A 71,812-nucleotide genomic window follows, 5' to 3' on the forward strand; every position below is an offset into this window, starting at 1 on the left:
CATAGAGAGGCTGCATTAAAAAGTTTCCCCACTTTGGAAGACAGCAACAGTACCATGGGACAATCCTAATCTTTTAGTCTAAAAACCAGTCTAATTTCTTCAACAATAAGTACCTTGCTGCACAACAACCAAATTTCTGTATCATCGAGACTAAGAATTGCCACACCCCCTTCCTAGCATATGTGGCAGGCCATTGAAATTATATGTTTCAATATCAGTAGCAACACTAGTTCTTCCAATCTATCCCTAAATTTGATTTTACAAGGCTTACCACTAACTGAAATTGTCAGCATATGACATGATGTAGAGAAAATATAAGGTAGACATGCTCATCAATGAGTATTCTTGTTATTATGTAAGGTTCCTTGCATATACATCAATGGAATTAACTGTCCACTGCATTCTCCTCTTCCGGTCTATCCAGCAACTTGGGAGTCAAGGGACTATAAAAGCATCACCTTCCCTGCGTTTTTCGGTTTCCAAACTTGTATACTTAACTCAACCTTCTATGGTTGAAAACCAGAGAAATTAACCAGAAAAAAATCTCTTCCATGATTGCCATGGGAGAAATCCACCTACCACCAAACCAATCAAGAAATGAGTGATTATCAGTTTAACAAGATATCAACAGAAAATGCGCGATTGTAATTCAGGTTAAGAAAGAACAGAGTGAACTAGTGTTGAAAATCATACCACAGCCAGGGCACCGGAAGTAGTATTTGTCCCTCAGAACAAGCCCTGATCCTCCACATACCCCACATCTCTTCTGGGCAACCTGGCATAGAATGTAAAAACAACTTCATATTCTGTGTCAATGAACCATACAAAGGTATTATCTCAATTATCATACATTCATGTGAGAAGATGGTGAACTAGCATAATCTATAAGTTCATGATCTTATTGGGTTTGAAATACCCTCTTCACTCATAATTCTGCATATTCCTCCTGGTTTTCTTTCCTCATTTAACCCAAATTTCCTACAAGTCTCCCTAAATTTATTTAAGTCACTAATAGTGAGCTTTCCCATTCATTACTTGTCTATTAGAGACCAAGTTGAGCTCATCGTTTCCATATCAAAGAGGTTTGGCAGAAGTGATTTATGAACTCAATCAGTACTCAAATCAATTATTTCAAGCACCATGAATGAAGATTTAAAGGGTAAAATTAGCCTACAAGATACTCACAATTCTTTTGCTGAACTCGATCCCTGCCACAATAAAAGGAGTCACTCCAGCTGCAGAATTTAAAGAGAAAGTTCAAAAAAAAAAAAAAAGTGTGAAGACAATAGAGAAAAGGAACTGGCTTGAATTATGTTTTGTTAATGAGAAAACGTAGGAAAAAAATCCTCCACTCCACTGTGCTTAATTTGACCATCTAGCGTTAAGGCAAATTTATAAAACCCCAGGCTCAAATTTTGAAGGAATTACCTATGACTCCAACGACAATCTGCCAGGTGACCTCCACCTGAGCCGGGTCTGCCACAGCAGAGACATCGTTGACCACTGAAACTCTTGCTGTTTGTCGGCGAGATTTACGCAAAAGGTTGCTTCTGCTAATGAAACTGACAGCAGATTTAGAGGGCACTGATACTGAGCTTCTTGAGCAGGTGTTGGAGCTGGAAAAGGCAAGAACATGTGAAGAAGATAACGAAGCTTCCATGGTTATGGTTTCTGGGTTTAAAGCTGAGCAGTCACTTTGTGGAGGAAGGAGATGAGTCTGTGAGTGTTGGCAGTTCAAATTGGTCCACGGCAGTTTCGTTCGTTTGGGTTCGCGCCAACCACACATCCAATCTAGTGAGGGTCCACCTTAAGTGGCCAATCACAGCTTTACATTTAAGCAATTTTTTTCTTCTTTTTTCAAAAGAATGGCTTCCTCCGTGAAATTAGTTTATTGAAAGTGTAAGCTTATGTTTGCTTGTGAACAAAAAAAACAGAATTATAGAAATAATTCATTTTAAATCCACTCTTAATCTTATGCTACATTAACAGATATCAGTTTTTGTTTTCAGTGTGGTGATTTTGGGATGGTAGCTTGTGCCATGTCCAAAGACTCAGGCCCAAGTTGGAAGTGAGCTTATGTTGCTGCCTCTGCATTACTTGTAGATGTGGCTTTTGGCGTGACCTCCCCATTGATAACGGAGGAAGCCCTCACAAGCTTGGATATGGTGGTACTATTCATCATCAATGTCTTTCTTCTTCTTCATGGATGGATCTAACACCATTGGAGACTTTGGGAGTGTGTTTTGAGCTCAAGCTTCTTTAAATTCCTCCTTACTCGCTAAGGTTTATACATGGTATGTACCTGAAGAGTCGGCTGAGTTTTGCAGTTGCCCTGTGTCCTCAGCTGCTACTAGATGCCCTTTTTGCCTACCATTTTTTTCCCCTGCCATTTTTAAACATCTAAACAGGATTGCATTCCACAGACTATCCATGAATTCAGTAACCATAATTCCCCATATTCCAACCCAATCAACCAACTTCCGAAACAAAAGCCAGAAAGATTGAGATGGGTTTGTAGATGCATGATTCTTTTCAGGGAGAGCCAAAAATCCCAATTATCCTTTCCATACAATTCTAGAAGATGTTGGTATGGAGCAAATTCCAAAGGTGCACAACATTGGTGAACAGCAGAGATGGATTACTGAATTTCCAGAGTCTGCATTAGCTTGATTATAGGTCTATCAGTTATCTCTTGTGATGCACTGTTTTATACCTAATTGCTGAGACATCAGAAAAATCATTCACTTCTATATTAGTGGAAGCCATTCTAAGAACTCAAAACAGAGGATATCCCAAATCCCAAACCACATCACCAAAGTTGCTGACAAAACCCACAGCATAGACTAGGTTTGTGATCTCTAGTCTTGCCCAAATACTGAAAAATTACTCTGGAGTTCATAAATGTTCTGATGATAGACAAATTACCAAGTATTAAGAACTTGTATAAAACAAAATCAAGCTTCACCCTTCACCAAAGTCCATCCTAAGTCAATAATATCATTCATAGTTCCAAGAAATTTTATACAACAAAAGCAAGGCTTCTCTTCTCTCCAAATTCCAACCCAATAATACCATTCATAGTTTTGCTCCAAGTGAACCTGCTAAAAAAAATCATATCTGCAATCCATGTTTAACAACATATGCCTTCTTTTTAAGCCAGAAATAACTTGCCTCTCTAAACATCTGCTTCAAACTGTATAAATAAATAGAATTGAAATTCTTAAAACCATAGTTGTTAACTCATAAAATGTATTGTGTATTGTTTTTTTTTTTGTTTTTTTTTTTCCATATTGTATTTTGGAATTTTTTTAATATGGAAAAAACAATAGAAATAAATGTGCATACATGTGCATCTATAGTAGTAGTATGAAGTATAAAATAATATATAACCAGTTTGATGAAAGATAGTAAGATTTAAAGAGTTAAACAATGTCATAACATATGAAACTATTAAATACTAGAGTTTTGAAAAGTTCGATTCAATAAAATATGAGTTTAATGTATCAGTTCATCACAAAATCCATAAAAATAAACTTATTTTAGATTTGATTCCTAGTTCCAAATTCTAATTATGCATATGTATTTATTTATGTTATTGATATATATATATATATGTGTGTGTGTGTGTGTGTGTTTATGTGTCATCCTGAAGTTCCGACTTTTCATGTTCGTTGTCATTCCTTTCCCATTGAAAAAAAAAATCCCAAAGAACAAAAACTAATATATTAAGCAAAAGTTTTTATCCATCGGTCACCATCATTTTCAACATCAACATTCATATCATTCGAATGAAAATTCTTCAAAATTCATCATAAGAATAAATTTACTTAATTTCTAATATAGTCTCAGACAATAAGAATGTAGCTTTTCCTATAAGATTATTTTACCTCTCCTTCTTTCCCTCATTTTTATGATCAATTCTAACTTTTTAAGTATTAAAAAGGTTTAAATGATTAATATAATAATTCTTTTAAAAATTATAAAAAATAGTTGAAGGTGTGTATATGGTTATATTGTTGTATTATGCATCGTATCTTGTATTGTGTGTGCCTGTATCACAAAATACATTAAGATAAGATATAGATTACAATACGTATTGATTTTTATAAAATATGTATCATTCTATTGTAAGTTTTTAACAACTAGTCTTAAAACTCAAAATATTACTACATTCTTTTGGATCAACTTGTCTTCTAAGTCAACCATTTCCTTCCATGCATGGTCTCAAATCTTTGAAAGATTACAAATACTACTGTCTATCAGAAATCAATTGGCTCAATAAAAATCATTTTATAAACTTACTATTTTTATCTTCAAATACAATTTTGGTGCTTAGCATATGGTGTACATAATAAACCCCAGTTGTCAACAATCTGCCAAGCAAACTTTTGCAGAAACAGAGAAACTAAAGCAAAAATATTTTATAGAAGTATATCTCACTACAGCAACTTAGTATTCTCAAAAGGCTTCCACAAAATGAAATTCAAAATAAAAAGAGGAAGCACTACATAAGCGGAGTAAAATGTTACAACATATACATCATCCAAGACAATGATCTTAAACCCACATTTGTTAAGACCATGCATGATGAATGTGGTAAAGGACCTAATGAATGCAGGTGAATCTAAAAGGCCAAGTTAAAGATATCCAGCTCAAGTCAATTGCAGAGCCAAATTTTATAACAACTTGAAAAGCCATTTTCTCAGTTTGTGCTGTAGGTAAAGAGCAGGTATTTGATGATTAAAGAAGAAAACAAAGACCAGATTTTTGAGGCTTGCAGATGATCTCTCTGATCAGGTCATTACCCATTGACAAAAATTCAAATAAATTCAAAGATATTTCATATTTGGCATAGACTATTTCTTTTGAAAATTTGTCATTGATAATCAATCTTCAGAAAATCAAAACCACCCAGCACCAATTTTATTCCAAGATGGACATAAGACTCTTAAAGGGTGAGCAGAAAAAGCAAACATCAAACCATTGAAGGGTCCAACAAGAACAGTTTCGATGGAGCATCGCCTCAACAAAACAGAGTATAGAATTTAAACTGACAAAGGTTACAAGCAACAAGAATATCGAATTATTCGCATATCACCAAATGGCTAGCAAAACTCAAAATGCCCAAATGTTTGCTTCAATTCCTTTGCTAAATCCAAACCAAATACCCGAAAAAGCAGTCCCTATTTCTTATATCGTGCTACCTCATCTTCGTTAGGGAAGAAGCCCATGAGCCTCCCAGCAGAGTTTTGGTACGCATACATGAATCCCCCCATGATACCAATTAAACCACCAGTCACCATTGAAGGTCCCCTGATGTTAGGCTTTATTCCTGTAGATCAATCACCATTGCAGAGAAAGGAACATTCAGAAAATTACAAGCCTACACTCTGTTTTGATACTAAGAAAATAAACTAGAATAAATTTATGAATCTCTGGTTTCATTCAACTGAAACTAACACATTAATTGGTAAAGTTGTTTCATTTTTGCAATCAAAACAATAACAACCCAAAATCCAACCTTTTTCTTTTCACCAACTTTCCTTCGTTTACTAAGCAACCCAAATGGAGTAAAGAAACATTAAGATGTGAGAAAAAGATTCTACATTTTCTCTCGTTTCTCAGAAACTAACAGGGATTTAGACCCAACACCAGAATCACACACGTTTACACTCTGTTTGGTTGCTGAGACAAATTTACTCTTTCTTTTCACTTTCTGCAACCCGATCAAAAATCCAACCCTTCAGTCAACCACAAAAAAACACCACTATGAGCCCTCTATTTGAATTGGAATGGGGCCTTTTCCAAATTCGATTTTTTTTTTTTATTTGTTTGGAACCGAGAAAAAACTCATACTTTCAGACAACCACAACCAACACAACTTTTACCCTATATCTGAATCGGGTTTTTCCACAATCAAATCTTTTCCACTTTTCCTCCATTTTGAGAGCAAAACAGAGGTGGGTTTTTCCAAACTCGAATCAATTTTCAATTCCCCTCGTTTTCAGAGCAAAGAAATAGAGAGTACCGGATAGGTAGCCAACTGTAACTGAGACGCCGGTGATGGTGACGAATCTAAGGTAATCGAGAGCGCTGAAGTTGCCGACAACCTTGGTGAGGGGAGGATTCCGGTCTATAACAGGGTACTGCGGCTTCTCGGAGGCGGTAATGTCAGTGTTCATGTTGGCTGCTACGTCGGCTGCGATGTGGTTCTCTCAGAGTTAGCGATCTGGTGAGGCGTGATTTTGCAGGCGGAGGTTGGAACGCTGCGTTTTGAGGGTGTGTCATCCACAAAACGCTGCGTTTTGATGGGGAGTTTGAGACTGTTTGGAAAGTATTTTTGAGATATATTTTTTTGTATAAAATTTTAAAATGGTGTTTATAATAACAAATAATATTTTTCCTTTTACACTAAATTTTTTTTTTACAAAACAAATTCTTTTAAAAACTGAGTAAAAAAAAATTCTAAAGTCTATTTCATCAAGTAATTTAAAATATTTTTCTTAATTTTAAAATAGAAAAAAGACTATTTGAAAAGAATTTTAAAATATCTTTTGGAAAATCTTTTTTAAAAACTTTTATACCATATTTTGTAAAATAAAAGGTTGTTTGAAAACTTAAATTGTTATTAAAATATATTTTTTATTTTTAAATATGATTTAAAAGTAATTTTTTATTTATAATACTTTATTTTTATTTTTAGTCATTCTCTTGTATTTGTATAATTATTTTTTAAAATAGTTCTTAAAAAATAACCGAAAACATTTGAAAATTTGAAAGATGTTATATAAAATATTCCATTTTTTGTTTTTAAAAATAAAAAACTATTTTTTATTAATTACCAAATAATTTTTTTTTTTGTTTGGAATTTTTTAGAATAAATTTTAATAAAAAAAGATTTTTTTTTTTTTTGGAAACAAACTTAAGGGTTTGTTTACAAAGTGTTATAAAAAATAATTAAAATTTTTTTTTAAAATGTTTTATGGAATAAAGTCCATTTGAATCCCTAAAATGTTTTTAACCTTTTCTTTTATGTTTTTAAACATATTTTTAAAATAATTTTATTTGTAGTGTTTTATTTTTAATCATTTTTCATATTTGTATAATTCTTTTTTAAAACAAATTTTAAAAAATAATTAATTATCTTATAATGTCATATTATTTGAAAATATCATATTTTTTTTGTTTTTAAGATTAAAAAGTATTTTTTTATTTTTTAATTATAAAACCAATTTTCATTGTTTTTTCTAAAGAACATAAAATTATTCTTAAAATTAGTTATCAAAAAAGGCAGAGACATTTGTCTATTATTTTTAAAAGCAAACTAAAAAAAAAAAAAGTGATGTTGAGAGCAAGATGAGAACAAAGACCTCTCCTAGGGTTAAGGTTTTCTCTCTCATATTTTTCTTGTTTATTTCATTGTCTTTAACCCTTAGTTTGATATTAGATCATGAGAGAATATAGAGAATTAGTTATTATCAATATAATAAGATAATAAATATTAACATTATCATATAACAAATAAAATCATAAATTTAAAATAAAACTTATATTTTTTTTAACACTTCAACATCTCATAAAATCATTGAAAGATATATGAATATGAATTTGTTATTAATTCATTAATACCAAGAGATATTCATTGAATATAAGCTTTTTCATTTAAATTTTTTTATGTTATATTTTATAAAATATAACGTGATTTTTAAGTAGTAAATTAATATAAAAGCTCTAAAAACACTTAAAAGAAATCCCTAATCTTCTCAAGTTAAACTCTTATATGTAGGAAATTTAGAAAAATAGGACAAAAAGGATTTATTATAAGTGTATTAGTACTATTGAAACCAATAATACCCTTAATATTAATAGTAATAATAAGGTTTTTTTTCATGTTTAAAGTAAATATAAAAATAACATAATATTATAATATAAATAAAATTAATTGATGATGATAAGTGTTAGCCCAAGGGTTCTCTTAATCATATTTTGATGATAACAAGCCATGATTAAACTACTAATTGGTTTGAATTATGAAGAATTTCATGTGTTAGTTTAAAATTTCATCAAATGACCTAATGGATGCAAGATCAAGACTTTTAGAAGACCTTCAATCATAGGAAACATATGTAAGATGAATGTGTGGGTGCACTTAGGATTTACATATCATTTCATGCATATTTGAAAAACTTGGTTTATGCTTTAAAGTTACATTTCCATCAAAATTCAAAATCTATCAAATAAACCATAGGCAAAATGTTTCAAAATTGACATATAATTTTACCTAAAGACCTTGCCTAAGTGGTATAACCAAAAAGACCAGAAAAAGATAGGTTTTCAGGCAAAAAATGGTGAACCGATCGAGGCACTGGCCAACCGCTCAATCGGCCAGGGTACCGGTTGACCAGTTACATATTCCCGGTTGAGGTCCAGTCTAGAGGTGCAAAATACTCTATCTCTTCCAGTAGTCTTTCCTTCCCGGTTAAGGTATTTGTCTTCCCGGTCAAGGGTAACGGTCACCTGTCAAGCATTAAATGCTCCAATGGCTAGTGAACTAGTCAATCCCCAGCTCGACCAGTCGAGACTGCTTTTTGGTTTTTTAGCTCCCAAGGTTAGAAACCTATAAATAGAAATTTCCACTTCATTTATGAGCAAGTGAACACTTGCATTTATTTGTTTACCTACTTATTTTTGCCTTACAAGCTCTCATTCTTTTCTTGGTACATTAAATCTCCATTTACATATTAGTACACCTTGTGATTCATCTTAGCCTTGAGTTGTATTTAAGCCATTGTTAAGCTAGGTTGAGAGACTTAAACATCTTATTTGAGTGATATAGCCTTCAAGTGAGTTGAGACTTGAAGAGATTGTGTAAGGGCCCATTGGAGTCGGAATTCAAGTGTAAAGGTGATTAGAAGTTTGGTTTAAGTTTCAAGTTAGTGGAACCCCCACTCAATTAAGAGCTTGAGGAGAATGGATGTAGGCAAGGAAGTGTCGAACCACTATAAAATTTGAGTTTGATTTCTCTTACCTTATCTTTTTATATTTGCTCATCTTGTACTTAAATTTGTTGTGTTTAAAAATATTTTTTTAAAATCCCAATTCACTCCTCCTCTTAGGTGTTTTCTCTTTTAAGATTAGCCTTTATTTTCTCAATAACATAGTCGAAGTAATTTGAATAATAATTATAATATTACCAAATATTGATGTAATAAGTAATAAAGTAAATAATTCTATAATATAATAAATGAATATTGTACCGTATTATTCAATTTTCATATTAAATTATATTATAAAATATTTTATATAAATTAAACATTTTGTTAGATTTTTTTTTATACAAAATATATATTCCGTGAATTTTCTATTTTCAATCTCACTACAAAACAGTTTTTTATTAATTTGTGTTTCTAAACCTTATAAAAACCTCATTTACTTTTAATAAGGCTCTTTCTTCTTCATTAGTCAATGATGGAAGAGAAGAAAAGGTTGGCGTAGGTTATGTTCAAAGTTGAATTCTCTATTGTCCTCATCATCTTCTACTTCATCTTGAAGATAACAAAGGTAACAAACCCAACTAAACATGCTAAAAAGTAGCAAACCATGGGCAAACAGTGCAATGTTGTCAAACATGCAATGAAAAGTCTATGTGGAAATAAGGTTGTTAGAGTCTATGTGGAGACAATAGGGTCGTTTGGATTTAGAAACATGATATGGGCAAAGGTAGTTTCAATATCGTTTCCTTTGCGACGTCTAGAACCCTATTGTTGTATTTGTTAATGATGATGGGTTGAACATTGTCTTGACTAACTTTATTGTCTAAGTTTGCTAAAATCTCCCTCTCATCTTCTCTTAAAAGGGTGATGAAGATTCTGTGTGACTTGAAACGAAATGCTCATGTTGTTCATTGTTATGGCAATGAGATCACTTAGTAAAGGTTGATAATAAGACCTACTACAACATCTTGATGGATTTTTGTAATGGTGGTAGCTTGGTTGAGTGGATTGCTAAGTAGGATTGTCATAGATTGAGAGAATACCCTATTAGGTGATCTATTTGGTTTTAGGGCTTGTCCATATTCATATGTCATAGACTTAGGTGTTTCCTAAGTTCACATGCAACACTTAGATAACTTAAGCCAACATTGCTAAGTTAACCTTTCCTTAAACTTAGCTTTTTATGCTAAGCAACTTGAATCAACTCAAACATTATGAATAACCGAGAAAGTAATACTTAGAGTGTTTGGAAATATGAGACTTCTATTACATTAGAATGCTTTACAAGGCTTAAAATGCTCTCAAGTGCTTTGTGTTTTGACCAAATGAGGCTATCCGTTATTTATAGATACCTAATGAACTCTTTAGAACCTTCAAAAGTTTCTTACATTTTTAGAATTCTCTAAAATGTTCTATACAAATACCATATACAAGATATGTACAAGACATATCTGGAACTTTACAGAATTCTCCACACCTTTTTCCTTATCTTCCATCCTTGTGTAGAAATGCATGGGTGTCTCCAAGTTTCTTTAGAATCTTCTACACTTCTCCACTAGTAGAGACGTGTAAATGATTCTAAATGGTTCTAAACGCTTCCTACTCTTCTTTAAAAACTTAAGTAAGAGACATTTCAAGCAGGTTGTAACACTCTTTCCCACAATGCTACAAGAGTAATCATTGTTCCTTCTACTCAGAACCTCTTGGTTTACTCTTAGAACTACCACATTATATATGTAAGTTCTCAACTAGCCTCATTCTTTTGTAGTTTCTTCCATTTAACTAAGTATTATATCATAAAAGGTACACCTCATCCCCTAATGACTTGACCTGCAATGATGTGCTTGGCTTCCTTGTCGTATAAGGTCACAACAACCGTTGACTTCCTTTTTTTATACTTTACAACTTGGATCATCCTTCTCTTCATGATAAGGCTTTAAGTAACTAGCATGGAAAACAAGATGAACTATTAACCTCTTGCTCGACCCTGTAGGACACCTTGTTGACTCTCCCAAGTATAAGGAAGAGGCCTTCATATCTTTTCACAAGGCCTTTATGCACTGACCTTAGAGACTTAAATTGCTGAGAGAGTAGCTTAACAAGCACATGTCGCCCACTTGATACTTGGTGTGTCGCTTCTTATTGTCAAGCCATCTCTTCATCCTTTTAGCGGCCTTGTCCAAGTATGAGCAAGCTATGTCAACTTGCTCTTGCCACCCCTAGTAAGCTTGAAAGCTTTTGGACCTTTTCCCAATAGCCCATTACAAAAGTGTGAGAAGTTAATAATTGTTACCATGTAGTTAGCTCGAATAGGCTCTTGTTGGTTGCCTTACTTCTTTGTAGATTGCAAGAAAACTAGGTCACATCTAATAACTTAGCCTAATCCCTCTTATTAGCACTCACAAAATGCCTCATCTGTTTATGAATGAAAGCTGGTAGAGAAGTGAAGCTTAGACCCCCATCATCTTAAAAAGCTTTGTCTAGAACTTACTAGTAAAGTACAGGTTGGGATCACTAATGATGTTTTTATTAGTACTTGATAACATGCTTTAGGAATAACCTTGTCGTCTCCTTTATAGTGCAATCTGTAGGAGCTGCTCTAAAAGTTGCATACTTAGATAACTTGTCTATTATCACTATGATCGATCCATAGCCTTTTGACTCATCCAAAATCTATGGTGATGCTCTCCCAAGGTTCCAAAAATGACTATTTAAGCCCTAATAAGGCTTAATTTGGGTCTCAATTTACCTTTAAAAAAATATACGCATTTTTCTTAAAGATGCATATATATATATATATATATATATATATATATATATTTTAAGGATGTATATGTGCTTTGAAATCGGCCTTTGAGGTTAGGGGAGAGCTCAAATTCATTCTCGAGGTTTCACAAATGAATATTTAAACCTTAATAAGGCTTAATAAGGTCCTAGTTCACCCTTAAAAAAATGTATGTATATTTTGTTAAGAATGTACGTATTTTTATTAAGAAAACATGTGGACTTAGAAATCGACTATTAAGGTAGGGGAAGAGCTCAAAATGCATTCCTTAAATTTGACAAATGAATATTTAGACTCTAATAAAGCCTGATGGGGTCCTAGTTTGCCTTTTAAAAAATTCAAGTGTTTTTTTTTTTTTTTTCAAAATGTACGTGTTTTTCTTAAGTATGTACACGAGCTTAGAAATTGACAATTTAGGTGGGGATAGGGCTCAAATGCATTCTCTGAGTTCCACAAATGAATATTTAGATGAATTGGTACCATATTATACTTTAGTTGGGTCTAAATATTCATTTATGGAACCTAGGGATTGAATTGGAGTCTTTCCTCCTCCTAAAGGGCTAAGTTCTAAGACCACATACATCTTTAAGAAAAATACATACATTTTTTAAAGGTAATCTAAAACCCCATGTGACCTTATTAGGGTTTAAATATTCATGTATGAAACATGAGGAAGGCATTTGAGCTCTTGCCCCTTCTCAAAAGCCAATTTTTTATGCTTACGTACATTCTTAACAAATATACGTACATTTTTTTTTTTTGTAAATGTGGATTGTGACCCCATTAGGCCTTGTTAGGGTCCAAATACTCATTTATGTAACCTCAAGAATGCATCTGAGGCCTTCTCTTACCTCGAAATACAAATTCTAAGCTTATGCATATCCTTAAAAAAAATGCATACATTTTAAAGAAAATATATATACATTCTTCACAAAAATATTTACATTTTTTAAGGCGGACTGAGACCTTTAGGCCTTATTAGGGTTTAAATATTCATTTGTGTAACCTTAGGAATGCATTTGAGGCCTTACTCCCACCTCAAAAATCGATTTCAATGCCCACATACATCCTTAAGAAAAATATGTACATTCTTCACAAAAATGCATACATTTCTTTGAGGCAAACCATGATCCCATTAGGCCTTGTTATGCTTTAAATATTCATTTATGTAACATCATGACCACATTTCATAAAAATACATATATTTTCCATGGTGGATTTGGACCCCATTAGGCCTTATTAATATCTAAATATTCATCTGAGTAACATTGAGAATGCATTTGAGGCTTTCATCGACCTCAAAGTATGAATTCTAAACTTATGTGTATCCTTAAGAAAAATACGTACATTTTTAAGAAAATTGCGTACATTTTTTTACAAAAGATGTGTATATTTTACCTAAAGCTAATGGGAAGCCCATGACGCTTTATTAGGTCTAAATATTCATTTGTGTAACCTCATGAATGCATTTAAGCCCTTTCCTCTCCTTGAAAACCAATTTTAAAAAATACATACATTTATCACAAAAATATGTACATTTTTTAAAACATGGACCACAAACCCATTAGGCCTTGTTAGGGTCTAAATATTTTTTTGTGCAACCTCGAGGATTCATTTGAGCCATTCCTCCACCTTTATGATCAATTTCAAGGCCTATGTACATCCTTAATAAAAATGTGTATGTTCTTCATAAAAACTTTGACATTTTTTTTAAGGCAAAGTGGGACCCATCATCCCTTATTAGTGTTTAAATATCCATTTATGTAGCCTTGGGAATGCATTTGAGGCATTCCCTCACCTTGAAGTGCAAATTCTAAGCCCCACTGTATATCCTTACAAAAATAAATAAAATAATAATAAATAATGAGTATATATATATATATATATATATATATATATATATATATATATATATATATATATATATATATATATATATTTTTTTTTTTTTTTTTGTTACAAAAAGAAATCTATCATTTATTTATTTATTTTATGGAATGTTATATATAAAAATATTTTGAAAGCGAGGAGATGGGAAGAAGGGAAAACAGGAGATATTTTTGAGCAGATAGGGTTCCTCTCTTTCATTCTCTCTCCAACATGGCTGCTTTCTATCTCTACACGTTCAACCTCATTCCTCACTCTCACTCTTCTTCTGCTTCATCAAACCCTGATTCACTCTCGAATCTCAATTCCATCAGTGCAAAAATCGATAAACGAAGAAGCAGTTGCAGAACCAGTGGGTTCACTGTGCTGTCTACGCACTCTAATCCTAGAATTCTCAAGTCCAATCGCAGGTCACGCTATGGACAAGTGCTCTCGCCTTACGATACTGATGACAATGCGGGGGATGAGGATGGAGATTGGTTCTTCGATGTGAGCTCTATGTTTTTTTTTTTCTCCCTCTTCTTCTTTTGGCTTGTTTTGAGGTTTTTGTTGATGAAGTTTGGTTTCGGTTTGGGAATTTGAGGGGGAATTTTTTGCTTGTTTTTGGCTGGTTGGGTTCTTCGAACCGGTTTTCTTGCTTTCGAAGAGCTCAAGTAGTGGAAATCTTTTGCTTTTGAAATCAAGAGAAGTATTTCTGAGCCTGCAGGATGTGTTCTTGTTAATTTTGAATGTGAAATTTCCTTTTGTTTTGGTAGTTTTAACTGGAACATCCTGCATTGTTTGAGTGCTTCGGGATCTTGCAAACAAATTTATTTATTTTTAAGCGATAAAGTAATGAAAGTTTGCTTTTGGAATCGGGAAAAAGGTCTTCGAGAATACTCAACTGGCAATGCATTTAGAATCGAGCTTGTGGTTTGTATGTTGTGTGATTTATTTATTCATTTTTATCTTTTTTAAAGTGAAATTTGCTTTTCTTTTGGTAATTTGAGATGGAATTTGGTGCTTTTCTGGGTGGTCTGGCGTTTTGTTTGCTTTTTGAGATCTAAAGCGATGGAATTCTTGCTTTTGTAACCGAGAAAAGAACTTAGAAAATGCTAATCCGTTCAATGCTTTTCTAGAAATAATTGAAGTTGAATGAAACATTAGGAATCCCGTGGAGGAGAGAGGCTGCTAACCGAGAGTGCCTCTATAAGTGATTTTTCAATACCATATGAGTCCGTTTGACAGTGATTTTAAGAAATGTTTTTAGTATTTTTAATACTTTGAATGATGAAAAGTGTTATAAAAGTTAGAAACACTTCTTAAAATCACTACCAAACGCACTCTAAGTGTGTTTTCAGATTTTTAGAACTGTTTACTTAATTTTGCCAAACACTTATAGCCTGTTTGACAATGATTTTAGGAAGTGTTTCTAATATTTTTAACAATTAGAAATTTGTATCATTCAAGCCTTAGAAAGGCTAGAAACATTTTCTAAAATCACTACCAAACGCACTTGTAATTTTTCTCAAAAACATTTTATAGGCTAAAAACACTTCTTAAAATCATTGTCAAAGAGACTCTGAAACGTATTTTTGAGAAACTTATTGGATTATTTCACTTTAGCTCTGAACTGTAAGTTTGTTGTTCATGCACATATATGGTTTTTCTTCTGAACTGAGGTATTTTGAATCTTTACCCTGATTCACAACTGCAAAAAGAATTCAAAGAAATTCAAAAACTACAATGGAAAGGGTTGGCCTATCACTCATCTTAAGGATGAGAATCCATTATCTATCATTTGGAAGTTTCAGCTATCATCTAGAAATGAAGATTGGTGAGGTTCAATTTTAGGTTTATTGAAGTCCAGAAGAGTGGCTTACTTTTTGTCATTAAACAGTATGCTGATACTTAAAGCCAGATGAGGGTTTTTATACGCTTGAAGTGGTTTTCATGTTTTTCTTCTGCGAACAACATCAGTTCGTTGTTAATCATGTTCTCTTTGATCTACATATATGAACTGTTTTTCCTTGTGCTCTATGTATGCCTTTTCCTGGTCATCTGTTGACTTGGTGTGCTGCTGGTATGTTGGGAATTGTTTATCTTTACATTATTGATTATGCTGTATGAGTTTGCTTTTTCTTGTCAAAAGTATTTGCTGCTTCACTTTAGAATGTATCTCCAGGATGAAGATTCTGAGACAGAAGAGTTTGATGCTGATCGGAAAAAATTTAAGTCACAGAAGGGGAATGATACAAGACAAGGTATGAGCTTTAGAGCATTTCAAAAAGTTTCAGGAGGGAACATGGCTAATGATAATTTTGTTCATGAAGGTAGCCGGAGACGACTAGAAGAAGACCAGAGCATTAGATCATTAAAATCTGAAGGAAGTTTTAATATTTCCAAAGGAGAATTGGATGTCAAAAATGGGAAAAACACCATTGGGAGTTCTTATCATACTTTCAACAAATCAGAAGATTATGATTCATCAGAAATGCATGGGATAGGAAAGGTAATTATTTGGTAACATAATGAGATGTGGTATTTATTATGGATGTAGTGAATGGCATGAAGGAAATATTACGGGTTTTCTTTTTTTTGCAGCTGAAGCCCAGGAAATCTACAGAGAACAAATACTGTCGGTTATCAGAAGAAATAGATTTAGATGAGAAATGGTTTCCACTTCTTGATTACCTGAGCACTTTTGGACTTAAGGAATCACATTTTATCCAAATGTATGAGAGGCACATGCCTTCCCTTCAGATTAATGCATGTTCTGCACAGGAAAGGTTGGAGTACTTGTCAAGTGTTGGTGTCAAACACAGAGACATCAAAAGAATTATTTTGAGGCAGCCACAAATTCTAGAGTATACAGTGGAGAACAATCTGAAGTCCCATGTTGCTTTTTTGGTGGGTTTGGGTATTCCAGATTCTAGAATAGGGCATGTAATTGCTGCTGCTCCATCTTTGTTTTCTTATAGTGTGGAGAATTCATTGAAACCCACAGTGAGGTACTTGATCGAAGAGGTTGGTATTAAGAAAAATGATTTAGGGAAAGTTGTGCAGTTAAGCCCTCAAATACTGGTTCAGAGGATTGACAATTCATGGAACACCCGCTATAGTTTTCTCTCAAGAGAATTGGGAGCTCCCAGAGATAGTATAGTGAAAATGGTTACTAAACATCCCCAGCTTCTTCATTACAGCATTGAGGATGGATTTCTGCCTAGGATAAATTTCCTGAGAAGTATTGGAATGCGTAATTCTGACATCTTGAAAGTTTTAACAAATCTTACACAGGTCAGTTCTCTTTTCAGATTTCATAGAAATTAATAAATTCACTCTTGGGTTTACATATTTGGGATTTCTAGCACTTATTTGTTGCAGAAAGCAGTATAGTCTCCCTCATCTTTATGTTTTATTTTTCGAGAGTATTCATGATCCCCTTTTAGGTTTTGAAAATATGATAATGTATGGAAATTTTCACTTAGTACTTATAAATTTGTGTTATAATAAATATTTTGTTTGAAATGGTTTGCCTTAAGAAAAAATGATAAATCTTTTAAAGAAATTTTATCATGTGTGTGGAAGAAGGGAATTAGGGAAGTTGTGATTTTGTGAAGAGAATTAGGCAATCCCGTGGTCAAAGGAATTTGTTGTAATTGAGTTAGGAAAGTTCCTAATTTAGGTGCTAGGATTTTATGTGTGTATATATATATATATTCTCTATAAGAAAAAGGATTAAGGAAAAGAATTTTTTACCTTGTATTCCTTCCATCTCTCTTCTACATGCTATTAGAGCTTTAGGCTCGTAAATCTGGGAAGATAAGTTTTTTTTGGCTTTCATTGTCAAGTTGAAGACCAAAATCGACCTTCATCGTTGGTCTTAAAATTTCCTCTTTTCTAAGTCGGACCATTATAGCCAATCAGATTGTGAACGCAACACCAAAGCAATCATTGTCGTCACGTTGTGGTCATCACGTTGTTAACTCATTGCAAAACAGAGATTGCGCCCTCCTCTTCGCACCAATGATGTAGCAACATCTATCATCGTCACATTATAAATTAGAGATTGCTTCATTGCTCTTTGCCTTGTCGTTGACCTTGTCTTAGCCTGGCCAGACGTCTCATCCTCACATCGTAATCATCTTTGCCTCGCGTTGCCGTCACACCATCTTCATTGAGATTGCTTCAACCATCTTCTCCTCCATCCTTGTGATTGTCACCACTATAAGTAGATTGTGAACCCATTGCAAAAGCAGCCGGAGACCATTGTCGTCTTTGCACCTCCAATACAATAGGAGATTGTGAACCCATTGCAAAAGAAACCGGAGACCATTGCCCACTAAAGTTATAACATGACTCAATGTGTTATTTAAACCCTTAGGTTTGTTTTTATATTTTTAAAAGTTTGTTTTTATTTCTAGTTCAAGTCCCCTCAGGGCCACTGGAAGTTTACCCGGTTGTTAACTTCAGGGCCCTGTTGGATTAGTTGAAGTTTGTTTTTATTTCTAAAAAAGCAAAGAAAGGAAAAAAGAGAAAAATTGTCTGAGATATTAGAAACTACCACTGTCATTGCTGAATCTAAAGGAGTGATTACCAATCACAACACGAGAATTGTAGAATATTCAAGCAATATTCAGGCTTAATGGTTAGAATTATTTAAAATGGTCTCAGTTTGTTCATACCTTTCTGAAGGGAAAAAGAAATTTAAGTCATCTCTTGGGAATGGAACCAAGGAGAGGAGACCCTTAGTTTGATGCATGGGATGAGCAAGACTCAATGATTATGGCATGGTTGTGGAACTCAATGACGCTTGAAATTAGTGACACTTGTATGTTCTTGACAATTGCTGAAGACATTTAGGATGCAGTTCACCAGACATACTTGAAGGCACTAGATGCAACACAAGTGTATAAAATTAAAGTCAAGACTGGAGCAACAAAATAGGGAAACAAGACAATCACAAAGTATGTCAATATGTTGTAAAATCTATGACAAGAACTTGATCACTGTCAATACATTGAGACAAAATGTCTCGAGGATGCAACAATCTTGAAGAATTATATCGAAAAATATTAAGCATATGATTTCTTAGTTGGTCCAAATGCTGAGTTTGACCAAGTTATAATCCAAATTCTAAGCAAAGAGCTTCCAATTTTGAATTACACTATCTTTATTATCTGAGCAGAAGAAAGCAAGCGAAGTGTCATGCTTGAACCTCAGAATAGGCTCGGCTATGGTTGCTAACAAAGGGAGTGATAAAAAGGCTAGCACTGTTGATAACAAAAAGACTAATTGGTTAGGAGCTTTAAATTGTGATAACAGGGATAACTTGTGGTGCACTTACTACTAGAAGCTTAGACATACATGAGAGAAACGCTAGAAACTTCATGGTAAGTCAACCAAATTTAGCAAAGAGTGGGGTTACAATGGAGGGCACCAAAGGGATAATGGGCAAGAAAACTTGTCTTTTGTCCAGCCAATTGAAGAAAAATCTCTAAAACAAGGTAGATTCAATCAGTAGGAGATTGAAAAATTGAGAGCTTTGTTAGGAACTCTTGAGAAACCTTAAGTAGGAAATCTTCAAGTAGGTCCTTTTAGGTAAGTTTCCTATTTCCATTGGATTAAAAATCTTGGATAGAATCTTTGTCAATTCTTGGGTTTTAAATTCAGGTATTACAGATCACATGACTCATTCATCACACCAATTTAACAACTATAACCCTTTGTCCAAGTAGTAGGAAAATAACTATAGTAGATGGTTTATTAACCAAACCACTGTTGCAAGTGTAGGAGATCTCCAAATTAGTCTTACACTCACATGTAGAAATGTGATTCGTGTTCCCAAGTTGTCCACTAATCTTGTCTCTTTACAAAAACTTACACAAGATTTAGGTTGCAATGTGACTTTTTACCCTAGTCACTGTATTTTAGGAGGACTTGGGGAAGATGATTGGAGTTGCTAAGGAACAGAATGGAATAGACTATACTACCTTGAGACATCAAACGAGTCATCCGTATCTTTTCTTTTTTAGCACCACCTTATCAATAAATAAAAAAATTTGGCTTCAACATTGTAGACTTGGACATCCATCATTTAGAACTCTTAAGATTGTGTTTACATCTTTATTTGAGAAATTAGATGTTGAAAGTTTTCATTGTAATGTATGTGAACCTGCCAAACACAAGCGTTCAACCTTCCTCACCAATAATAATAAAAGAAGTTTAGAGCCCTTTCATCTAATTCATAGTAATATTTAGGGTCGTTCCCCTATTCCTAATATATCTAGGGCATGTTGGTTTGTGTCCTTTATAAATGATTGTATGAGGGTCTGTTGGATTTTCTTACTTAAACACAAATCTGATGTGGATTTTGTTCTTCTAAGCTTTCATAACATGATAAAAAACCAATTTGTTGTCATTATCAAGAGGTTTTGGTCTAACAATGTCAGAGATTATTTCAATCAAGTCCTAACTCCATACCTTCAACATGAGGGAATAATCTGAGTCATTATGTGTCAACACCCCACAACAAAATGGAGTTGCTAAGAGGAAAAATGGCCACCTTGATACAACATGAGTTTTTTTTGTTTTAAAAATAATGTGCCTAGATCTTATTAAGGGGAAGCTATCCTAATCTCACACATCTCATAAATTGATTACCCTCTAAAGTCTTAGGTTTCAAAAGTCCCATAGATATACTTTCATCGTTTTATCCTAATATGAAAACCACAAACCATCTCATTCCTAAGATATTTGGGTGTGTGCGCTTTGTGCATGTTCATAGTCCAAACAAGGGAAAATTGGACCCAAGAGTAGTCAAATATGTTTTTGTAGGATATTCCTCAACTCAAAAGGGGTATAAGTGTTGTAATCCACCATCCAATTTATTTTATTTTATTTTATTTTTTTCTCTCAACAAATGTTACTTTCAACGAGAATGAGTCCTACTTTCCTACTCCTTGTCTTTAGGGGGAGAATTCCATCAAAGAAGACAAAGATCATGATTCTTATCTTATTGATCTCTCTCATTAACCCTCCTACAGTCTTTAGTCCAATGTCTGATCTAGTATCCATAACCTACTTCCCTGAACCCAAGTCGTTGCTGCTTGAGTCTGCTCCTGAAGATCGAATGATTGGTAAAGTGTATTCAAGAAAGAAAGTTGCAGTTCCTAAACTTATACAAGTCCAAGAATCTGAACTGGCTTCTAGAAATAAGGTAACAATTTCTCATCCTTCCTTACAAACTGAATTTGAACTTCAATCTAAAAAATCTATGGATCAAAATCTCTCTATTGCCATTAGAAAGGGAATGAGGGAATGCATTAAACGCCCTTTGTATCCACTTTCCCATGTTGTGTCATTTGAAAAGTTGTCTCCATCCCATAAGAGTTTTCTCATAAGTTTGAGCAATATTCATATTCTTACCACTCTATTCAAGGCTTTTGTTTAATTAAAATTGGAGGCAAGCCATGAATGCAGAAATGGAGGCCCTAGAGAAGAATAAAACTTGGGAAATGGGAGATTTGCCTACAGGAAAAAAACTAGTGGGATGTAAGCGGGTCTATACTGTCAAGTATAGAGTGGATGGGACATTAGAGAGGTACAAGGCAAGACTGGTGGCTAAATGATACACTAAAAAAATATGGTGTGAACTCTTTAGAGACATTTGCTTCGGTTGCCAAGATGAACACAATCAAAATTTTGTTATTATTGGCAGCAAATTATAACTGGGATCTACAATAGTTTGATGTCAAACATGCATTTTTGAATGGAAATTTGGAAGAAGAAATTTATATGAAAGTCCCTCCTAGATTTGGTAATGGCCCAACTATTAAAAAGGTGTGTAAACCGAAGAAAGCTCTATATGGGCTGAAACAATTTCCAAGGGTGTGGTTTGAAAGGTTTGCAAAAGTGATGAAAAACATGGGATACATGTAAAGTTAGGGAGATCATACGTTGTTCATCAGACATTCAAATTCAGGGGGAGTTACAACTCTTTTGATATATGTAGACATCATCATCATGACAAAAAATGATGAACAGAGAGGTAGACTTTGAGATAATGCTTGACTAAGAAATTTGAGATTAAAGAGTTAGGAAGGTTGAAATATTTATTAGGAATTGAGGTTGCACATTCTAAGCAAAGAATTTTTATTTTTGAGTAGAAACATGTAACGGACCTTTTCAAGGAAACAAGGAACTTAACATGTAAACCAGCAAGCACACCAATAGATGCTAATCATAACCTTGGAAAGGTTGAGGAAGATACTATAGTAGATAGAGAGATGTATCAACGCCTAGTAGGAAGACTCATTTCTCTCTCTCACATAAGACTGAATATAGTATATGTTGTGAGTGTGATTAGTCATTTCATGCGCAGTCCAAAAGAGGTTCATTTACAAGCTGCTAATCGAGTACTACTGTATCTTATGGAGTCTCCAAGAAAGGGTATGCTATCTTAACAAAGCTTGAGACTAGTACTTGAAGCATACACAGATGTAAATTATGCCAGATTTGTGGTTGATAGAAGATTAACTATTGGGTATTGCACCTTTCTTGGTGGGAATTTGGTGACATGGAAAAGCAAGAAACAAAGTTTGGTGGCAAGGTCCAGTGCAAAAGCAAAATTTCGAGTCATTGTCTAAGGATTTTGTGAACTACTGTGGCTGAAGGTTATTTTGGAGGATTTGAGTATTAAATGGGATGGGTCAATGAGACTTTACTGTGACAATAAATCTGCAATCAGTATTGCACATAATCCATTGCAACATGATCGAACTAAACACATAGAAATTGACAGACATTTTATCAAGGAGAAACTAGATAGTGGATTGATCTGCACTCCTTGTGTATCTACTGACCACCAACTTGTAGATATACTTATAAAAGGTTTAAGCAATACAAACCAAGCATGTGTATCTAAACTGCGAATGGAAAACATCTATTCACTAGCTTGAGGGGGAGTGTAGTAGAATGAAATTAAGGAAGTTCTGATTTTGTAAAAAGAATTAAGCAATCCCGTGATCAAAGGGATTTGTTGTAATTGAGTTAGGAAAGTTCGATTTAGGTGCTAGAATTTTTTGTATATATATATGTGAGTTTCTATGTAGAAAAGGATTAAAGAAAATAATTTTTTACCTTGTATTCCTTCCATCTCTCTTCTACAATGTGACTATGATGTTTTTTGTTTGATTGCTTTCTTTTTCCTTAAATGAGTTTTATCGTCTTAAACTTTCTGATTGTCTTGACCATACTTGCAGGTACTATCTCTATCACTGGAGGATAATCTAAAGCCTAAGTACATGTACTTGGTCAATGAACTTCGAAATGAGGTTCATTCCTTGACCAAATATCCTATGTATTTAAGCTTGTCTTTGGACCAGAGAATTCGTCCTCGCCATAGGTTCTTGGTTTCCCTAAAGAAAGCCCCAAAGGGGCCATTTCCTCTGAGTTCATTTGTTCCAACTGATGAATGCTTTTGTCAGCAGTGGGCTGGGACTAGTCTTGATAGTTATTTGGCCTTTCGACAGAGATTACTACTCAAAGATTTTGCAAAGAAGTATGAGAAGCGAAGATAACAGATCTATTTCAACTTTGTCATAAGTTTACTAGCATGATCATTGGAAGAGCGAGTGATCTTCCTGAAACTTCAACAACTGATATAGTTATTTTTGGGATACTTCTTGGAAGATTTCTGAGTGAAGCTCAGATTTCCAATGACTATGAGCCCTGGTGAGTGATTTAGTGATTTGCTGATTTTGTTCTTCTTAAACCCATGAATCACTGCACATGCTTCTTATTTTAGTGTATCAAAGTGAGTTTTTGATGTTGTTTTCAGTGCCACTATATGTGCAGAAACCATGCCACTGTCATATATAAGCTCTGTCAAGTCAATATAACAATTACATACGCAATCTAAGGCGTGTAGAAGGGCTTTGTTAACTTCCGTTGATTGACAATATCAAATGACACCAGTGCCCAATCCTCTATTTTAAGGTCAGTTCTGTATTATTGAACAAGAAAATGAGTGAATCCACTTATGGTTGAGCCTCCGATTTGGATTCTCTAGTGCATGAAATCCCTTACTCACAGGAAACTCCTAGTTGATAAATGATTACAATACCCTGTACCCATGCATTCATGGGGTTGAATAGTCCTTAAATAATATTAACAGTTAAAATTTTATTCATAATAGAAATAGGTTAACCTCCAATTCAAATTGTTTCCCATGAGAATGTCTGTTTTTGGATATTTTGTGTTGAATAATGCTGACTTAAATTTCTTTCTGACATTTACTTGAATTCGTTGCAGGTTTTCATCCTAACAGCAGCAGATCCTCGTGGGAACAGCGTTGAGGTTGCAATTTGTACTTACTGTCTTTCACAGCAGAAGGGAACTCCGGTCTTTTTCTTTTTTTTTTCTCCCTTTCTGTCCTTGAGACATTTTTTGTACCACTCTTCTCCTTTTCACATCTTAGCGGATTTTGTCATCTTACTGCATCAAGAATTGCCACCAAGTGGATTTTGAACTTTGCAGAGTACTGTTGATTTTATTTCCCCCGTCATGCATTCAAAGTTATGTTCTAAGCTCTTCCATTTCCTGTTTTACTCTGCTTTTGTCTTCTGGCTGCTAGCCATGGTGTAATCTCCTCTGAACCAGTGATTGATGTTCATCCAATGAATTGAACGAAATGATTCAGCAATTCACTCCTTAAAAATTTTTATTTCACTTTTTAGAAATGTGTTTCTTTTTGTTCAAGGTGAGTGGCTCCAACTTATACTCGACACCATATGGGTGGAAGACAAAGCACACTATGGAAAAGTATTATAATGTATATTGATATATAATCATGTAACTATAACTTAATTTTAGCAACAGAGAAAATCCCCCCACTGAGTTGTGTACACCTCCAGCTGTTTTTGTTCTCTCATTGGTGAAGCCCCCTAGAATTCACCAGTCACAAAGTTGAGTTGGATGCCTGAAAGGTGACTTCTTGGAAAATATTTCTTTTGCAGTCCTAGAAACACTTGCATATTATAGAATAGTGACTAGCAACAAGGATTGAAGTTATATGCTAGAAAAAAAAAAAAAAAACCCTTGTATGCATGCGATGATTTAATTATAACATATTCTCTTCTTCATTGGGCAAGTCATGGGTATTCAATTTGTTTCAGAGTTCTTGACCTAGTCCAAACATATTTCTTTCTTCAAGCCTCATTCACATTGGTATGTGCAACCATCATTCCTTTGTTTTCCCATCTTTATTTTTTGGTACTTTCTTCAGTTTAAAGATTATCCAATGTGGTTGTCAAGTCACTTTCAGATGGTGTGATCGGGTTTACAATAGGGTATGCCTTGGGCCAGAGATTAGTATTGGAGGGACCCATCAATAAATGGTGTCACTTTCAGAGCAAGCATCTGTCCAAAGATGATTGAGATAATTAGAGAGGGATCCAATGAATGAGACAAAGCATAACAATGCAGGTTGTCTTTATACGACTATAATTCCTCAACAACTACAACTTCTCCATTTTTCAATAGGTTAGCTTATTATGCTTATTTAACTTGTGGATCATATAATATTACTGTTTCAATCATTGAAATTTTGAAGATCCAGCAAATCTTTTATCTTATCCGCAAGAATAAAGTAGGCCTAGTGTGCACCCGTCTGCTTATGTGTTTATTCGAAGCCACTGATAATGAAGTGGGTTGTTTGGTCTGAATGATAGGAAGTCTAACTTCAACCATGGACCTCCGGTTTAGAAACAAACATTACAATATCTAATGTGGTCCAGGTGAAATGCTAGTGGGGTGAGGGCCAATATTTGAAAAACAGAAGCTTCCTTTTCCTTGTTCCCAACCCAATTATTGCCTACTTTATTGAAAATTTGGTGGGTTACAAGTAAAAAATAAAAACAAATAAAAATAAAAATTAAAAAAAATCAGATATAAATGATCTTGCAATATCCAAGGAGGGTGTCAAACCTTTTACAACATCTGACATGGCACCTCATGAGTCCATATATGAGTTATCATTTGTATGATCCATCCTGGCTTAATATTGGCATTGTTAATGGGATGGATCATGGGTTGGAGGTGAAATGTTCCTGTGTCTTGAATGATCATTTCTGGGCTCGAGCAAATGAGAACACAGGTGCAAATGCAGAAAAGCCTCATTTGCCCACAACTGATTAGATGAGGCAATGCAAACCCAACTCCATCATGTGAGGAGCCCCAGCAAAATTTGGAGATTCTCATAAATTGGTATGGGATGCTGCTAACTTTGCTTGAAGCCTTTTATGGTTCGGTGTTACATAAATTATAGACATGTATTTACCTCTAAAGACCCCGCATATACTCTAGTTTCTTTCTTTTAGTAGAAAACTATATTACACCCTCTCCTATAGATCCAGACCTCATTTCTTCTGTGATTAACATTAAAAAAACCGAAACAACTTTCTTACATGCAGATTTTGTGTATCATTTTCTTCTTTACTAGCTATGCCTCATTCATTACCTGGATAACAACGAGGAGATGTTTGCAGTGTTTCTTCTTCTGTTGGTATATACTTGCAGGGAACTTTGATCCATTTATCCATGAATTGTAAGGGGAGAAAGTGTAGGAAGAAGCTGTTCTGTATCAAACCGATGATGCTGCCTTTGAAACCTATCTGTTTTATACTCCTATCATTCATCTGTGTGTTGCTGAACCTATGTGACTGTAGAAATGCTGCTTGCTATATTGTAGAAATGCTGCTTCCTATCGGAAATGCAAATGGGCTATCCGGGAGTTCAAGACCTGAACTGTTAGTAGACAAAACAAATAATGCTTTGTTACATGACTCATAAGTATAATCATGAACACAAGCCAAAGAGGTTAGATTGTTTTTTATCAGATTAGCAACATGGGTGCAGCATCAATAATGCAGAAAAGCAAAAAAAAAACCGAAGAAAGCGATTTTCAGTAAGTCAAAGGCCAAGATTCTAAATGAGGCCCTTATATGATATTTCAATATTGTTTACTAATTCATTTTATCAAGTCTCATTTTGAAAATATTTTTTTACGTAACGACAATGCTGCATGCAAATGAAACAAACCAACAAACTCCTTCTAATTAGATGCTTTAAATCACATTGCATAATTTTATGTGGTTGGTATTTGATAATTTATTAAATAAAAACAATTATAATGGAGATTATATAAAAAAATCTAATATGATTAAATTCCATCACACATTTGTTTAGCTCATATTATATTTGCTCGTAAATAATAATAATAATAAATAAAAAATAAAAAAACTTTGAAGACCACCCAATTAAGGGCATTAATGCAACAAGCAGAATGGTAGCTACTAAAACACAAATATGCAGTGATTGACAATAATCAAAGGTAATGGGAATTTGGAACTTGTTACTAGTGAAAAGAAGATACCAAAACCCTTATGCTTTAAGGCTGCGAGGAAATGTTGCCAACCATAGATTCAACAAGGAAGAATCACTAATAGAAATGCATTTATACCTCTTATGATCGATGGGGTTGTTGACTGCACGCCATGGCTTATCATCACTTGTAGAGCCATTGTTTGAAACATCCAATGGATAATTGGAATGGACAACAGTCGGGAACTTGGAATGATTTGCATGTGCTATGGTTTGAACAAGACCAAGAAAAAGCGTCAAGTCAGAAGAGAGAGAACAATTCCAGAATGATGGAATAATGGCTATGACAAAAGTTAAAAATGAAAAAAAAGAAAAAGAAGCAATTTCAGACCTTCCAAGACTTTTAGTTCATCCAAGGAATAGCCATGGTGGAGCTGATTGGCCAGAGGATTTCGTGCTAGCTGCAGCTTGGAGAGACGCCTTGTCTCAAATTCAAGATCCAGCTTGGAGAGACGCCTTGTCTCAAATTCAAGATCCTGTGCAAACTCTTGCTCTTCCATAATTTGCTTTCTGAGCAATCTCGAGGTCTCCATTCCTCTAGGCACTGAAAGAGATGATACATATTAGAAGGTACACAAATGCTATAAGCCTATAAACACAAAGAAACATTTTCAAAACATACATACAATGCATAAATGCTCCTTATTTTTTATAATTAATTAAAAATTTATCAACAACGACCACATGGCATATGACCAAGTTTGTAAAGAAACTCACAGAAGCATTCCTCGAAAAAATCATCCAATTTAATTTTGCTTTGAGTTTCAATGGAAGAAACTCTGTGAAGCTCATGTGAAGGGATGTACTTACTCATGTGAAGCTCAGAATCCATGTCTGCATATTGCAAAGGATAATACATTGAAGACTCAAATTTCTCTGAATACTTCCTGCATGAAAATAGAACAACATATTTGTGAGAGAGATTGTAATAATTATCCTGGAGCTTAAACATCACAAGAAGTTCTAAGTGGTAAAAAAGCATAGAAAAATTTCCAATGGCTGGCAAGTACAGATAGTTAAAAATGTACTAAGGCTAATGTTCTAACCCGATTCACCCAGAATTAATCATATTTGAATGATTGAAAAGTGTCAAAAAATGAATTGATAGAACAAATTATAAATTATTACCAATATTATATCAAGTAGTACTTTTACTACATAGAATAATTCTAATGCGATAACGGGCAAAAAAATTTCCCACAATGCATGTGTTTTGATTTAAATGTCAATTATTGGGAAAACCCATTGCCGTTAAACAATCAAATCTACCACAAAAAAAAGGGGACTACCTATCACCAGTCCTTGGCTTTTCTCTGTAAGGTTTCACAAGAACACGAGCCCCACAAACATAATGTGGACTTCCCTTGGCCAAAATGCTCTTCACGGTATCAGAACTGTCAAAGGTTACAAACCCAAACATCCGTTTCTGCTGGCAGGGAATCCTCACATCCTCAACCAGTCCAAAGGTGCTGCAAACACCACCCCACAAGATAAGAAAACTAGAAGCAATGAAAAACTAGATTCAGTGAAGTTTGGAGGTTGAATCACCTGAAGTAGTCAGAGACATCTTCTTCAGTAAAAGTACTCTCAGCTGGAAATGTCAGATATATCTGCCGGGAACCACTTACAATTGGACCAGGGTCACTCCTCTCACTCCGGCTTTCCATGTATTTTGGCACGTCTTCTGCCAAAATTACTGAATGCTGCCCATGAGGCCTGCAAAATATTTGACATATTAATCAATTAATAACTACTTGCAAAAAATCCATGAATATGGAACCCCATGAACAATCATTGCACCTGTCAATTAGTCGAATGGTTCTCAACCGAGCAAGAAGCTTTGTCAAACTATAACCAGCTTTCCCATGTCGTTGGCTCTCAGTGAGGTACCCTTCAGCCTGAAGACCCTTACCATATCTCTCATAATACATCATAGGCAGAGAGGCAATGGAGACAGGATTGCCTCTTCTTGATTTCAGGAGCTCTGTTAACTCCAATTCCAACTTCTCAATTGAACCAGGTGAGAAAATATGATCATCATTAGCAAGATCATTTGCAATAGGGCTTAAAACTTCAGGAAAGACTTGTGCATGCAAGTATCGACAATTATTTCCATGCTTACAAAACCCCTTGTTGAAATAGTGACAAACCTTAACTGGAAATTCCGAACCAATCAGAGATCTTGGACCCGTCCTCACACTCAAATTTTCCACTGCCGTCTCCGGGTAATAGTAATCACCGGAAACTCCTAAAATTGCTGGGTTGACCTGTTCTAACTGTTCCTCTAAACCCAAAGGCTGACTTTGGAGACTATAATCTTTTGGTAGTTGCTCTGTAGCATGTTGGAGATATCGGTTCACAGGAGACGGAGAAGATGAAGGGAACCAAGAACCAGTTGAAGGAGAGAGAGGAGGGAAGTGAGGAGAGATTGGAGATGGTGGGTTTGGAATCAAACCAAGCTCTATTTTGACCCCTTCAATTATCATACGAATCGCCTTATCGGGACCAAAAGCCAACCGAATCATTTCTCCCTTACTAAAACCCTTAACAAGAAGATACCCTATAATCTTTGAAACATTCTCTGGTTCTAGTTTTTGAATTCTATTGAAAACAACTGCTGTGGACTCAGAAAAATCCATGTCACATCTAGAATATATATCAAGTCACTGCAAATACAACACAACAGAAAAACGAACATGAGAAAAATGATTGAGTACTCATAAAAATGAATTTATAAATCACCAGAAAAGAAAAAAAAAAAAAAAAAAAACCACGCACGCACATGACAAACCTTATCTATGAAAGAAATGAGATTTGGGTCAAAAGGAAAAGGCTGCAGACCGAGGAAACAGAAAGCAATGAACCTATATCTAAAGATTTAGGTTTTTGCAAAATGGAAAAATACCATATATTCCATGAAATCTGAATTTACATTCAGAAAAGGAAGATCATGTGTATATACTATTATCTCTTTCACATTCTCCTCTTTTAAAAGGAAATATGTCTAACAGGATAAGTCAATACAGCCGAAGAAAAGCTGTAAAATTAAGCCAAAGATGAACTTCTCCCAAATCTAGAATAAAATAACTACAAAATAAATGAGATACAAGGAAAAATCATTCCATCCAAACATATTAACAGAAAATATCACTGATTTAAAAGGTGAACCCACAAACAAAAGGCCCATTTATAAAGAATAACAATTGCACTTTTGGAAATTTTATTCGGAACCACAACATGAAGCTTGAATAATTTCTCAACAAACCCTTTTTTCTTCCATGTTTGAATTTTTGTCAATAAACCCATTTTTTAAGACTATCCCAAAAGTATTGGCTTTCCTGGGAAATTGACTAAAACTCAAAAAGAAAAAGTAAATGAAAAAGAAAAAACATTTTCACACCCATATCCATACACAAGCAAATCTTCAGAGGAAGCCCATAACAATCATTCCCATCCACTCACCAAGCAGGAAGAAAAACCAGTTTTTTTTTGGCAGGAAAAAACACAAGAAACAGCAAAACAAAACTCAGATCCAGGCAATCCAACATACCACCACACACTTTGAAGAGAAAACTAATCCAAAGATTCAAACAACATGATTAATGCTTTGACTCCATTTAATCTCCCTCTCATGTCTCCACCCCTCTGCAAAAACGACATCATCTTAATCTCAAAAAGCAGAGTGTCAGAAAGTATGCTTTAAAGGGAGCACACTGTCATGAGCTCAAAGCCAACATGTTAATATTAATTTGCATAATTTCAATTTATAAAGATTTACTCAACTTTTTCTTCTTCTTTTTTTTTTTCATAGCAATTACTTCAGTTGTGCACATGTTGTAATCCCCACCATATTAATAAACAATTTTCATTTATGAAATTACTATTTTACCCTTTGAAGCTATTGGAATCCCATGTATAGAATTCAAAAAAAAAAAAAAAAAATTGGGAACTCCAATGCAGGTTTGTCCACCCAGGTTCTAAGATTTGCACCATTGGATTGGCCTTGAGATTATCTCAAATGGGTTTGGGTACAAAGTGGGAATGGACACTTCATTTGGACTTAAAATATTGATGATAGATGGTTGAAATGCAACTTTGATTATATAATTAAGGTCATATGTAGTCACCTCATTGGTCACTTGGGGCACTAATCATCATTATAAGACAAAACCCACTTGCATCTTTTGGGCCCCAACCCTTTTTTTTCCCTCTCGCTTTGGAGGATACAATTTCATTTGCTTTTTGTGAGGGGCATTATGGTCAACAAGACAATAAGAATACAATATTTATTATATTTAACTATATTATTAATTTTTTTTAGTTTAGATAATTTTGGAACCACAAGATATATATACATATACCCATTTTCTGTTTTTTATAATTTAAATGCACTTAAAATCTCCATATTTAAAAAATAAAAACACCCTATCATTTTAAAAATTCAAATTAATCTTAAATTCTCATTTATTTCTCTATCAAATTGTATTCATGGTCATGCTAATCATTCGGGATTTTATTATCTTTTTGATATATTCGAATGAAAATTTAAATTCTTAAAAATCAAAACTTTCCATAAATTCTAAAAAAATACAATTCAAATTGAAAATTAGAAAAAAAAAAAAAAGGTAAAACTACTTTTGGTAAATGACACATAGAATTTGTAGTAGTAAATGGTAGCGAGAGATTGAAGGGTAAATGATTGAATTTGTAATTAAGATATAATGAGAAGTGGGCTTTGTGTTGATCACAATACCCACCTCTTTTCTTGGGTTTTTGACCATTTCCTTCCCCTCAAATCCCTCCATTCCCCATGATTCTTCATTGATTCTCTCTCATGATCTCATCTCATTTCTCTATAAATCTAGGGTTTTTAACCATTGACCTCAAAACATCATCAATAAAAATCTAAACGGTTCAAAGTTTAAAACCCTAATTTAATTTTAAAAACACAAATTTATGGAAGATTTTTTCTTCCCAAATTCAAAACTTTTTTATAGCAAAATTAAAATTAGGGTGGGTGACGTGGGTCCTTTTCAAAATAGAAATTATTAAAATTTATATTCTTTTTGCCACATGAAATACAAATCTTTTCTTTACACATCTTTCTGTTTCCATCCAAGAAAGAAAATATACTAAAGTATTGAAAGTTCCCATGGGTATCTTGAAGAGTAGACCTACGTACAAATAAGTTATTTTCAATGTCAATGACTCAAATGTACATTTTGTACAAGTTTCAAGGAACTCTGCCGGCTACTCAGCTTTTGGTCACATCCAAGGGACACCCTTATATTAATTAATTTCTTCATGAAATCATATCTTAGCCATCCCATCTATTGATGAATCCCAATGATTTGAGGTTAATAGTTTACATCTATGTGAAAGTTCACTATCAATATATATTATATGTCTATATATGATGTTGCTCCAAATAATCGGTTGGTTGAGATTAAAGTATGATTTTATGTTTTTATGACAAATTTCATCTTAATAAAAAACTTACTCTATACAAGGAAATATGATACGACAAATCACTTTATGATTTGTATTTTTTTGCTATTAAAAAACTTCCATTATATGGAAATTTGTTTTCTGAGTTACAACGAATCATTTAATGATATGTACTTTTTTATTATTATTAAAGAGATTGTAACTTTAATATACGAGATATGTTTATTGGTTTTGAAAGAATGTATCTTTTTCGAAGATCTGTCATTTTTCGTTTACTTGTAAATCACGAGACATTTTCCTAAGCCGAGTCATTTTTCTAAAACTATTTTCGCTATAATACATTATTACCTAATTATCATGCACATCATGTGTGTCATTAGACAAATTATAAGCAATAATATAACATTATTTTTTTATATATATAAAGGATCATGTAAGGGTATGTTTGAGATACTTTCCATTTTTTTTAAAAAGGAATATTGATATTATAAATTTTTTATTAAACATCAAAAAAAGTCATCGTATAAATCAAAATAAAATGATGACAAAAAAAATATAGAAATTCTTATTGACCTTAGAAAAGGGACTTTTCATTGATCAAATCCAAAAAGCCTAAGCCTAGGATAAGTTTTTATTTCCCCCTTTTTTTTTTTTTTTTTTGTAATTTCGAAGCTTCTCTTAATAAGAAATGGCAAAAAAAAGTGTCATTATATGGCGGAAAGACATGGATAAAAGAAGAAAATGCAAAGGGTATGCAGTCTGGCTGGATGGGGAATGAAAGGTTAAAATGATTTAACTTCTCAAATGGGTAAAGATGATATCCAAAAGCAATGGATGATTCATGTGAGGTGTCACTTTCATTCATAGCTGCTTCACATGAACTCACCTAATCATTGTTCACTTTCCAGGCAACATGTGGTGCACTTTGAAAAACAAAGCAAAAGCGGAAACTACACCAAGCATAGCCATATCTTTCTAACCATTTTTTTTCTCATCCCCGCATTCAATGGGGGCTCTAACATTTTTGTTGACCCCCACCCCCTACCCCCTACCCCCCCTCTCCCTCCCCCTCCCCAATGTACCTTGTCGAGGGTCGTTGAGAAACAGTGCTCTTTTTCTATCACATTTCTAGAATGAGCACATGCATAATTTCTTATTATTTCTTTATTTATATTATGACATTGGATCCAAAAAAAAAAACCCCTCAAAATGTAGTCAAATTTAGTTAGGCTATTGTACCATAGAAGTAAGGATGTGGTTTTATATACCTATGCATTGCTTTTAGTCGTTGGATTGAATCAACTCAAATGAGATAAATTTATGTTGGTCGTATTATATTACAATTTCTAAATATGATCATCTTGGTTTCTTTAACTTACTAGGTTGCTTTTCAATATGATGAAGTTTTGAAAAGTTATTATTGTTAGTTTTTTTCCCTATAACGTGTGGTTATATATAATTATATTTATGTAAATATTATTTAAGGGTATCAATTGATAGGTGGGTGAATCAATTGATTCGGCATCTAAGAGTCTAATGTATGGAAGATTCAAATTATAAATGGGGAGTTAGAAAATTTAATTTATATGACTGTGGTGTTACAACTTTTGTAATTCTATCATTATGAAACTTATTTTGTACATTATGTTTATGAGTAATGGATGAAAATAAAAAAGTATAACCTATGCAATTATAGAGATGCATTCAAATTAATAATCCACCATTACCCCTTCATTTATATATAATGGATGTAAATAATGAGTATAACTCTTATATAGTCTTTGATGAGAAGACTAAGAGATGTACAATTTTCTATAAGTTAAGGTCCCAAACCACATCTTATGTTTTTTTTTTTTTTTTTTTTTAACAATATACACTACATAAGCGACTCATCCATCATATGAAAGTAGTGAGTTGAAGATCTTGACAAGACAATTCACAAGGTAACTTAATCTCACTTAAAAAATGTTATTGATATCATGGATCAAGGTAAGAATATGATCGTTATTTTAGTACTTACATTTATTTTGTTTTATGCATTCAAAATTCTTTTTTTAAATAATTATTTCCATATAAAGTTTATAAAAGTTTGATTAACAATTCTCCAAATGTAATTCAATGTCACAATTTAGCTTTTGTGATAGAAAATGCAACCCTCGGTCCTGGAGTCAATTTGAAGAAAACAATCAAGAGAAAAAGTAAAAGAAAAGAAAAAATTAAAAAAAAATTAAAATTTAAAAATCATTTTATATGTTTCTTCAAACCCATTTCATGTATTTTATTGTATTATATAAAATTAAATAATTTTAAAATATATAACTTTTTTTGTTTTATTTTATAATAAAATCAAACATGAAAAAAAAAATTATTTTTTTAAATATTTTTAAGAACTAAACATAATCTAAGAGTTTAATGGTTTAAGCTTTGTAATCAATAAATCAACCTAACATTCAATTAATTTTAAATTCTTGTGTGACGATATTTTATGTAAGCTAAATTAAAAAAAAAAAGAAAAAAAAAAGACACATTTATAAGAGGGAAATGTTTATCAATTTTTTCCCTAAAGCGACATCCTCACTTATATGTGCTTCAATCCTATCATTAATATAATATTTATAAAAATTTAAATAATAACAATTATTTATTTTGTTTTAAATTAATATTTTTAAATTTAAATATTATTGTTGAAATTTGTTAACAAAAAAATTTATCTTAATTTTAGTGTTAAATATTTTCATATGTGCTTTAGTCTTATCATTATTTTATTTAGATAATACAAACCTATAAACAATTTAAATGATTTAGATAATATTTAAAAATTTAAATAATAATAATAAATGGATATTCATTGTTTTAAATTAAATTGTTTTTTAGATATAAATATGATTGATTTAAATGTTATTGCTGAAATCAATTGATTCATTTGTGAAATCTCTTTCTTTTGAGAAATTTTTTTCCATTGATTCGTTTCTTCACATTCAAATTTAAAACAAAAAAAAAAAAAAAAATTGCTTTCTATGATATTTATTGTTACTTAAAATATTAATGTCAAATTTTAAATGATACATGAACCACCACATATCCCATTTATCCCATTCAACCACTACCATAAATAAACATTATTTTTTAAAACACAAAATAGTATTAATTTTTATATAAATATAAATTGTACAAAGATGGAATGTCTTATACCAAAATTATATATTTATTTGTGTTTTTAAATTCAAAAGTTATATTTTATTATTATTTTAAATAGTCAGGTTTTTTAATTATTAAATAAATTAACTTTAAATTATGAAAAACTAACCCATTGTGGCCCTCGCATTTCGGCTCATGCATTCCAATAGCGAAACTCGCTTTTTATATATTTATTCGATGAAAATTTGATTTTTAGAAAAAGACTTGAAGCTGCCACTTATATTTGTTTTATTTTTAAAGGGAAAACAAAATATAAAAGAAAACCCTAAGTGTGACTCTTTAGGGAAAGACAGTATGTAGAAAACCAAAATCGGGTTTGGAGGTCAGATTACATATTGGGAAGGTACAGTGGTGAGCCGTAACACCCCTCTAAACCCTATAATAAGGTATCTACTAAATAAGGTGAGACAAGTGTGGCGATTGATAAGTAAATCAATGGATACCGAATGAATATCAATTAAAACAGAATAACCGAAAGAACAAGAGGGGCAAATAGTGTACCTAAGCGATGAGCTGATTTGCTTCCTGGAAAACAAAGGTTGGTAAATAAATACAGAATAATCGCACACATATATTAGAGTGAAATAAATAAATCATGTATAGCAATCAATCAACCAATCAATGAGGAAAATCCATATGTTGGGCCCTCACCAAAACTCGATTTATTTTAGCATAAATTGGTCTCACAAATTCCATTGTTTTAGAATTATGAGAAAAAAAAAAAAAGCATTCTTGCCTATTAAAATTAAGAGAGATAGAAGATTATTTGAAAACCATAATGGAATTAAAACTATTTGAGATAAAATTGGATTTTTGAAATTTATTTAAAAAATTGAAGTCTCGAAGATTACTTGAAAATTGGAGTTTTGAAAATTAAATTTAAGAATTGGAATTTTGGATATTAAATTTAAAAGAAATTGGAATTTTGAAAATTAAATTTAAGAAATGGAATTTTGGAAATTAAACTTAAGAGTTGGAATTTTGGAAATTAAATTTGAAAGAAATCATAATTTTGGAAATTAAATTTGAAATAAACGAAATTTCGGAAATTAAATTGAAGAATTTGAATTTTGGAAATTAAATTTGAAGGAAAATCGAATTCTAGAAATTAAATTTGAAAGAAATTGGAGTTTTAAAAATTAAATTTAGGAAATGTAATTTTGGAAATTAAATTTTAGAATTGGAATTTTGGAAATTAAACTTAAGAGTTGGAATTTTGGAAATTAAATTTGAAAGAAATCAGAATTTTGGAAATTAAATTTGAAGAAAATCGAAACTTCGGAAATTAAATTTGATAGAAATTGGAGTTTTAAAAATTAAATTTAGGAAATGGAATTTTGGAGATTAAATTTTAGAATTGGAATTTTGGAAATTAAATTTAAGAATTTGAATTTTGGAAATTAAATTTAAAAGAAATTGGAGTTTTAAAAATTAAATTTAGGAAAGGGAATTTTGGAAATTAAATTTAAAAGAAATTGGCTTTTGGAAATTAAATTTGAAAGAAATTGGATTTTGGAAATTAAATTTGAAAGAAATCAAAATTTTGGAAATTAAATTTGAAAGAAATTGAAATTTTGGAAATTATTTGAGAGTTTGGAGTTTTTTTTTTTTTTTTAATTATTTGAAAAAAAAATTGAAAACATGAATAGGGAATTAAGAAAGAAATGAGGGCATTGAATTATGGCTCAAAGCTTTTCCGAACCTTCATTTTCATAGTTAGAGAACGCCCCAATCCCAACACTTCTTCTAGATTATGGCAATTTTAAAGCTCTAAACACATGCACAATTTTAATTTTTAAAAGACATTATTATTGGTGATAATAGTTGTAGGGTGAAACATGGAGAATCATGGCAAAATCACAAAAGCCAAAATAATAGTATAATAGATGGGTTGAAGGAATCATACTGAGTCACCCACTTTATACTTTCCATGAATTCTATACAAGTCACTTCCGTTGGGATTTTTTATTATTATTATTATTATGATGTCACCTAAAATAAGCCTAGGCATCACGTTTAATTGCATAAGCATAAACAAAGACCTCAGTGACTCCTAACTGCTCCATAGATTGATCAAGCGCAAACTTAAATGGGTACCACAGTTTTCATGAACTCAGATCAAATTAACACTGAAAATAACATCAAGGCATGAATGAAAAAAAAAAAAAAAGAACGGTACGAACGACAGAAAATGTGGGAAACCAAAGCAAGAGCCACCAATCCGTTTATGGGTTTTTAAATTGAACAAAAACCTATGAACAACCCCCATGAAAATTAGAGGGAGTGATGCTTGAACCCGAGTGTAGAGTTGCTTGAGAAAAAGAGTGAAGGTGGCTTATGTCATTATTGTAGTGGTGTCTTGCCCCTTCAATGGAATATGGATTTTTTCAAAAAAAAAAAAAAAAAACGAGTCTTCCAGTTCCCATCTTCACCCTCCCCACTGGTACCCTGTTTTCTGCAACCATTTTCTTCCTGAATCACCTTCCGGACTCTTCCTTCTTTCAGTTCAGCTCATTCGGACCACTCCCTACAACTCTCTATTCCAATCTCTCTATCTCTTAATCCCTCCAAAATGAATTGCCCATGGACCAAAAATAAAAAAAACTTTCCCCCTCCCTCCAGAACTGAAAATCTCCTCAAATCTTCACCCATGAACCACCATCTTCCTCCCTTGCTTGCTCTGTTTTTTTTTCTCTCAGGTATTGGTGGCTCTCTCGTTCACCCCCCCTTTTTGCTCTCACATCTGCTACCAGCTTCACTGTTCTTGGCTCAACAAATACGTCATCGTCCAAACCACCACCATGGCAAGGTGGTGGTCTCCTTGGCCATGCGTCCCATGCAGCTTGCTCTTTCGGAAACCGGCCCTTACTCTAAAAATGAAATGTTCAACCAGCTCCCAGGTAGCCCAAAAAGAGGTTTACAAATATGCCCATCTTCGATAGAGTTCACAGGTGTAATGAAATATGAACACTGAAGTGAAAAGAAAGTGTGAATAGTGAGTGAAATGAAGTGAACTCTATCGAAGACAAAGAAAGATCCCTAAAGGTACACAAGTATACAAACTCACTCAAACCATCAAAGGAGCAAAAGAGGCTCTAAAAAAAAACCTAGGAGAAGAGTAGCTCTCAGAGTGCCTCTAAATCTACGCTATGGATCCAAACTCCCTCTAAAGATGTCTCCAAAAGTGACTCAAAGATCGATATCAAAGTTGAGTAGCGGTCGAACCACTTAGGAGCATAAGGGCGAGCACAAAGAGAAAAACCACGCATCTACTATGCAAAATAGGATGGAATATGAAGTTGTGAGAACAAGGTGTGGAAAGACAAGTGTTACCTAAATCTAAAGTAAAGAATGAGATGCGACTCGGAAGCAAACAAAACTCAACTCAATTTGACGAAACAGTGATGATTCACGTGCCTAGCTGGTGTACCTTGAGTTTGGTCCTCAGACAGGAGTAATCAATAAAATTTATAACCTATATCACCATGCACTAGGATAGCCTTAGCTAATATAGCATAGTGGCTCTAAGATCGTTCACTGGAAAGAGTTTTCAACTTACAACTGATACCAATTCAAAGTTGAATTGGTGCTTTTTCATTTCAAGGTTAGCTTCAAAAGAAAACATAAACTTTGGTTGAAAAAGGATTTGTTTTAAGCTAACTAAAAAGAAAGTAATGGGAATTACTTATGAAGAAAAGCGTTCCTTGGAGTTTTAGGATCACTGGGGTTAGGTTCCTCATGCAAAAACAGAGCTCCGGTCACTTGAATCTTTTCCTCGTATTAGAGAATTAACATATAGTTAATTCTCTAACCGGTGTTGTACAGATGTTTCCCTAATGGATTTTAGCACTAAATCCCTCTCACTGATGCAACTTGCAATGACTCGTGCCTCTCACCTAGCATTTGCCATTTAAGGTGATCATTAACCTTAGACTTCCCTTTTCAAGCTCGCAAGAGATAACTAATGGATGTCTCCTTATAGTCCAAAAGCTTACCAAGTGTTGGCAATTCTAGAAAATCCTACCTTCAAGTCACCTCCCAAAGGCTCGCAAGAGGTAAACTAGTGCATCTCAATGGATAGAGATCACTTGCCTTACCAAGTGTTGGCCTAGGTGAATTGAAGGTGTTTTAAGTTAACTAAAAACATAGAAATCATTAACGAGTCACACTTTCTCTTCATTAACAGCTGAAACAACAAAACTACCAATTCTTGCATTTGGGGCCTTACCCGGCTATCTTAGCTCCAAGGAACTAAAAGTCTAACCACTCATTCTCTGAGAAAACATCCTCAGAGCTTGTTTGACTAGTAAGAAAAATAAATACAATCAAAACGAGAAGGTAAGGCAGAGCAAAGCTCTGTATTTTACTTCCTTTGAAAAATATACAAAAGTTGTCTCTGAGAACAAGCTCCCGAGATATCTCTATAATGGAAATTACAAATAATATATATGAGGCTATTTACCCTTTGTTCTTATTTAATAACTAAGGAATCCTATAATTGGTGGATTACAAGGAGATAATGAGGATTTAGACATCAAATATCTGAAGCAAAAAATCTAAAAATGTCGGTCGCAAATATCTAGAAGCACTCAGGAGAATTTCGCAGGCGTGCAACATGGCTGCGAAATTTCGCAAGCTGAAGGACACTATTTCGCAGCCAAAGGCTAATTTCGCAGCCTGCGAAATTGGCTTTCAACTTGGTGTGATCGGCTTTCAATGGCTATAACTTCTTCATTTCAGCTCCAAATCGTGCACTGTTTGAAGTGTTGGATTTCTGACTTCCCAAGCTTCGAAACGACATATAGTATGCATAAATTGAGCTCCAGGAAGTGCTCCAAAAGTGTACAACGGTTGCTATCCTCTTGAATTCTTCATGTTAAATTTCTCTCTTTGCTTTCTCTTCTTGCATTCATGATTTGCTTATGGAAAAGGACTATAAAGCTTCTAATGAGCTTCCAATTGCTTTGTCATGGATTCCATAGAACTCTCCTCAATCTTGGATTGCTTTGGTGATCAAATTACTATCAAAAGCACCAAAACTTACACAATTTGATTAGAAACGATTGCAAAGGTACTTAATATGCTAATTGAGTTAAAAGGTAATAACTACTACTCAAAAGTGTTTAAAAGAGTTAATTACAAGTTATCAAATAGCACTTTTTGAGTAGTAATCAAGTGACCGATCGATATAGGTGTGGTCCCGACTCAAACTGAATACAAAATGATAGAAAGTTGGTCGGTCGATATAGGTACGACCTCGACTCAAACTAAACGAAACTGACAAGAAAATGACCGATCGATATAGGTGCGGTCTTGACTCAAATTGACATGGAAATGATAGGAAGATGGCCAATCGATATGGGTGCGACCCTGACTCAAACTAACATGGAAATGATAGGAAGATGGTCGATCGATATGGGTGCGGCCCCGACTCAAACTCAAATAGACAAAACAATGAATGATCGATTGATATAGGTGCGGTCCCGACTCAAACTGAGCGCAACGGATAGGAATATGACTGATCAATATGGGTGCGGCCCCAAAACGCAAACTCAGACTGACAAGATGGTGACCAATGGATATAGGTGCGGTTCCAACTCAAATTGACATGGAAATGATAGAAAGATGACCAATCGATATAGGTGCGGCCTCGACTCAAACTGAACGAAACTGAAAAGAAAATGATTGATCGATATAGGTGCGATCCCGACTCAAACTGACATGGAAATGATAGGAAGATGGCCGATCGATATGGGTGCGACCCCGACTCAAACTGACAAGACAATGACCAGTCGATATAAGTGCGGTATTGAAAACTCAAACTGACAAAATGATGAATGACCGATCGATATAGGTGCGGTCCCAACTCAAACTGAACACAAAATGATAGAAATATGGTCAATCGATATAGGTGTGGCCCCGACTCAAAGTGAACATGGAAAATGACCGATCAATATAAGTGCGGCCCCAAACTTTAACTGACACGAAAAATGATAGGAACATGGTCGATTGATATAAGTGTGGCCTCAAAAACTCAAACTAACACGGAAAATGATCGATCGATATAGGTGCAGCCCCAAACTCTAACTAACACGAAAATGACTGATCAATATAAGTGTGGTCCCGAAAACTCAAACTCAAAACTCAAACTGACAGGATGAATGACTGATCGATATAGGTGCGGTCTCGAAACTCAAACTAAACTCAAACAGACATGAAAATGATAGGAAGATGGTTGATCGATATAGGTGCGATATCGAAAACTCAAACTAACACAGAAAATGACTGATTGATATAGGTGCGGCCCCAAACTTTAACTAACATGAAAAGTGATAGGAACATGGTTGATCGATATAGGTGCAACCCCGACTCAAACTGAACACGAAAAGTGATAGGAACATGGTCGATCAATGTAAGTGCGGTCCCAAACTCTAACTAACACAAAAAGTGATAGGAACATGGTTAATTGATATAAGTGCGACCTCGACTCAAACTGAACAAGGAAAATGACAATGATCTGATCAAGTGGCCTAAAGCCAGAGGATAACTAAGATAACAATACAAGCAAGCTCAGCCTGAAGGGATATGCCCCAGTATGACAACTCATAAAGATCGATAACTAGGTTAAAAGATAAAGAAGCTTGTGAAAGGTCCGACAATCTCAAGAAAGGAGGGTATGCCCCAGTATGCAACTCATAGGGGTCAACAATTAGATCAAAAGATGAATGAAGCCTATGGAAGGCCCGATGCTCTCGGAGAAAAGGGTATGCCCCAGTATGCAACGGAGAACAAACGGTGATGTGCCTAAAAACTACTGTACTCTGAAATATGTTCATCCATCACGTAATGAAAATGTCCAACCTCAGATAGGTAATGCCAAACAGGATCATGTATCGTGACACCATGCTGACAAAACAAAACTAACTGATTAATAACAATAATAATGATCAGTGCTCAAAATGAAAAGTGCAAACAAATCAACACTCAACATGCCAACTGTCAAAGTGAAAACATCGTCACTAATAAATCAACAATCTGTCAGGCTCTGCCATCATGGAAGGTGTTAAACCTAAAGTCCGAAAGATGTATGAAAGCACAACCAAGGTGATCAAGGACTGATCTACATCTCCTCCTAATCGAGAGAGAGATGAGGTCATGTGTCACGGTGGGATGTGTAAGATAAAAAAAGGTAATGATTAGGCTTTGGTATGATAGAAGGCATGAGAGTATCCAAGGTGAAATGTCTGAGTAAGAAAATGAAAGGTATGTAAGCATCTAAGATCATCCAAGTATGTCGAAACATCCAACTAGGTGGCTATGCCCCAGTATGCAATGAGGACAACATGAAATAATGCAATGATCTCCCTCCAAAAGATGGATATGCCCCAGTGCAAATGATCTGATAGGGTGACTATGCTCCAATGAAAAATACTTTCCATCTTGGCTATGCCCCAATGTAAAGTAGTGTATCCGAGTCAACAACTACTGAGGGAGACCATGCCTAGTATACGCCAACAAATCAATCTATGAAACCAAGGTTTGGTTAATCTTGATTTTGATGATAGCAAAACAAGGTTTAGAACTAATGACTATATTTCAAGTGTGATTAGGCAAGACGATTTCCAAAGTAGCAATCACAAAGACAAATCAAGCCAAGGAGAAATCATGAAGAAGAATACCACCTAAAAGAGAAGTGTTTTTCAAGACCTAAGCTTCATAAGATCTCTTTGTAAGGTTGTTAGTGCACTGGAATTTTCATGCATTACATTCTTTACTTATGCACCAAAATCATCCAAGAGTTATTTTGTTTTAAATATTTTAAGAATTGGATGATTTCATGTTTTCAATTAAAAGCTTGTGTTAAATGTCTTTCAAACTTGTTTTAAAATGTTTTAAGTTGAAAAAGTTGATTGTTGAGCCAAAAAATGGCTCAACCGGTTGAATCAGATGAGGAACTGGTCGACCGCATGCTCAACCAGTCGAGGCCCGGGTCGACCCACAGCTTAACCGGTCGAGGCTTGGGTAGACCCCAGCTCAATCGGTTGAGGGTGCAAAAAACCTTCTCTTTCTTCCAAAACGGTTGTTCAACCGGTCAAGGTTGAACCTCAACCGGTTGAGGTCCGGTCGAGGTCCAACGGTCACCTGCCAAGCATTAAATGCTAATGACTAGTCAACTGGTCGACCCCTAACTCGATCGATCGAACTCCCAAACGGCTAGTTTGGCTTTTCTCTTCTATAAAAAGGCTACAATCTTCATTGTTTAAAAAGCTTAACCTTCACAAATCTTTCTTGATTATATTTGAGCCTTGGGAGAGTATTTTTTAGTGCACCATTGTTCTAAAACTTGCATATCCTTAGTGCACCATTCAATCCTAGTTTTTTTTGTATCATTTGAGCTTAAAGTTCTTGTGCTAGGATTTTTTAGAGATAATTTTATTTGTAAATCCTTGAGAGGAAGTTGTTCAAGAGTGGGATATCTCTTGAAAAGTGTAAAGGGTACTTGGAGCCAAAAATCTAAGAGGGTGAATTGGAACCATAATCCAATTGTATTACTTGAAGGTTTGGTTTGGAAGCCTTGAATTAGTGGAACCTCAAGCTCGGGATTGAAGCTAAATGGGAGTGGATGTAGGTCATGTTGCGCTGAACCACTATAAACCCTTGTGTTTGCATTCTTTCTTCCCTACTCTTTAATTTATATGCAATTGTTTTTACATTGGTTATTATATACTTGCATATAATTGTCTCTTGCATTCACATAGTTTAAATTTGCAAAAAGAGACCATCACCCTATTCACCCCCCCTCCCTTTGTAGGGTGATTACCATAGGTTGGATTAGCCTAATATTGCTAACACAATCAATCTCAACTCTCATTGCCAAAAATGAAAATATCTCAACATAATCCATATGAATCAAAAACCTCGTGCTACATGAATGTGAATGAAGTGGCTATACCCCAGTATAAACCATCTGAATTGACTATGCTCCAAGATAAATCAAAGTCCATCGCCAGCTAGAGGGCTATGTCTCAACACGTGCAATCTCTGAGGCAACTGTGTCTCAAAATGAACCATCATCTCAAAAATCAATCATCAATAAGTGGAGTGTGTCTCAATGCAAAATATCGAGTGGGGTGACTGTATCTCCAATAAAAGTGCTCTCTGGAATGGTTGTACCCTAGTGTGGGGTCATCCTACTAAGAAACCGTCATCGATGCGCGAGGTATGTCCCAGTAGAGATCATATCACCTCCAAAAATCCATCACTAATAAAAAGGGTATGCCCTAGTGTAAATCCATCACCTCAACTTCCCATCTGTCATGCTCCAAGAAATAATCTCCAACCAATCTCAAGTATGGCCCATGTGTGAGCCGTTAAGCACAACGTGTGAAGTCATGGCCTTAGGGTGGTCTTAAGACGCGGGACGTAATATAGGCCAATGTAATAGGGTGAATGAAACAAAAGGAAACTAGGCTCAAAGATCCCAATGATATAATCCCCATACCCCTCATGCATGAAATGCAATGCATAGAAAACGTCATGAGTCTCAAACCTAGGGGTCCCCACATGAAAAGTGATGATAAAAGAATGGACACATCGAAAAAGCAAGAATAAAGTGTGGATGCTGAACCCAAGTCAAACATTTAGCAAGATGAGAAAAGAAATAAATAAGATGAAGTAGAGTGAAATGGAGGAATAGAACAAAGATAAAATAAGGCAGAAAGAATAGAAAAGTAAGATGGTCAACCTGCATCAAAGTATGGAAAGTAGTCATATCCGAAATAGATGGAATGATGGATAGAGCAAGGATCCAGAGATACTAAAGAAAGGTCGCTCACATTTCTCACAAAAATCGAATGGATGACTCATACTCTCACCCAAACTATACATTAAGATGAATCTCAAGAATATGCTCTCATGCGAACTCTCTCTAACACACAAACTCAATGAAGCAACATGGCACGTCCATACACATGCCCAAATGGAGAATAATAAAATGAACAATGCGTCATCATCATTTTTTTTTTTTGCACATACTCTGAAGCAACTGAATGATTGCCTATGAAATACATAGCTAAATGAATAAACTCTCCCCATGTACTGATGTAACATGAATCCTCACTAACAAGACAACCTCTTAAAATAAGATTTCTGGACCACTGCCCGTAAGGCGAACGAGTAGGAAGAATGTGATAATCCTCCATGCAGTGATGTGTGAAAAACCACCACTCAAGGTGAAACAAGGATAATGTCGAGTAATCAATGATGAAAGAAAAAACAAAGAACGAATACCACAAGTGGTGATATGTGATATCGAAAAATAGTGATGAAATGATGTCCAAGTGGAAAATATCACAATGAAGAGTGATAAATGAGACCTGAATATGTATGTCGGGTCTGGAACTCATGATGTATCCAATCATAGTATGCAAGCACTACAGGGTCCCCAATAGGTAAATGAGGTGATGAAAGAAAAGGCTATGTGCTCGTGTGAGGCTCAATGGGCTAGCAACAGGTAACTTTATATGTGAGGGTGATAAAGTAAATAGGCTCCTGAAATGATGACTACCCATCCTATAACCACAACCTCGAACATTGTGCTTTCAAGTTCTCACATGGTCAATACTAAAGACTAGCATTCGTCCAACAAAGTCATGTCAACTCCTTTAAAATCATATGAAAGCTCCCACTGATGCTCTATGATAACCATCAATGTCCTCTGACAATCACCTCACTCTATCATCATAAGCCACTCACCATTATCTCATAAAATCACCATCTCTAGTCATCTCAACTCTCTAAAGTCAAGTGCAATGGCTCAAATCTAGATGCCCCAAGACAACCCCTCTGCCTCAACAACATCATCAAGCAATCAAACCACTCTCTCATTGTGATCCATCTATCATCATGCAAAACTCATCTCAGGTCTAACTATCTCGGACTCTAACTAGTTAGATAAAAGAAATAATGGAAAGAACGGGCAATGGTACTGTAATACATGAAGGCGTGTAAGGATGGTAAAGGTCGTATAATGGTACCAAGGGTAGTGTCATGTTAAGCTCAAAATGGGTAGGTCAACAAGTCTAAAAAGTTAGGATATGGATATAGATACAGTACTACTCTAATTAGAAGGTGAAATGGGTCACAATCTCGAACTCCCTAGGTCGATCTCCTAATCCTAGGTCAATAAGCTCAATATCCTCCATGATAGGTCAGACCAAAGTGATCATGATGCATAAGTGAAAATATGTCTCATATTAAAAGCATAGCACACATCAACGCAAGGTATGCAAAACATACTCATTAGAAAAGAGAATAACACATACTCAAAATAAAAAGATCATATCACTAAATGAACCAAATGAGTACATCATGTGTGAAGCGATAAAGGACTACAAATGACTAGACTCTCAGCATGAACTATAAACAACAAATCTGAACCAAACTGGACTCAACAAAGCAACTCTAATGAACTAAAAACTGGACCCAACAAAACGGGAACGACTCTGATGACGACCATAAATCAAAGTGAAATGTATTATAAGCTAAACGGCTGCAAAATGATGTACTCATGTCAACTGAACCAAGTCCTCAACTCGGAATATCCCAAAATACCATATGATCATCAATATCATCAACATCCTGATCAATCTACCAAATGCTAGGAGGAGGGAAAATTGCATGTGTACAATGCGTAGGTAGGGGATTGGTGGTCACACTTGGCCCAAAAAAGTTGACCAACCCTGAATCAATCAAGTATTGTATCGCATGATGGAACACCGAACAACGCTTAGTATCATGTCCCTGAATCTGATGATATAAGCAATGCTCATGTAAGCGAAAATGAGGAGGAATGAGATGTGGTAAGGGGCATGGTGCCAAAGGAACAATCAAACCAACATCTCTGAGTTTCTCAAAAGCTCGAGTCAAAGTCATACCCAATGGAGTGAACTGTCTCGTGGGTCTCTGAGCATATGGTTTAGGTGGCGGGTGAGTAGCGACTCTCGGATGTGATGGTCGTGGTTGTATGCTAGTCTGAGCAATGTAAGGTTGTTGAACATAAACCAGCTGATACTGATACTGTAGATGAGAAAAATGAGCTCTGACTATAAGAGGCCTGTAAGGTGAGTGAAGTGCAGACCTCTGATGTTGATAGCTAATAGTGTCAACCTCTCCAGACCTACTAGATGATCCAACTAGCTTCTTTCCCTTACTGTCAAGGGAAGGAGTAACATCTGTCCACAATCCTCGAGCAATGACCTCCTCGACACTGAAAGCTGCATGAACCAGACTCTTAAGATCATGAAATGGGATGCCCACAAGGCGTCTAGTGAACCTCAACTGTAGGTTCCGAAGAACCATATCAATCTGATCATGCTCCTTAGGCCAGTTTATCATACCAGCCACCTTTGCTCTCCAACGACTGACAAAGGAAGAAATAGACTCATCCGACCTCTACCTGGTGGCCTCCAACTCTTGTCTGGATACATCAATGTCGGCATTGAAAGAAAACTGAGTCAGGAACTCATGAGCCACATCTTCCCAGGTGCGAAGTCTTGAAGGCTCAACTGAAGCAAACCACCTTTGAGCTGCCCCACTAAGTGACATGGGGAAAAGGGCCACCAACTGTGCATCATCTATCTTGTGTGCTCTCATGACTATGCTGTATAGTCTCAAGTGGATTTTAGGACAACCAATCTCACTATACCGCTCAATGTCTGGCATGCGAAACTTGGCGGGCAAGCTAGCCGCCAGATGCCATCTTTATCATCCCAAGTCAAACCTTCATCCTGTAATCTGGTCTGTCTCATCCTGGCCTCAAGTCTCTCAACCCTAGCCTCCTGCTCGGTCAATCTAGTATCATCAGTAATAGTAACAAGGGGAGGCAGCAACAATGTGGCAACAAGTGGAGGAGTAGTCTCACAATGATTTGATAAATGGAATGGAACACCATGTGAAGTTCCAGGTGGAAAAACCTGTGTTGTTTGAGGTACATGGGGAACTGTATCGTCAGTGTTAATGCCATCTGGATGATGATCATGGCGAGAACTCTATATATGATCCAAACATCTACTAATCTCTTCCATGAACTCCTTAATAGAAGCAAGTGTGGAAGCTAGCTCGTCTGACATCTTGACCGAACTGTCTGAACTTTGATGTGAATCTGCTTTAATGAATCGACCTTCAACTCTCCTCCAAGGATGTAACTCCAGACTCAAACAACTCCTAAAATGACTCCCTACAATGCAAACAAAATAGATGAAGGACACAAGATAAGACCTTAAAAGACAACAGTACAACATACAAGCACATGGTCCTGCGGTGGCAATCCAAAATCTAGATTTATGATGAGAATTCTGGAGTCATAAAGGTGTCCATTGTGAGACGGCTACAAATGTGACTAGAGAATTCCTATCGATAATCCAAGATGAAAGAGGTGTGAAGAACACGCTATCACGAGATCAATACTCCATCTATAACCACATATCCTTGATTCGACCTTCAACCCAAGCTTCGTAAGAGAAAAATGATAAGGTGATCAAGGCAACTCTCTTGAAAAAAGTGTAAATGTGTCTTTCACCTTTTCGTAATGATAATATGAGCATCGAGTTGAAAATTGAGTCAATGATCAAACAAAGAATGGGTTATTGGGCCCATGATAGATGTATGGTGTAAAAAGGTGATCAATGAACATATCTCAAAGCATCAAGCAAGTGACAACAAAGTGAAAGGAGGTGCTAAGCCAAGAAAAGAATATGAAAGCCCTAGGGAGAAAACATGTTAAACTCATCAAGTGAAAAGCATAAACTAAGGCGACATGACAAAGGTGATCCAATCGATACTCAAACTCATACTAATCTCTGAGCACTCTCAACTGGAGACTAAAAAAAGGGAGTGTCGAATCCGAAATATGGCCACAGAGGCTCTGAAAGCCCTCAGATGCACCCACGTGTAGGGAGGGAGTCCTAATCGAAGGATCTACGGCTCAACCTACGAGGTCAAGGTGGCTCTAAATGGATATGGGTAAACTTTTAAAAGATCCCTAGTAGAAGCGATCGTATCCTCCGATGGTACACAACCCTTTACACGTCTCCGAAGAGATGGGGCGCTTCTAAGCAATGTGGTCACCATCTCCACACATGCACTACCTCGCATCCTAGGGGGTTCCTATGGTGAAAGCTCTCAGAACTCTCAGCACTAAGTGGTAATCTAAAGTGTACAGTGAGTGGTGTGGGTGCATCCAAAAACCCTATAAAACTAAAAGAAAACACATTGGCCACACAAATATCTTGAAATCTAGCTCTAGGCTATACAAATCTTCAATAATAGGGCTCCAATCGTCATCAACGTGTCAATCACTTCCAGAATGCTCCCAAACATTGGTATAGCCCATCGCTAGATCCTACTCACATCCTTTGGCTCGGTGATTACTACTCAAAAAGAGCATATTTTAGATTATAATTCTCATGAGTTTCATGTCTTTTGAGTAGTAATTATGCCTAAAACACTCAATTAACATGTTGTTGCCCTTGCAAGAGTTACTAACAAGTTTTATGGAGTTTTGGAGTCATTTCAAGGTATGTTTTTGATAAATTTGTGACAAAAGAGATGAATCAAATTGAAGAAAACAAATAAAGTTGATGATGATCCAAATGCATAATGAAAGAAGCAATGAAATGCACTTGGATCAAGCTTTGGAGCTTAATTGAAGGTGATGGAGATGGATTAAACATGAAGAAATGAGAAAAGTTGTAAAGAGGAGCCGGAATAGCATAATTGTCGGTTTCGCATGACCATGCGAAATTTTCGCACAGTCATGCGAAATGAGACAGAAATGAGGTGGCTGCAGCATAAAAGGAAATTTTGAGGAAGTGATTTCGCATGACCATGCGAAATTTTCGCACAGTCATGCGAAACGCTCCAAAAGAACAAAATTAAAGCTTTTGGATTCTCCACTTCGCACCATCATGCGAGATTGCTAGGGCTCGTGCGAAAATGCATTCTCTCCAGATTCCTTGATGAAGAAGCATCTAGAAGACCTCTAAAATGTTGCCAAGTGTCCTTTTTACCTTGGCCTATAAATAGAAACGAGATGGACTCATTTAGGAAGCTGACTTTTGATACATTTTCTAATTGTAGTAATTTTCATTCTTCTTCTCTCTATATAATTCCCCATTTTCCTTCAATTTCTCTTATTTTCTCGGTAGCCAAACATGTCTTGTGAGATCAAATCTCCAAGCATGAGTGGCTAAATCTCGTTTTTCTCGGAGGAGGGAGGATCTAAAGGCAAGATCTATGGTGAATTAGAGAATTGAGCTTGAATTGCTAAGGTAATTTGATCCAATTGATTGATTAATTGAAATTTGGGGATTTTTCTCTTCAAATTATCTTGGATGATTACTACAATGCAAGCTAGGTAGATTCATCAAATTCTTAATGCTAGATTTGATGAGATTGAATAGTTGCATTGTGTGAATCATCGGAAGATAATTTAAAATGAATTGAATATATGATTCAAATTGATCTATTGGATTAGATTACCTAATTTTAAGAGAAATTAGATCTAGATCTAAAGCTAAATCAAAAATCGGTTTAGATGAAAATTTAGGTTTTCAATCTAACTTGATGAAAATTAGATCTCAACACCTATTCACCATGGAAATTGCTCTCTAGAAAATCCTAACTCCGAGAATCTCACATCTTATTAATTTTCTTCTCTTTTACACTTCATTTTCAATTCAATTTGAGTACATTGCTATCTTGAGAATTTATCATGCAATTTCAAGTAAATTTCACTTGATCACCATCATTTCTTATCATCTCGTTCAAGCCTTAATTACCGAGAATAATCCATCCTTGTGGACGATACCTAAATACCACTATACTACGGTAGTTTGTACTAAAACCACTTTTTGATCGGGTACAAATTGCTATAGAATAGTGAATTAGGTTATAAATTTTGTTTTGATCCAATAAACGACAAAATCCGAGCGATTAAAAATGGCGCCGTTGCCGGGGATGGTGCCAAGGTGATTGAGGCATTTTCTTTGGTGAGGATTAACCCTTGTGATCCACATCACAAGATTGGTGAAGTTCTCTTTACCGATTCTCCGCTTTCATTTTATTTTTCTTCTAGATTTCATTTTTCTTTTTATTATTATTATTTTTTTCTCTTTTGTTCTTTTTGTTTTGTTTTGGTTTTTCTTAGCTTGTTTTGTAGGCTCTCCATTGCATGCTACATTGAGAATAAAATTCAAGGAAGATATTGAAAAGAACTTACATTGCTAATCATTTTTGGTTTGTGATCCAATTGTTGAGGAAATGGAAAATCAAGGGGAAAATCAACAAACTCAACAAGGACCAAACAATGGCAATTCTCACATGTCTAGATCAATGAGAGAATATATGCATCCTCAAAGAATAGGCATGAGATCATGTATAGTTCTTCCTAATGAGTCTATTGTGATAAAAACTCACTTGGTACCCCTTCTACCTCAATTTCATGGAATGGAGAATGAGAATCCTTATACTCACATCAAGGATTTTGAAGAAGTTTGTCATACTTTTCAAGAAGGGACTGCATCCATAGAGCTTATGAGATTGAAGCTTTTTCCATTCACGTTGAAGGATAAGGCTAAGTTGTGGTTCAACTCATTGAGGCCCCAAAGCATAAGGTCATGGTTGGAACTACAAACAACCTTCTTGAAGAAATTTTTCCCCATACATCGCACAAGTGGCTTGAAGAGGCAAATTACCAACTTTGTGGCATTGGACAATGAAAAATTTTATGCTTGTTGGGAAAGATATATGGAAGTAGTCAATGCTTGTCCTCATCATGGTTTTGACACATGGATGTTGGTGAGTTACTTCTATGAGGGCATGTCGCCAACTATGAAGCAATTGCTAGAAACCATGTGTGGAGGTGACTTTATGAGCAAAAGTCCCGATGAAGCTTTTGAATTTTTGAATTATGTGGTTGAAATATCAAGGTCATGGGATGAGCCACATGAAAGGGATTTACACAAGTCCAAGTCTCAAAGCAATTCAAAAGGAGGAATGTATATGTTGAATGAAGATGTTGATCTACAAGCTAAAATGATAGCTTTGACAAAAAGGCTAGAGGAACTTGAAGCTAAGGGATTTCATGAGGTGAATGCAATATATGATAATCCAATTTACATGGAGCAATGTTCTAGTTATCAATCTATAGAACATGAAGTGAGTGATTGTCCTACAATACCAGCCATAGGGGAAAGACTTGTTGAGAATCATCCGAACATGTCTTGGAATTGTGGACAAGAGCAATTTTCTTCAAGGCAATACTCACAAAGCCAACAATTCATGGAGGACTCTCCACAACAAGTTTCTTTGGTTGAGCAAGCTATTGTAAACTTGAGTAAAATTTTTAGAGATTTTATTGGTGACCAAAAGAATATCAATACTCAAGGAAATCAAAGGATAGACCATATGGAGACATCTTTCAATCATAAATTTGATAGCTTGCAAACTAATCTCACACAAAGGATTGATAAAATGCAGCTTGCTATTTCTAAACTCACAAGCATGCATATGGCGCAAGAAAAAGGAAAATTCTCTTCACAATCCCAACAAAATCCAAGTGGAGTCCATGAAATTGGAGAGGCAAGTGAAAGTTCTATTGAAAAGGATGAAGTCAAAGCAGTCATTACCTTAAGAGGTGGTAAGCAAGTTGATCAACCTATGCCAAAACCAAAAGAGAATAAAGGAGGGGAACAAAAGGAAAATGTGAAAGAACAAGAAAAAGGGAAAGAGGTGAATGAGAATAATAGATCAAAGGAAGATGAGATTGTTAAAGAAGAGGTTAAGAAGAAAGATATGCTCTTAGCTCCACCTTTTCCCAAAGCTCTTCAATCTAAGAAAGTGGTAAATAATGCTCCAGAAATTTTTGAAGTTCTCAAGCAAGTCAAAGTCAATATACCACTCTTTGACATGATTAGACAAGTTCCAGCCTATGCCAAGTTTCTTAAGGATTTGTGTACCATAAAGAGAGGGATGCATTTGAAAAAGAAAGCTTTCTTGACTGAACAAGTTAGTGCAATCATCCAATGCAAAACCCCAATCAAGTATAAGGATCCGGGATGTCCAACTATCTCGGTGAATATTGGCAACACTTTTGTGAAAAGAGCACTTTTAGACTTGGGGGCAAGTGTGAATCTTCTTCCTTACTCAGTATATAAGCAATTGGGGCTTGGAGAACTAAAGTCTACTTCCATCACACTTTCATTGGCGGATAGATCGGTTAAGTTTCCAAGAGGAATTATTGAAGATGTGTTGATCCAAATCGATAACTTCTATTATCCGGTTGATTTTGTGGTGCTTGATACGGAACAAGGAACTAGTGGACTCAACCATGTTCCTATTATACTTGGTCGACCTTTCCTCGCCACAGCAAATGCATTGATTAATTGTCGAAGTGGGGTGATGCAACTTACCTTTGGTAACATGACAATTGAGCTGAACATTTTTCATTCATGTAAGAAGCATGGTACCAAAGAGGATGAGGAACTTAAGGAGGCTTATTTGATTGAATTGCCTATGGAAAAGCTAGTAAAAGAAAAGGTTGAAGATAATTTTTCAAAACTTGGTGAAGCAATTTCTAATGAACGGATTGAAGTTTGGAGGATCAAAGAAGAAATTCAACCTTTGAAGTTAATGAAATGGTTTTTCAGCTCTAAGAAGGTGAAAACCATGAAGCATGGTGTGCACAATAATCCAAAGATCATGAAAAAGAAGCTCAAGGAATGGCATGACCAACTTATTCAAAAGAACAAGTTCAAAGAAGGCTATTTCAGGCCACATATTTTTCCGGGAAAGCTTAAGTACCAAGGAGTTGGTCCATTCATTGTTTGCAAGCCATATCCAAATTGAGTATTGATGTAAAGGTTAATGGGCTTAGTCATGTCAATGGCTAGCTAGCCCAATGGTTTCTCATTTCTCTACTTTCCTTTGAATTTTGATTTTTTTTCTTTTAGTTCCCATTAAATAAATCCATCTCAATTCTTTGATTTGTGTTTTGGAGGACTTTCCGGATGGATGGAATGCATGAAGCAAAGGAAAAAGGAGTTTTAATGACCCATCACCATTTTGCACAGTCATGCCAAAATAGGGAGGTCATGCCAAAATAGCACAATCATGCCAAAACATGGGAGTCATGCCAAAACAGGGGAGTTTTCATACCTTTGGAAATGTGCAAAACGAGTCTCTGTCCCAGTTGGCATGATCATGCGAAATTCTCGCATGATTGTGCGAAACTGATAAGGGTAGTGCAAAAAATTTTAACCATCTGGACCATTTCGCATGACCATGCGAACATTTCGCATGACTATGCGAAATCCATCTTAAAGACTGCAGTAAAATGAGCCATCTGGACCACTTCGCACACTCAGGCGAAATTTTTGCATGACTATGCGAAACTAATGTGGATAACTGCAGAAATTTCATGCATCTGGACCATTTCGCATCAGCATGCGAATTTTCGCATGACTATGCGAAAATTATGCTGAAGGCTATAATAAGATAAAACTTTCTTGACCAATTCGCATGTACATGCAAATTTCCGCATGATTGTGCCAAATTATTTCAAAAGAAGAAAGTGGTTGCAACACACTTCACCTTCTTGTCTAGTTTGCACATTTGTGTGAAATTTTCAAAAACTCCATGAGAATCATTGACTTATCATTGAAATCATGTTTTCTTTGGACATTGTCATCATCTATACCTTGATTTTACTCCATACATTGTGTCTCTAACATAGTTTTTTTTTAATAGATTTGTTTTCATATTTTCTTCTCTTATGTCATTCATATCCAACAATTCTCATGTGTGGTTTTATTTTTGTTTTAGCTATTGAAGCTGAAATTCATGAGAGATTGAGGTATCTTCCCTTCCTTTCTTTGTATATTTTCATTACACATTGAGGACAATGTACAAGTTAGGTTGGGGGGAGGGTTAAAAAGGAAGAGAAGGAAATATGTTATTAGTTTTATTAGTTTTTCTATAATTTTTTTTCATAAATCACATTTGTGACTTATTTGGTGAGATTTTTTTGAGATGACTATAACATTTGTGATTGATGAATGAGCAAACCTAACTTGAAAAAAGTTGATTTAGAATACTAGCTTATTTGCTTGATCTTAGAATATTTGTTATGTGAATTAAAGTTGATTTGACTTTGAAGTCTTCATTTTCCAAAGGGTCATTTCTATTTGAGTCTTGACACATACTGTGCACTCTAGACCCCGGATATAAGATGAAAAACTATTCTAACCTTAAGACTTGGACTTAATTATCTTATAACATTGATTACTCTTGAATTGAGTTGAGACACCTTAAAAAGAGGCCAATGTGCCCAATTGAAAAAAAAAAAAAAAAAAAAGTTGATGAATAAAAATGTTGAGTTATGCTTGCCTTGAAACCTGAGCAAGGTCCGAGGGGTATATGGCCCAAAGGTCTTTAAAGCCTGGTGCCCTAAGCCATTTTGGTTGGGAGCCACCGACCTCAATGCTCGTTACATGGGTGGATAGGTGGGGTATGAACTCAATTGTAGGTGCTAAGGTATTGGATCCTGATTTGAGGAGTCTGGGGTGAAGTCTGAGGAGTTAGTGGCTAGTTAAATAGTCCTATAAACTTGGGCCCTATGCCTTATGGTTGGGAGTCATCGATGAATCCCCGCTACATGGACCATATACTTGGAGATACCTTTAGCATTGCACTCCTACAATAAGTCCTTTGAAAAAAATAATAATAATAAAATAAAGATAGGTGCGTTTTTGACCTATGAGAGAGTGATTTTTGTTGTTTGAGATAATTTGAGCTAGGTTGGGGGGAGGATTAGTTTTGAGTACTATATTTGGGGGCTAGCTTAATTACACTCAAAACTTGTTTGGAAAAATTGTTTGGGAAAAGAAGATGGATATGTTTTTGATACCTTAACTTACATGATATTCTTTCTATTAGAGATAGTAAATAAGTTGGGATTTTGTTGATACCTATGGATAGTAGGGTGTGCTTGTTTATCAACCATTTATGCTATGGAAATTTCAAATATATTTTTTCAAATGATTTGCTTATGTGACTTATGATTTCTTTTGTTTGGTATTGTTTTTCTTTCCTTTTGTTATACCATTGCTAAGGGACTAGCAATGTGTTGGTTGGGGGGAATGATTACTACTCAAAAAGAGCATATTTTAGATAATAATTCTCATGAGTTTCATGTCTTTTGAGTAGTAATTATGCCTAAAACACTCAATTAACATGTTGTTGCCCTTGCAAGAGTTACTAACAAGTTTTATGGAGTTTTGGAGTCATTTCAAGGTATGTTTTTGATAAATTTGTGACAAAAGAGATGAATCAAATTGAAGAAAACAAATAAAGTTGATGATGATCCAAATGCATAATGAAAGAAGCAATGAAATGCACTTGGATCAAGCTTTGGAGCTTAATTGAAGGTGATGGAGATGGATTAAACATGAAGAAATGAGAAAAGTTGTAAAGAGGAGCCGGAATAGCATAATTGTCGGTTTCGCATGACCATGCGAAATTTTCGCACAGTCATGCGAAATGAGACAGAAATGAGGTGGCTGCAGCATAAAAGGAAATTTTGAGGAAGTGATTTCGCATGACCATGCAAAATTTTCGCACAGTCATGCGAAACGCTCCAAAAGAACAAAATTAAAGCTTTTGGATTCTCCACTTCGCACCATCATGCGAGATTGCTAGGGCTCGTGCGAAAATGCATTCTCTCCAGATTCCTTGATGAAGAAGCATCTAGAAGACCTCTAAAATGTTGCCAAGTGTCCTTTTTACCTTGGCCTATAAATAGAAACGAGATGGACTCATTTAGGAAGCTGACTTTTGATACATTTTCTAATTGTAGTAATTTTCATTCTTCTTCTCTCTATATAATTCCCCATTTTCCTTCAATTTCTCTTATTTTCTCGGTAGCCAAACATGTCTTGTGAGATCAAATCTCCAAGCATGAGTGGCTAAATCTCGTTTTTCTCGGAGGAGGGAGGATCTAAAGGCAAGATCTATGGTGAATTAGAGAATTGAGCTTGAATTGCTAAGGTAATTTGATCCAATTGATTGATTAATTGAAATTTGGGGATTTTTCTCTTCAAATTATCTTGGATGATTACTACAATGCAAGCTAGGTAGATTCATCAAATTCTTAATGCTAGATTTGATGAGATTGAATAGTTGCATTGTGTGAATCATCGGAAGATAATTTAAAATGAATTGAATATATGATTCAAATTGATCTATTGGATTAGATTACCTAATTTTAAGAGAAATTAGATCTAGATCTAAAGCTAAATCAAAAATCGGTTTAGATGAAAATTTAGGTTTTCAATCTAACTTGATGAAAATTAGATCTCAACACCTATTCACCATGGAAATTGCTCTCTAGAAAATCCTAACTCCGAGAATCTCACATCTTATTAATTTTCTTCTCTTTTACACTTCATTTTCAATTCAATTTGAGTACATTGCTATCTTGAGAATTTATCATGCAATTTCAAGTAAATTTCACTTGATCACCATCATTTCTTATCATCTCGTTCAAGCCTTAATTATCGAGAATAATCCATCCTTGTGGACGATACCTAAATACCACTATACTACGGTAGTTTGTACTAAAACCACTTTTTGATCGGGTACAAATTGCTATAGAATAGTGAATTAGGTTATAAATTTTGTTTTGATCCAATAAACGACAAAATCCGAGCGATCACTCGGTCAAAGAACAAGCACACACAAGGCCTCACACTTGCAAAAGTGAGAGCCAGGATGAAGGAAAAGACCAAAACTAGAGGGTTAGAGATAATAGGATAGATGTGTGGCCCACATGAACAAACGACATACAATCACGTAGAAGAAGAGCAGTCATGCAACATACAGTCAGGCAGAGTACAAGATATAACACTCATGTATACATACAAGTCGTGACGATAAGAATGAATAGTGATACAGACATCATGCTTAAAGACAATCAAGAGACTATACAATGCAAGTGAGTCAACATGTCAAGTCAAATGATGTACAATGGTGAGTCTATACATGTGAAATGATCAAAACGAACATGGCAAAAATCAGGATCACTATACTAAACAATGTAAGATAATCGATCAATACAATCAACATATCAATGTCTCAAATGAATATGGCAATGAAGCACAGAAAAAAAATAGCTACCTCAGAATCCCCAATCAAAATAATCGATCATCACAATCAACATGTCAAGTGTCTCAAACAGATATAGCAATGAAGCACAAAAAGAATCACTATATCAAAATCCTCAATCAAGATAAATCAATCGTCATGACCAGCATATCAATGTCCTAAGTGAATACCATATCTGAGCATGCATCTAATGATATTGGGAATTCTCAATGTGCAATCAAGAGATAGGTATCCAATGATCGACTCATCAAATGCCACATTTGCTTCATCTTAAGTTCAAGTTTGACCCTCTAAACGATCCACAGCGGAGTCGCCATTTTGTAGACCTTACATTTCGGCTCATGCGTTCCCACTCGATGGCGAAACTCGCTTTTTATTTATTAGTTTGGTAAAAAATTAATTTTTTAAAAAAGACTTGGAGTCGCCACTTATATTTGTTTTATTTTTAAAGGGAAAATAAAATAAGAAAGAAAACTCAGTGTGACTCCTTATTTGGGAAATACAGTTTATGGAAAATCAAAATCGGGTTCGGGGGTTAGGTTACCTATTGGGAAGGTACGGTGGTGAGTCATAACACCCCTCTAAGTCCTATAATAAGGTCTCTACTAAATAAGGTGAGGCAAGTGTGACGATTGATAAGTAAATCAATGGATACCGAATGAATATCAATTAAAACATAATAACCGAAATAACAAGAGGGGCAAATAGTGTACCTGAGCGATGAGCTGATTTGCTTCATGGAAAACAAAGGTTAGTAAATAAACACAGAATAATCACACACATGTATTAGAGTGGAATAAATCAATCATGTATAGCAATCAATCAATCAATCAACCAATTAATGAGGAAAATCCATATGTTGGGTCCCCACCAAAGCTCGATTTATTTTAGCATAAATTGGTCTCACAAATTCCATTGTTTTAGAATTCTGAGAAAAAAAAACATTATTGCCTATTAAAATCAAGAGAAATAGAAGATTATTTCAAAACTAGAGTGAAATTAAAACTGTTCGAGACAAAATTGGATTTTTGAAATTTATTTAAAAATTTGGAGTCTCGAAGATTACTTGAAAATCGGAGTTTTGAAAATTAAATTTAAGAATTGAAATTTTGGATATTAAATTTAAAAGAAATTGGAATTTTGAAATTTAAATTTAAAAAATGGAATTTTGAAAATTAAATTTGAAAGAAACTAAATTTTGGAAATTAAATTGAAAATTTTGAATTTTGGAAATTAAATTTGAAGGAAAACGGAATTCTGGAAATTAAATTTGAAAGAAATTAGAGTTTTAAAAATTAAATTTAGGAAATGTAATTTTGGAAATTAAATTTTAGAATTGGAATTTTGGAAATTAAACTTAAGAGTTGGAATTTTGGAAATTAAATTTGAAAGAAATAAGAATTTTGGAAATTAAATTTGAAAAAAACTGAAATTTTGGAAATTAAATTGAAAATTTTGAATTTTGGAAATTAAATTGAAATTTTTGAAATTTGGAACTTAAATTTGAAGGAAATTGGAACTCCGGAAATTAAATTTGAAAGAAAATGGAATTTTGGAAATTCAATTTAGGAAATGGATTTTTGGAAATTAAATTTAGGAAATGGATTTTTGGAAATTAAATTTTAGAATTGGAATTTTGGAAATTAAATTTAAGAATTTGAATTTTGGAAATTAAATTTGAAAGAAATTGGAGTTTTAAAAATTAAATTTAGGAAATGGAATTTTGGAAATTAAATTTAAAAGAAATTGAATTTTGGAAATTAAATTTGAAAGAAATCATAATTTTGGAAATTATTTGAGAGTTTGGAGTATTTTTTTTAAATTATTTGAAAACATGAATAGGGAATTAAGAAAGAAACAAGGGCATTGAATTATGGCTCAAAACTTTTCCCAGCCTTCATTTTCATAGTCAGAGAATGCCCCAATCCCAACACTTCTTCTATTAGATTATGGCAATTTTAAAGCTCTAAACACATGCACAATTTTAATTTTTATAAGACATTATTATTAGTGATAATAGTTGTAGGGTGAAACGTGGAGAATCATGGCAAAATCATAAAAGCAAAAATAATAGTATAATGGATGGGTTGAAGTAATCATACTGAGTCACCCACTTTATACTTTCCAAGAATTCTATACAAGTCACTTCCATTGGAAATTATTTTATTATTATTATTATTATGTCACCTAAAATAAGCCTAGGCATCACGTTTAATTGCAAGAGCATAAACAAAGACCTCAGTGACTCCTAACTGCTCCATAGATTGATCAGGTGCAAACTTAAATGGGTACCACAGTTTTCATGAACTCAGATCAAATTAACACTGAAAATAACATCAAGGCATGAATGAAATAAACAAAAAAAGAAAAAAAAAACAAAAAAGAAAGAAAAAGAGAACGGTACCAACGACAGAAGATGTGGGAAACCAAAGCAAGAGTCACCAATCCGTTTATGGATTTTTAAATCGAACAAAAACCCATGAACAACCCCCATGAAAATTAGAGGGAGTGATGCTTGAACCCAAGTGCAGAGTTGCTTGAGAAGAAGAGTGAAGGTGGCTTATGTTGTTATTGCAGTGGTGTTTTGTCCCTCCAGTGGAATATGGAATTTTTCAAAAAAAAAAAAAACAGTCTTCCAATTCCCGTCTTCACCCTTTCCACTTGTACCCTGTTTTCTGCAACTTTTTTTTTTCCTGAATCACCTTCTGGACTCTTCCCTCTTTCAGTTCAACTCCTTCGAACCACTCCCTACAACTCTCTATTCCAATCTCTCTCTCTCTTAATCCCTCCAAAATGAATTGCCCATGGACCAAAAAAAAAAAAAAAAAAACTTTCCTCCTCTCTCCAAAACTGAAAATCTCCTCAAATCTTCACTCGTGAACCACCCTCTTCCTCCATCGCTTGCTTTGTTTTTTTTTTTTCTCTTAGGTATCGATGACTCTCCCATTCGCCCCCCTTTTTGCTCTCACATCTACTACCAGCTTCACTGTTCTTGGCTCAACAAATACGTTGCCGTCCCAACCACCACCATGGCAAGGTGGTGGTCTCCTCGGCCATGCGTCCCATGCAGCTTGCTCTTCCAAAAACCGGCCCCTACTCCAAAAGTGAAATGTGTAGCCAACTCTCGGGTAGCCCAAAAAGGGGTTTACACCCATGCATGTCAGAAACCCAAAACATAGTCTTTTTATCTTCCTATATAAATGTAAATAAATGTTATAATGGTAATTAACTATTCTCCTTCACCCTAGTTTTTTTTTTCTATGTTGCTTGGATATTCAACATATTTGAGTCCTTACCTTGTATATATTTCTATTTTTATAATATTTGTATGATGTTGTCAATCCAATAGAGGGAAAATGATCCAACATTCTCACTCAAGAAGATCTAATTTACTTACTTAAGCATACCAAGGTATTTATATCTTCCTAATATCTTTTTTTTTTTGTTGCTTTCTTGCCAATTGATTTATAATTATTGAAAAAAAAAATAGTTCGGTTACTTTTTAATTGGATAATGTAAGAAATTACAACTTATATTTCAACAAATCAGATATAGAAAATAATTAGAACAAAAATATGTTTGAAAATACTTAAATCATACAAGCGTCTAAGGCCCAAAGCAGACAATATTTTGTAATAATATTTATCAACTAAAATATTTGAAAAATCTTAGAATGTCCATATTCATTTGTTTCGCTAAACAATATTTGTGATTAGCCATAATAATATAGATGTTTTATTGGTTTTTGCCATATTTTAATAGCAAGATCTAAACTTGCTTATATTTATTACTCCTTTCTATTGCTATCTTTAACTTTTACTACTCAATATGAAATAGGGAACACCTATATTTTTATAAGAATTTAATATTCCCCTTATAATTTTTTATGAATACTCAAATTTAAAAAAAAAAAAAAAGGAAACATGTTAAAATATGTTTTCAAATATATTTTTACATATGGTTTAATAAAATATGAAAAATCAAAGATTTTAATCAATAAGCTTTATTAACTAAGTTCCTGCATTTTTCACATGCATACCCCTCGATGACGAGATTTGCTTTTTATTTTTGAAAAATTGGAGTTATCACTTATTTTAGTTTATTTTTAAAAGGAAAATAAAGTAAAAAAAATTAAAATCTATATGACTCATTATTTGTAAATAAGATAAATTTATAAACCAAAAAACAGATTTAGGAGTTAGGTTACCTATCGAAAAAAGTACAACTCATTATCATAGTACCCCCTCTTAGTCTCTACTAAACAAATAGAAAGGACTATGATAATTGGTTGATAAATCATGGATACTATAAAAAATAATACAAATATATATCAAAGTAAAGATAAAGTGAGAAATACATAAAATAATTTATTAAAAAGATTTTACTATTTCAAATGTCATAATACGATTTTAAAAAAATCTCAAAAGAATTTAATTACATTAAAAATCAATTTGATTATTCACAAAACTTCTATTTATTTATCAAAAGATTTAATTTTATTTACATTCAAACTTATTTTAAAAGACCTTTCCTTGTTTTTATTAAAAGAATTTGTTCAGTATAATTTTATTGAAAGAGAAATGTTTAAATTTGATTTTATTTACAATAAAATGATTTTTATTTATTTTTATTAGAAAAAGAATGATTTTTTATAATTTTATTTCCAAAAAATATTTTAATTCAATTTTTGTTTAAAGATTGATTTTTTTTTTTTACAAATTATTAAAAGAAAGATTTGTTATTAAGTTATTTATAAGAATGTTCCAATTTGATTTTATTTACACAAGAAAACTTTTTTATTTTTTTGTTTAAAATGAAATTTTACAAATTTATTTTCAAGAAATATTTCAAATCGAAAAGAATTTTTACAATTTTTTTTTTAAGTTACAAATTTATTTACAAAAGAATATTCTAATTTGAGCCTTATTTACAGAGGAATTGATTTTTGTTATTTTTATTGAAAACAAGATTTTATAATTTTATTAAAAAAAGTATCAGCTAATTTCTATATAGGACAAGTGGTTTTGCCAATAAAGTAGTTTTCACTGGTTTAATTACAAAAATAAGACTTCAATTCAGATGATATCTTTACAACTTTTGATTACAAAAAAGAAAATTCCAATCCAATTTTATTAAAAAAATATTTTTTACTAGAAAAACATTTCAAAATTATTTACAAAAGAAACTTGAATTCCTTTTTTTAATTTACCAAAAATGATTTTTTTAATCGATTATTTTTATATATTTACCAAAAAAAGATTTTTTTGTTCAATTTTATATATAAAAAAATTATTGTTAAAAAATGCAATGGATTGAATTTAAAAAAAAAAAAAAATTAAGGAAAGAATTTTTAATTTTATTAAAACTTCGTAAATTACTCAATGGAATAAAGAAAGATATCAAATTTATTGTTAAAAAAAGATTTCTAATTTATTTTATATTAGAAAAGATTTTATCTTTATTTTGTTAAAAAGAAATTTTCAATGTTATTTTATTTAAGAAAAGATTTCTTTACTTTTATTAAGAAAGAGATGATCTAATGACTTTATTTTAAAAATGTTTCCTATTTTCATTCAAAAGAAAGGGATTACACAATTTTATTTAATTTTTTTATCATTTTATTTTAAAGGATTTTATGGTTTTATTTAAAATAAGGATTTTTATAGTTATTATTCAAAAAAGAATTTACAAATTTTATTTTAAAAAACGTTTTTACAATTTTTATTTGGAAAAGTGATTATACAATTTTTATTTAGAAAAAGTGATTTTACAATTTAAAAAAAAAATTAAAAAGGTATTTTACAGTTTTTTTAAAAAAAAAAAAACTCTATAATTTTTACAAAGACTCTACAATTTTATTTTCCTTAAAAAAATAAAAATGAATAAAAAGGCAAGCCCATGATCAATAATCTAATGAAGCCCAATATTATTGACAAGCAAGCCCAATCAATTAAATAAGATCGAACAAGACTCAAACCCAATATCACTATCAAACAAGCCCAAAACGTACATTTAAGAACCAAATAACAGGGCTCACCAACAAATTCAAAATCTACAAACCACTACTGTAGAGTTTAATGGAAAGGCTTACCCATGTCTTTGAATGAAATTTGGAAACAAGGAAGGGAGGCTATGAAGTGGCAATGGCGATGATGCGAGCGATGTCACGTGGTTGGTGAGGGTGGCAACCAATGGTGGTGCATGGTAGAACTATTGGTAGTGTGGGCTGTGTCACAATGGTGCATGGCATGGTGCAGACTTGGTGGTGTGGTTGCACTAGCAGTGGTAAGGATGGCGGGTTGTGGTAATGAGTGGTGGAGGTGAAGTCATGGAGAAAATGAAGTATGGTAATGAAAGGTTAGCAACATGGGTATGATGCAAATTTGGTGGTGTGCTCGATTGGAGAGGAGTCATTGTGAGAGGGATGAGAGAGAGGGTATTGGGCATGGTATCGTGGAGAGAAATAAGCAAAGTAAAGTGGAAATTCGAGAGAGAGAAGTGGAGAAGAGAGTCATAGAGAGAGAGGAAGTGGGAGAGAAATATGGGGTTGTCAGTGAGAAATGATAGATAGAAATGGGTCTCAGAAAGTAGGGTTGTGTGGGAGAGAAAAGAGGAAATGGAGAAAGAGAAAATGGGAGCAGAAGGGAAGAGGATAATGAGGTGTAGGTGGGTTGGTATGGAGGTAGTTAGCCTATGTTTATTATTAATATTATTATTCTTTAACTCTTGATAGGTCTACAAATATATACCTATTAACATTAAAATGAGATGAAAGTGCGAATAATAAGTAAAATAAAGTGAATTATATCAAATAACAAGAATGACCACCTTTAGTGTCTCAATAGAATACAAGTTCACTCAAACCCAAACAAATACAAATAGGGCCTAATATCTCTAAAAGAAAGCAATAGAAGGTCAAGGAAATGGGCTTCTAAGATGTCACTAAAGTCATACTATAGTTTGAGACTTGTTCTAAAAATCTCTAAAAGTAACTCGAAAATCAATATCAAAGTCAAGTAACACTTAATTTACCAATAAGTAAAAAAAACAAATATATGCATAAAAAAATTTACATGCGTACTATATGAGGATACCAAGGAGAAAGATGAGACTTCTATGTGAGACTTAGGGTGGGTTCTGCTCAAGGAGAAATTGGAATGATATCCATAAGAAGCTCTAGAGGCTCTACTACAAAGAAAGGAATTGAATGAGTGAATAGGCTCTACTACCAAGAAAGGAATTGAATGGATAACGAAAGAAAGGTTCCTAGTGATTAAGGGAGTGACTTACCTAAAACATATAGAAAGATAGGACTTGACTCGAGGTCCAAGATCACCTAAAACATAATAAGAAAAGTAGGATAAGAAAACCTAGGGCATGATTGTCATGACTAGAAATGCTTAAAACATGCTCAAAATGATGGATGAGGTCAACATCTGATATAACCTAAAAATAGAGGGACGTAGTCATGATAATCGAAAATCTCCTAAAAACAAAAAAACACAATCACTATGACCGAAATCACCTAAAAAATGAGAGACATGATCGCTATGACTAAAATCACCTCAAAGATAAGGGTTGCGGTTACCATGACTGAAATCATTTAAAAACTAAATGGTCACCATGACTGAAATCACCTCCAAGATGAAGGATGTGGTCATCATGACTAAAATCACCTAAAAGAAGAGGAACATGATTGTCATAATCCAAAACACCTAAAAACTGAGGGATACGATCGTTATAACCAAAATCACCTAAAAGATGAGGGACACAGTTGTCATAACCAAAATTACCTAAAAGAGAAGAGACACGATTGTCGTAACCAAAATCACTTGAAAATTGAGGGATGCAATCGTTATAACCGAAATCACTTAAAAGATAATGGACATGATTGTGATGATTGAAATCATCGTAAAGCTAAGGGATGCAGTTGTCATAACCAAAATCACTTAAAAGATGAGGAACACGTATGTGAATGGATTAGAGCAAAATGTTTGTTTGCGAAATTCTTTTTATTATGATATGATTATGTAAAGTGTATTTTTTTGTTTTGTTTTTGAATTAAAAGTGTTAAATTTTTCAAAGAAAGTGAATTAAATTATTGGATTAAAAGAGTTTACTTGCTAATTGATTTTTATAAAATAAAAATAAAAATACCTCTCATGATTTAATTTTTATTGTGCTTGATCCTTCTTATTAAATTATTTTTTCTTATTGAGCTATCAAGCTAACCATTATATATTATTTCCCTTTTTAGGTACAAGTGTAAGGAGAATTCAGAACATGAAGAAATTTAAATTTGATTATTTAGGATTATTGACACTTAAAACTCAATTTTGTTTATGATTTCTAGATTTTTTTTTTTTTTTTTTTATCACAATGTTTGGTGTATACATCATATGTCTAAAAACACATCCGCACATTCATCGTCATAATTATAATTAAGAAAAACAATATAATCAACAAACTTATTTATCTATTCCAAAAATATCTCGCCATAACAATATCAAACAAATTTAGGAAAAATCAAATATTTTATCAAATATTATGACAATTTTATTAATAGAAAAAATTTGTCACCAAATATGTTTCTATAGAAACTTCTAATATGAAATATAAAATATAAAATATTGAATAAGAATATAAATAAATGAGACTAATATATAAAAATAAATAAATTTAAGGTATAAAACAATATTAAGGTATAAATACAAGGTCATAACCAAAGGTGTGGTCTTATTTGCACATGTGACGTGGCGCCATCTTATTCATAATATAAATGGCAATTTCCAAGTCACCCTATGCTTGCCCAAACCGACAGAGTTTTTAACCAAATTAATCTATTTTCTTAAATCAAATCACCAAATAGATTCCCCTTAAAATAGTTTTCAAATTGATGTTTTGAAGTCATATGTTTATTTATTTTTTATTTTATGAAAATATAATTGATAGTTATAATTCTGAATTTGTTTTCATAGATAAAATCATAGTTATTAATTATTATTTTAAAGTTTTAAGTTTAAAACCGTAATTATCAATTATAGTTTTCAACTAAATATGAAATATTGGGAGTGTTTAATAAAACTTAATACTTATTACTTAATAATTTAAGTTGATTTTAAGTTAAATTATATTTAAGTTATTTATTTAAAATTTATTATTTAATTTTTATTTTAAATATCAAGGTTATTTGATAAAATTAACTCAAAGCTTATTTTAAATTATTAAATTGATATATTCATTTTCATAAATTATAATTAGGATAAAAAAGATTGAATAATAGTAGAGGTTGTTGAATAGCAAATTAAATCATGGAGGTAACTATAATAAAAGGGTAAAAAAGTAAATAAAGATATGGACTTAAAAATAAATCAATTATTTTTACTTATTAATTAAATTATTTTTATAAAATAAATTTAATTTATTTAATAACTTAAATTAAGTTATTAAGTAACTTTTATTTACTAATACTTGATTTCATAACTTAAATTTTAAAAAATAAATAAGTATTATAATAATTTTATAATATTAAATTTTTTAATAAAATAAAAGAAATATTTTCATATAAAATTTAAAATATCAAAACTTTTAAACAATAAAAAAACAAAACCTTATAAAAAGACTAAAAAGGTAAAAAATCACACTTACAAACATTATATGATATATATAAAACAAATTCTTTTATTTCATTTATCACAAATTAAAAAAAATAATCTCATAAATTTAGTGACAATTTATATATATATTAATAAATAGAAAATAAATAATTAATATAATAAAATTTTAACAAAAATATATCAAAATTTGTTCAAATAAAATAATAAAACATTTTAGCTGAAAACTCCGAGAATTGAATCGTATGAATACGACCCAGGAGACTTTAGGAATAAATGGACAGGGAAAGCACGAATCTGTGGACTCCCTAAAACAGAATCTTTGTAATCTTTGCGGGTTTGGGTAAAATTCCATATGAGACGGACTCTACTCAGATTTTGTCATCATCGGAATCATAGAAATTTATATAGATAGCTGATTCGAGGCACAGTTGGGTTGCTTACCATCGAGTCGCCGACTCATCCTCTAAATTTTGCGGATTCTTCAACACCCCATAAGGTATGTGTTGTGAATTTCAATTTATTTTTATGCATGCACATGTGCCTTTGAGAACCCTCTGTTTGGTTCCTGAGAAAGTTGAAGGAAAAGACAAAGGAAGAAGATAGAATTTTGAATTTTGTGGGTTATGATGTCCAGGTTTTCAAACAGTGGAAGAGCCAATATTGGTTGAGTTTTTCACTTGTTCGATTTGGTTCAATTCGATGGAAGTTTTATCTGTTTTCTTAAGCCCCAAATGATGGGCACTCTGTTTTCCAGCACTTTCTAAGCAGCCAAACGGAGGTTAGAGATAGGACCGGCTAAAAGAAGGGATATTCATGTTTGTGATGTCTAAGAATGACCTGGGCAGTTCTTGAATTGCACCATAATTTCATATTTCATGTGTTTTGACAGGAGTTGGTTGATTGATGAACAATTGCTTCATCTTCTCAATTGATTGAGAAAGGGATTGTCACAATTATCTCTTGGAATCAGAGAGAAATCAACCAAAGATGAGTACAAGTTGGGAAGAGTCATTCGAACTTTTTGAAAAAGTGGTTGCGTCCGGCAGAAATGCTATGCAAATTCGAGCCATAATCAAGCTTGCCCGCCTCTCTAATTCTGCACCGGCCCATGTACTAACCCGCACCGTGCCGATCCTCACGCGGCTTCTTGGTAGCAGTTCTAGTCCATCCGTCCAAGGGGCCTCTGCATATTGCTTAAAATGCATAGCTCATCAAGGTGATGGGGATCGGATGGCAATACTCATTGGGCAGTATGGTGCTATTCCTATAGCACTGAGGCTGCTGCAGCATTCTGAAGGTAGTTTTCAGAGGGTTTTGGTAAAATGTCTTCGGAGCCTTGTCACATTTGGAAAACATAATCGGGTAATTCTCGTTAGAAATGGTGGATTGGAGATTATAATCCGTATGTTGGGTTCATACACAGGTAGGATGAGGCAGTATTTGTTAGAAATATTAAGTGCATTGGCATTGTTGCGGGAGGTTAGAAGGGTGATAATCAGTCTTGAAGGCCTTCGGTTTCTCGTTCAGGCTGTCAAGTTTGGTGGCATGGCCTCTAGAGAAAGGGCTGCCCATGCGGTTGGGTGTCTTGGAGTGGCAAAAAAGGCGAGGCGTGTGCTTGTCGATTTGGGAGCAATGCACATGCTCATTGAGTTGTTCAGAGAAGGAGATGCTTGCACAAAATTGGTAGCTGGTAATGCTCTTGGTGTGATCTCATCCCACATTCACTGCATTAGGCCATTTGCCCAAGCTGGGGCTATACCTTTGTATGTGGAGCTGCTTCGGGGACATGATCCCATCGGTAAGGAGATTGCAGAGGATGTGTTCTGTGTCTTGGCTGTTGCAGAAGTGAATGCAGTTGCAATCACTGAACACTTGGTGGAAATCCTTCAAGAAAATGATGATGTAGCCAAGGCTGCAGCTGCTGATATATTGTGGGATCTCTCCAGTTACCATCATTCAGTGTCTTTCATTAGAAACTCTGGCGCAATTCCAATTCTTGTTCAGCTTTTGAGGGATAGAAGCAGTGAAGTTAGGGAGAAAGTATCAGGGGCCATTGCTCAATTGAGTTATAGTGCAGGAGACCGTGCAGCACTGGCTGAGGCAGGTGCAATTCCGGTCCTGATCGATTTGTTGGGCGACGAGTCAGAGGAGCTGAGAGAAAATGCTGCAGAAGCTCTCATCAGTTTTTCTGAAGACCCTTCACAGCGCGGCATAATGTCTGAAGCATTCAGAGTTACTTCATTCCAGGAAATGCAGAACAGACTGGTACAGATTCGAAGTTCTGATGAGTACATGGCCAGATCTTTGAGACAGATGAGCATGGAGCAGCTTCTTTGGGACCCAGACATGGTCTAATTCTTTCACTCTCTGGTTTCTTTTCAATCTTTATGGCTTGGACAGTGTGAATATGTTCTTCATATGATGTATATCCCCTGGGATTTTGGGATTGTAAATCATCCTTCAATGCTACTACAAGCCCCTAGTAGTAGCATTCTATTTGTTACATGAAGTAGAGATTTGAAACATGATAATAAAATTCTTCAAGCAGTAGTGATATGGGGCTTTAATGGAGATCAAGACCCAGCATCTAGGCTGCAATTTTTGGTGACCAAAAACAGGAATGAAGGTGTATTGGGATTTCCAGGCACTAAAAGTTACAAATCTATCATAAGAATAAATAATATATTCAACAAGAGAAAGAGGATAACTATGAACAAGAACACTAGACTCATTTTCTTGCAAATGGACAAGACTTTAAATTAAAACAACATTTATAATACAAATGAAAAATCAATTTCATTTTCATTTATTCATATGTTTAGATTATTTAAAAAAAAAAAAAAAATTCGTTATCATAAAAATTAAGAGTTTGTTTGGTCGTGTGATTTAAAATTTTTTAACACTGTTTGGCCATTGTTATATGAAAACAACTTTTAAAAACAAAGTGTAATAGATAACAAGTACAAGTTGTTTTCATTGATTTTTAAAAACCAAAGGAAAACATAGAACTTTTTTAAAAATCAAATAAAATTGAGCATGATATCATTTTTTTTTTCTCTCTATGATCCAATACTGATACTGTAAATCTTAAAATATGATTTTCTTGTAATTTATACATGCTTTTTTAATTTCTTTTAACCTTTTTTAAAATTTTCATTAAGCAAATAAATTTCAAAACAAATATTATTTAATAATAAAATTTATTAATTTTTAAAAATAATTTGAAACTCAAAAACCGATCT

At 33.9% G+C, this 71,812-nt stretch overlaps 6 protein-coding genes across 12 annotated transcripts; 3 read left to right on the forward strand and 3 right to left on the reverse strand.

The window, feature by feature from the left end:
• Positions 1–332: 332 nt before the first annotated feature.
• LOC117908684 lies at positions 333–3,226 on the reverse strand. Of its 2 annotated transcripts, none has more exons than XM_034822356.1 (4): positions 1,429–3,226; positions 1,186–1,208; positions 694–775; positions 333–575 (listed from the first exon to the last, which is right to left on the reverse strand). In XM_034822356.1, the coding sequence occupies exons 1-4, from the start codon at positions 1,784–1,786 to the stop codon at positions 529–531; spliced, it is 510 nt and encodes a 169-aa protein (XP_034678247.1). In that variant the 5' UTR covers positions 1,787–3,226; the 3' UTR covers positions 333–528. The 2 variants fall into 2 exon arrangements, with proteins under 2 accessions (XP_034678247.1, XP_034678246.1); XM_034822355.1 differs by having other exon boundaries at positions 1,186–1,235; positions 1,429–3,218.
• A 1,666-nt stretch (positions 3,227–4,892) lies between these two features.
• Positions 4,893–6,255, reverse strand: LOC117908542. Its single transcript, XM_034822179.1, has 2 exons — positions 6,029–6,255; positions 4,893–5,332 (listed from the first exon to the last, which is right to left on the reverse strand). Exons 1-2 carry the CDS (start codon positions 6,180–6,182, stop codon positions 5,184–5,186), a joined length of 303 nt encoding a protein of 100 aa, XP_034678070.1. The 5' UTR covers positions 6,183–6,255; the 3' UTR covers positions 4,893–5,183.
• A 7,566-nt stretch (positions 6,256–13,821) lies between these two features.
• LOC117909245 (transcription termination factor MTERF9, chloroplastic) lies at positions 13,822–24,364 on the forward strand. Of its 3 annotated transcripts, none has more exons than XM_034823197.1 (7): positions 13,822–14,154; positions 15,830–15,908; positions 15,978–16,156; positions 16,249–16,941; positions 22,908–23,379; positions 23,486–23,643; positions 23,959–24,364. In XM_034823197.1, the coding sequence occupies exons 1-5, from the start codon at positions 13,879–13,881 to the stop codon at positions 23,223–23,225; spliced, it is 1,545 nt and encodes a 514-aa protein (XP_034679088.1). In that variant the 5' UTR covers positions 13,822–13,878; the 3' UTR covers positions 23,226–23,379; positions 23,486–23,643; positions 23,959–24,364. The 3 variants fall into 3 exon arrangements, with proteins under 3 accessions (XP_034679088.1, XP_034679089.1, XP_034679090.1); XM_034823198.1 differs by having other exon boundaries at positions 23,503–23,643; XM_034823199.1 differs by lacking the exon at positions 23,486–23,643.
• Positions 24,365–25,808: 1,444 nt separating this feature from the next.
• LOC117909216 (zinc finger CCCH domain-containing protein 18-like) lies at positions 25,809–30,824 on the reverse strand. 3 transcript variants are annotated; one of them, XM_034823161.1, is made up of 9 exons: positions 30,638–30,824; positions 28,888–29,753; positions 28,636–28,803; positions 28,377–28,556; positions 27,898–27,974; positions 27,544–27,631; positions 27,419–27,507; positions 27,167–27,293; positions 25,809–26,451 (listed from the first exon to the last, which is right to left on the reverse strand). In XM_034823161.1, exons 2-9 carry the CDS (start codon positions 29,724–29,726, stop codon positions 26,385–26,387), a joined length of 1,635 nt encoding a protein of 544 aa, XP_034679052.1. In that variant the 5' UTR covers positions 29,727–29,753; positions 30,638–30,824; the 3' UTR covers positions 25,809–26,384. The 3 variants fall into 3 exon arrangements, with proteins under 3 accessions (XP_034679052.1, XP_034679050.1, XP_034679051.1); XM_034823159.1 differs by having other exon boundaries at positions 27,419–27,631; XM_034823160.1 differs by lacking the exon at positions 30,638–30,824 and adding an exon at positions 29,879–30,507 and having other exon boundaries at positions 27,419–27,631.
• Positions 30,825–53,586: 22,762 nt separating this feature from the next.
• LOC117908135 lies at positions 53,587–54,639 on the forward strand. Its single transcript, XM_034821801.1, has one exon. It carries the CDS (start codon positions 53,587–53,589, stop codon positions 54,637–54,639), a length of 1,053 nt encoding a protein of 350 aa, XP_034677692.1.
• Positions 54,640–68,859: 14,220 nt separating this feature from the next.
• Positions 68,860–71,185, forward strand: LOC117908569 (U-box domain-containing protein 4-like). 2 transcript variants are annotated; one of them, XM_034822216.1, is made up of 3 exons: positions 68,860–69,066; positions 69,205–69,348; positions 69,460–71,185. In XM_034822216.1, exon 3 carries the CDS (start codon positions 69,558–69,560, stop codon positions 70,923–70,925), a length of 1,368 nt encoding a protein of 455 aa, XP_034678107.1. In that variant the 5' UTR covers positions 68,860–69,066; positions 69,205–69,348; positions 69,460–69,557; the 3' UTR covers positions 70,926–71,185. The 2 variants fall into 2 exon arrangements, with proteins under 2 accessions (XP_034678107.1, XP_034678106.1); XM_034822215.1 differs by lacking the exon at positions 69,205–69,348.
• Positions 71,186–71,812: the final 627 nt, after the last annotated feature.

Source organism: Vitis riparia, chromosome 19, assembly GCF_004353265.1.
Source record: "Vitis riparia cultivar Riparia Gloire de Montpellier isolate 1030 chromosome 19, EGFV_Vit.rip_1.0, whole genome shotgun sequence".
NCBI lineage: Eukaryota > Viridiplantae > Streptophyta > Magnoliopsida > Vitales > Vitaceae > Vitis > Vitis riparia.

Coding starts and splice junctions, on each gene's coding strand:
- LOC117908684 (XM_034822355.1), bottom strand. CDS start 1,786: ATGTGTGGTTGGCGCGAACCCAAACGAACGAAACTGCCGTGGACCAAT. Junction 1,236..1,428: donor GATTGTCGTTGGAGTCATAG/GTAATTCCTTCA, acceptor TAAATTCTGCAG/CTGGAGTGACTCCTTTTATT. Junction 776..1,185: donor TCGAGTTCAGCAAAAGAATT/GTGAGTATCTTG, acceptor ATTCTATGCCAG/GTTGCCCAGAAGAGATGTGG.
- LOC117908542 (XM_034822179.1), bottom strand. CDS start 6,182: ATGAACACTGACATTACCGCCTCCGAGAAGCCGCAGTACCCTGTTATA. Junction 5,333..6,028: donor TACAGTTGGCTACCTATCCG/GTACTCTCTATT, acceptor ATTGATCTACAG/GAATAAAGCCTAACATCAGG.
- LOC117908569 (XM_034822216.1), top strand. CDS start 69,558: ATGAGTACAAGTTGGGAAGAGTCATTCGAACTTTTTGAAAAAGTGGTT.
- LOC117908135 (XM_034821801.1), top strand. CDS start 53,587: ATGCTCTTAGCTCCACCTTTTCCCAAAGCTCTTCAATCTAAGAAAGTG.
- LOC117909216 (XM_034823159.1), bottom strand. CDS start 29,726: ATGGATTTTTCTGAGTCCACAGCAGTTGTTTTCAATAGAATTCAAAAA. Junction 28,557..28,635: donor GATGTCTCTGACTACTTCAG/GTGATTCAACCT, acceptor TGGTGTTTGCAG/CACCTTTGGACTGGTTGAGG. Junction 27,632..27,897: donor GGATTCTGAGCTTCACATGA/GTAAGTACATCC, acceptor CATCTCTTTCAG/TGCCTAGAGGAATGGAGACC.
- LOC117909245 (XM_034823197.1), top strand. CDS start 13,879: ATGGCTGCTTTCTATCTCTACACGTTCAACCTCATTCCTCACTCTCAC. Junction 15,909..15,977: donor GGGGAATGATACAAGACAAG/GTATGAGCTTTA, acceptor TTGTTCATGAAG/GTAGCCGGAGACGACTAGAA. Junction 16,157..16,248: donor AAATGCATGGGATAGGAAAG/GTAATTATTTGG, acceptor TTTTTTTTGCAG/CTGAAGCCCAGGAAATCTAC.